The 72,089-nt window shown below is 46.5% G+C and overlaps 1 pseudogene and 1 gene segment (V, D, J or C); one reads left to right on the forward strand and one right to left on the reverse strand.

Annotated features, from left to right (window-relative positions):
* Positions 1-23,316: 23,316 nt before the first annotated feature.
* Positions 23,317-24,323, reverse strand: LOC123349744 (annotated as a pseudogene).
* A 31,402-nt stretch (positions 24,324-55,725) lies between these two features.
* LOC123349818 lies at positions 55,726-56,188 on the forward strand. The segment is given in 2 exon segments: positions 55,726-55,783; positions 55,878-56,188. Coding segments are annotated over 2 exon segments (369 nt in total).
* Positions 56,189-72,089: the final 15,901 nt, after the last annotated feature.

Consider the following 72,089-nt stretch of genomic DNA (forward strand, 5'->3'; position numbering starts at 1 on the left):
TCCATGTTGACTGTTCCTGATCACCTTCCTCTCCTCCAAGTGCTTCAAAATGGATTCCTTGAGGACCCACTCCATGATTTTTCCAGGTACGGAGGTGAGCCTGACCAGGCTGTAGTTCCCTGGATCTTCCTTCTTCCCTTCTTTAAAGATGGGCACTACATTAGCCTTTGTCCACTCAACCGGGACCTCCCCAGATTGCCACGAGTTTTCAAAGATAGACTCATAGACTTTAAGGTCAGAAGGGACCATTATGATCATCTAGTCTGACCTCCTGCACAATGCAGGCCACAGACTCTCACCCACCCACTCCTGGAACAAACCCCTAACCTATGTCTAAGTTACTGAAGTCCTCAAACCATGGTTTAAAGACCTTACGGTGCAGATAATCCTCCAGCAAGTGACCCGGGCCCCATGCTACAGAGGAAGGCAAAAAACCTCCAGGACCTCTGCCAATCTGCCCTGGAGGAAAATTCCTTCCTGACCCCAAATATGGCAACCAGCTAAACCCTGAGCATGTGGGCAAGACTCACCAGCCAGCACCCAGGAAAGAATTCTCTGTAGTAACTCAGATCCAACCCCATCTAACATCCCATCACAGACCATTGGGCATATTTACTGGCTAATAATCAAAGATCAATTAATTGCCAAAGTTAGGCTATCCCACCATACCATCCCCTCCATAAACTCATCAAGTTCAGTCTTGAAGCCAGATATGTCTTTTGCCCCCACTACTCCCCTTAGAAGGCTGTTGCAGAACTTCACTCCTCTAATGGTTAGAAACCTTCCTCTAATTTAAAGTCTAAACTTCCTAATGGCCAGTTTATATCCATTTGTTCTTGTGTCCATATTTGTACTGAGCTTAAATAATTCCTCTCCCTCCCTGATATTTATCCCTCTGATACATTTATAAAGAGCAATCATATCTCCCCCAGCCTTCTTTTGGTTAGGCTAAACAAGCCAAGCTCTTTGAGTCTCCTTTCATAAGACAGGTTTTCCATTCCTTGGATCATCCTAGTAGCCCTTCTCTGTACCTGTTCCAGTTTGAATTCATCCTTCTTAAACATGGGAGACCAGAACTGCACACAATATAATGACCAATGGCTCCGCAATAACATCAGCTAACTCCCTCAGTACCCTAGGATGCATTGCATCCAGCCCTATGGACTAGTGCTCCAAGGTCTGCTTGACCATTGTAGGAAGTTCACAAACATAGATGCAGGATGGTCGGGAAGGGTGCATGTGCTAGAACCTATTGGAACTCACGTCTGACTCTGGATAGCTGTCTGTCTTCTTCCCTCTCAGGGCTTGTCTACACAGGGACGTTATTAGAGTTAACAGAGGTGTGAAATTTGAAGTGGCTTTGTTAAACCGAATAAACCCCTGCTTGAACACCCTCATTAAGAATTAAAATGGCCTAATTTGGTTTAGTTTAATACACTTCCAAATAAGCAGTTCAATGTAAGAGAAGATCATGGGAAAAAAAGTGGCTTTAAAGGAAGAGAGAGGAAGGTGGGTTGGGAGACTTGACAAGACGTATGAGATTCTTCTATCCCAGGCTCAGAATGATTCTGCACTTCAGCAAATAAATTAACTGAAGTGAAGAATGAAACAGGAAAGAAGTATGGTGAACTGTGAAATATTGATAGGATTCCATTTCTATATTTAGTGGGAGCAGCAGGTCCTCATCTTTGGGTAATATTAGGGGGTTTATGATGTTCCCTGTCTCAGATGACACTTGAACTGATGCAGAAGCTTCACTGAAACCTGCTTCAGTTTTGGAGTGATCAGAAGGAAGACAATGGTTTGCCCATAAGGATAGATAGATAGAAAGAAGAATTTCCCAGGCCTCCGGAGCAACCAATCAGAGCTACTGCGGCTGAGCACTCTCCCCCTGCCCCATTACAACCTGAAGCCACTCCCAAATGAGGTGTGTGTGGGAGGAGGAAGTTAAAAAGCCTAGTAGCTCAGGGTGTCTCTGCTCCCTTTCCCCCTCCCTCTTGTGAGCAATGGGATAGTTCCTTCCCCTCTCCTCTCCCCTATGCACAACCCAGCCTAGGACAGAGCTGAGGGTAGTGAAGAATCCCTGTATGAGAAGAGGTGAGACTGTGTGGGAAGAACTGATGGCTGGGGGGTGGGGCTGGCCAGTTGTAGGGATGGGGTACACACAGATCTAATGGGAGAAGTGGGCAGGTGTAGTGCTGAGGTACCCACAGAACTGATGGGGAGGGAGCTGGTTAGGTGTAGGAGTGGGATGCACACAGAAAATTTGCCTCTTTTGACCTCTACTGCTGCTCCGCTGACTTCTCCCACAACCTGCTCCCTACAAGGCAGGCCATCCATCCTGTTTTAAACCAGACAGTCCTGCTGCTCTAAGATTTGTCCTCCTTCTGGTACTGAGTCCAAACCAGAGATGGTTTTATCTAATATCGGATGGGGATGCCATTTTGAAGAGTGCACTTCTTCACGCTTGCTGGTGTCATGCTGATGGGGGCGGGGCAGCATGCTTTTAAAAATGGCATCCACTGTGCGACATGATATTGCATAAACCATGTGAAGTCATGCTGGAAGAGTGGTACACTCTTAATAATGGCATCCCCCCTGTGGTGTGATCTTGTATGCACTGTGTGTGGTCATGCTGGTGGCAATGGGGCAGCAGGCTCTTCAAAATGACATCCCCAGTGTGGCGTGACCTTGCCTGAACCGTACGCTGGCTGGGACAGGTCCACATAGTTCCTGAAAGTACAGGAATGTGCAGTGGTCCAGGAGTACATGAGTGGCCACTCTGTCACCCACCCTCTCTGTGACGAGATTCCCAGCGTGCAGCCTGGAACTGTGGGACCGCTTTAACCCCTTAAATCTCTCCAGCCTGGGCTGTCTCTCACAATGCCTTGCTACTGACAAGAAGGAAGCCCCTCCAGGCACTGTCATCACTCAGCACAATACCATGTAAAGCCCTTCACCAAGCTAGATTGCATGAATGCTCACACAGAGAAAGGCACCAAAGCCAAATCTCCCCAGCTTCCAGCACTATATCTCAGGAATATACCGTTTTGCACTGCTCATTTTGATTTATTAATTGGTTCACCACTTCATCAATGGAAAATGGATATACACTAGTCTTTCCAAAACTGAGCAGATTACAGAACACTTCCGGCAAACTCACTGGTAAAGATAAACAGTTAAACAAATGTATTGACAACAAAAAAGATAGATTTTAAGTGATTATAAGTGATAGGCAAAAAGTCAGAGTTAGTTACCAAAAGAAAAGAAAATATAAGCACACAGCCTAAACTCTCAACCTAATTAGACTGGGCAACATCTAGATTAAGCAGTTTTTCTCACCCCACTGGATATTGCAGTTCATAGTACACAGATTTCACCCTTGAAACCTGACCCAGTTTCCTCTGTTGGAGTCTCAAGACTTCTCAGTGTCCTTGTTGCTTGCAGCATAGGTGGGGGAAGGAGAAAGGCTAAATGTGGCCACTGTGTTCTGTTTTATACTCTTAGTCCACGTGCTTGTAGAGCACAAGTGCAGGCATATCTGGGGGCATTGCTGAGTCTCCAGGCAAGGCTGAGCTATTCCCCTGGTGTGGCCTCACGGAGATGAGTCATTGCATTGTAGCTTCCTTGCTGGACAATGGTTGGTGATGTCTGTTCAACAGCACCCACCCAGGTGTTGGTTACCTTGCCTGTCATTGTCTCTGTATGGGGTGTATGGGGTGTTGGGGGAGGGGTAGCACCTCTGGTGTAGGGGCCTGTCGTGTCCTTTCAGGGCAGCTCGTCCACCTTTGGTCCCCACCTGTCACTCAGCTCTCACCTGTGGCTCCCTGTAGCTGTAGCATGCGCAGCGGCCACACCCCGGGCAACAGCTTCGACAGGCTGGCTAAACCAGGTTGAGGGTAGCCGTCGGGCTTAGACCTCCAGTGAGATGGGGCTTTGTCTATCCCGAGCATGTGAAGACAGACTCCGGCGGATTGAGCGGATGAGACCTTCTAGAATAGGACCAACGGTCATGAAGGCGGTTTCTGCAAGCGGTGTGGTACGCTAAGAGCACGGCAAGACGCGAAAGATGCCCTGGTCAACCACTGCGCCCAGCCCATCTCCAACCGTCTCTACTCTTGTCCTGCCATTGGAGCAAGATGGGATCTGGGAAGAGAGAGTGAGGCTGACTATGCGCACCTCTCCCTCACTTTAATCCAATCCACGCGCAAGTCTTGACATCTCCTAACGTCCGTAAATTTCAAAGTCCTGTGGCAATGGGCGAGCGACGAAGCAGCAGGAGTGGATACACTGGAAGCTGTAGCTGCGGACCTGAACACAGGCGGCTCAGGTCTAATGGTCGTCTTCTTGCTGATCGAAGCAACAGCTGGATTCGGCGTCTACCTGAGTGACTGAGCAGCCCTTTTTAGGACCGCACTGCTCACCTCCGTAGCAAGAGGAAGGGGCTAGAAAAGGTGCCCTAAACATTGTTTGCTTCACAGAACCCTGGCCAGCTTACCGCGGCTGGAGGGGATCTCATCTTACGCGGTCGAACAACAAAACTTCAAATAAAAAACCGTAAGGTGAAACCACTCATTATTGGTACATGGAACATACGCACGCTTCAAGATAACCCCTCAGCAGATCGACCAGAAAGAAGAACAGCCCTGGTCGCTAGAGAGCTCGCAAGATTTAACATCGATATTGCGGCCTTGTGTGAAACTCGTCTAGCCAACGAAGGTCAGCTCACAGAAATAGGGGGTGGTTACACATTCTTCTGGTGTGGACGTAGCAGTGACGAACGTCGTGAATCTGGAGTTGGCTTTGCGGTTAAGAATCAACTTGTCCGCAAATTTGCCAGTCTTCCCAAGGGTGTGAACGACCGACTCATGACACTGCATCTTCCACTACCGAGAGGAAAGCAAGCTATACTAATCAGCGCTTACGCACCCACAGTGACGAATCCGGATGAAGTAAAGGACAAGTTTTATGAAGATCTTGATGCCCTACTCTCATCCGTGAAGCGTACCGACAGGCTGATTCTACTTGGCGATTTTAACGCGAGAGTAGGATCTGATCACTCTGCCTGGGATGGCGTCATTGGAAAAAATGGAATCGGCAAATGTAACAGCAATGGCCTACTACTCCTGAAGACATGTGTGGCTCATGATCTGATCATTACCAATACCATCTTCCGCCTGCCCACTCGCAAAAAGACGTCCTGGATGCATCCACGCTCCAAGCACTGGCATCTCATTGATTATGTCATCGTGCGGAGGAAAGACAGACAGGATGTAAGGGTGACTAAGGCCATGCCGAGTGCTGACTGTTGGACTGATCATAGACTCATCATCTCTAAATTAAGCCTTTACATCAAGCCAAAGAGACGTCCGCAGGGAAACAGAGCTGTGGTGAAAAAGATTAACGTCAGTAAACTGAGGAACCCCAATACAGCAGCTTTACTGGCAAAAGATCTTGACAACCAACTCTTGGAGCTGCAATTAGAGGAAAATGCTGAGAAGGACTGGGAACGCTTCCGGAATATTGTGCATTCTTCTGCACTAAAGGTTCTTGGACCCTCACACAGGAAACAGCAGGACTGGTTTGATGAAAACAATGAAGAGATCAAGGCCTTACTTGCTGAAAAGCACCGCCTTTACCGTGCTCATCAGAACGACCCGTCGTCATCAGCTAAGAAAAATGCCTTTAACAACACTCGCAGGACCGTACAGAGCAAGCTTCGCAAGATGCAGGACTCCTGGTTGAGTGCCAAGGCAGGTGAATTCCAGATGTTTGCTGATAGAAACGATGCCAAACAGTTCTACGAAGCCCTCAGATCCTTGTACGGCCCTCGGCCCTCAAGGAGCTCTCCTTTACTGGATTTAGATGGTGTAACTCTCATTACTGAGAAGACTCTGATTCTACAGCGTTGGGCTGAGCATTTTCAATCCGTACTGAACCGCCCATCTTCCATTAATAACGAGGCGATTGATAGAATGCCCCAGGCGGATATCAACCACAGCCTGGACGTTCCACCATCAGAGACTGAAATCCTACAGGCCATCAGCCAGCTGTCCAGTGGCAAGGCCTCAGGATCTGATGCGATCCCAGCAGAAGTTTATAAGGATGGTGGTGCAGTGCTTGTTGACAAACTCACTCAACTGTTTCAGTCCTTCTGGAATCAAGGGTCTATTCCTCAGGAATTGAAAGACGCGTCCATCGTACACCTCTATAAGAGGAAAGGAAATCGAAAAGTCTGCGATAATCATAGAGGAATATCATTGCTTTCCAGCACAGGCAAGATCCTTGCACGAGTGTTGCTGAATCGCCTGATTGACCACCTGGAACAGGGTCTATTACCCGAGATACAGTGCGGCTTTCGTAAAGAGCCTGGCACTGTGGACATGATCTTCGCAGTCCGACAGCTCCAAGAGAAGTGTCAAGAGCAGAATCGTGAACTGTACACCATCTTTGTGGATCTCACTAAGGCTTTTGACACTGTCAGTCGTGAAGGTCTGTGGCGTATCATGTCGAAGTTTGGGTGCCCTGATAGATTCATCCTGATGGTACGTCAGTTCCACGACGGCATGATGGCTCGTGTTCTGGACGACGGAGAAGCTTCAGAGGCCTTTCCCGTCACAAATGGCGTCAAGCAAGGGTGTGTGTTGGCACCGACCCTGTTCAGCATGATGTTTTCAGCCATGCTGTCAGACGCCTTTCAGAACAGTTCCTTGGGAGTCAGCCTGAGATACAGGACTGATGGGAAACTGTTCAACCTGCGAAGACTCCAGGCTGTCACCAAGATAAAGGAGACTGTGCTACGAGATCTCCTTTTTGCTGACGATTGTGCCCCGAATGCTGGATCAGAGCAGGAAATGCAAGCCAGCATGGACAAATTCGCAGCAGCATGCGATAACTTCGGCCTTCTTATCAACATAAAGAAAACCGAAGTGATGCACCAGCCAGCTCCGAAAGCCCAACACAAAGAGCCCACCATCACAGTGAAGGGGCAAAAGCTGCAAGCAGTGGACCAATTTACATACCTTGGCAGCACTCTCTCCCGCGCAGTGACAATTGACATCGAGGTCAACTGCAGAATCTCCAAGGCAAGCTCTGCATTTGGCGGACTGCTGACCAACGTGTGGGACCGCCGTGGAATAAGCCTTGCTACAAAGCTTAAAGTCTACCGAGCAGTAGTGCTAACTACCTTGATGTATGCCAGTGAGACCTGGACTGTATACAGGAGGCACGCTAGGCAATTGAACCACTTCCACACGACTTGCCTCCGCAGACTTCTGAGGATTCGGTGGCAGGATAAGGTGCCTGACACAGAAGTCCTTTCCAGAGCAGGCCTGCCGTCAGTTTACACTCTGCTTATGAAAGCCCAGACACGCTGGGCAGGCCATGTTGCAAGGATGCCAGACCACCGCATCCCCAAACAGCTCTTCTATGGTGAGCTGTCTCAAGGAAAGTGATCGCACGGGGGACAAAAGAAGCGATACAAAGATACGCTGAAAGCCTCTCTTAAGTCCCTGGATATTGACATCACCTCCTGGGAAACCCTGGCACAAGACCGATCGACATGGCGTACGCTGATCCACCAAGGCTGCCAGACATCTGAAGCCAGAAGGATAACCATAGCACAAGAGAAGTGAGCACTCCGTAAAGCCAGAGTTGCAAATGTTGTAACAGTGGTGCCCACACATGTCTGCCCGACATGTAGCAGAACATTCCGTGCCTGTATTGGCCTTACCAGCCATTTGCGGACGCACCGTGGACAGCTCACAACCTGATAGATGTTAAGGTCTTCTTCGAAAACGATGGACGAACATCATCATAGCTAGTATCTGGGCACCTCCCAAACCCACAGCATATTTTAGTGAAAACCATACAACCCAATTCTTATAATTTCATATGTATTGGTCATACATGTATTTAGATAGAACAATGTCTTTCAGCAGATCATAACCTTTCCCCAATACATTACAAGTCATGCTTTATATGCAAGATCATGATTATATAAAATGAGGAATATGGGGGTTACAGGATACTCCCCCAAAGTATAGACTGTCACACTCTGTTTTTACCAAGGCTAGCTGTGCCTAGGCTAAAACTAAATATCTCTCTGCCACCCACTTCCTTTCTTAATATAACCCACACCTGTAAACCATATTGAGAAGAAACCACTTTATACCCCCTATTCCGTAGCATGCTCATCAGCTGGATTCAGTAAAGATATTGCCAGGAGAAAGAGAAAGACTCATCATTTAAAGACTTTAAGTGATGGAAAAGGCCTCTTGTCAACTTGTTGTAATGGTCAATTATCCTCACTGTTAAAATTTGCACCTTATTTTCAGTCTAAATTGATCTAACCTCACCTTCTGCATTGGCTCTAGTTATACTTTTGTCTGCTAGTAAGGAGGTCTCAGCCTATCAGAAATTTTCTTCCCAAGTTGGTACTTATGTGTTTCTCATGAGAGGCATAATTTAATATGCCCATTCCATACTGATCATTTCATATGTGGTCAGTTTTCTGCCTAGTTTCAATGCAATTCACAAACTAATCTACCATTCATGACTATGATAAAATCCATTTGCTATAATCCTGCCAATGGAATCGGTTACTAAAATCACTACATGGAAAAAAGACTGGAGATGTTTCCACTTATCACCAGCAAATCCTACCTGGAGTTTCAGTGGAAATTTCACCAACACAATGCACAGCAAAAAATTCAGCTAAACAAGAACTATTAGTAGTTAATCATCAAAGGTACAGCTATATGAATGGGGGAAGGAGTCTGTTACTTTTTTCCATTACATGCACATATATTTGCATTTTCCTCCTGGAGTGATCTATAGGTGCATGCAAACAAATGACTGATTTTACTTATATAGTCATAACCATTGCTAATTTCAGAGTGTGATCAGAATCTATTGCAGCGCTGAAACAATTTCCATGAAGAGAGGATTAGATGATACTATCCCATTTGGTAATCAAATTGGGCTTTAGAACCTGTAGGAGCTATCATAAATTACCAGAGCCCTGGGCAACAGGGACATATTTAACTTTAAAACACTAACAACAGCTATAAGATTCTGGATGATCAGACTGTCAACTACATGCAACTCCAATGAGTCCAATTCCAACCATTTTCACATGCCAAGTTATTTCTTTAAATGTGCTAGATTAAATTTAAAATTGTATTTTTGTATGGCATCTCCCATACTTCAAGGAGATGATGATATCACCATCGTCCTCAAGGAGGGACCCTCTATTCAGCAAAAAGCTCCTGTATTACAGCTTCTGATTTCTCCAGTCTCTAGTGAGCAGATGGCTCAAGTCCAGTGATTCCATTTCTCCCATCAAGGTCCCATCACCTAACATTAACAGCTGATCTCCACTACACAAGATTGATACTAGACTCAGTTGAATTTTTCTTTACGAAGGAGTTAACTAGTAATTTAGACCTTTTTCTAGATTGCTGATTTCAACTACTTACTGTTTATTTTGCATGATGTGTGATTTGTCATTTCAGTCACAAAGGATTGTTTCTGCTCCCAGAATGAATGACTGAAACATTGAAAAAAAGACATTAACAAATAATGCACTTTTCAGAACAAATGTTCAGACAAGTGCCATTTGTACTAAAATTCATGAAATTTGCAGAATTTGTGAACTTTATACAAATGCACCAGCCACTACAAATAACCATTTGAAGAATTGGAAAAAAATTACAATTTGTTAAAGGTCATGAGAGATTGTCAATGACTGACAATTTATAAAGCAAGATTGGATGTTTTTCTAAAAGATTTGCTCTAGGAATTATTTTGGGGCAGTTCTATGTCCTGTGTTATACAGGAGGTCAGACGAGGTGATCACAATGTTCCTTTCTGTCCTTGGGGGTCTATGAATATGACACCAAGACTAACAATGAATTCAATACATCTATTTGCAGATCAGTTTGGATGCAGGAGTTACTGGATGAAATTTCAGTGGCCAGAGTTCTGCAGGACATCAGAATAGATTATCATAATGGTCCTTTCTGGCCTTAAAATCAATGGACCTATGGAAAGACTATTTCTAGTTCACTTCTATTATTTGACTGGCTTTAGTTTTCATTATATTTAGCTCTGGTTTTCTAAGATGTCATTTAGGCTCCTCCTTCATCTCAAAAAGGATACTTTTGTGAACTTTAGTGTGAAGAAGCTACTGATCAGGGCTCATATAGATGATCCAGCTTGGCAGAGTTTTCAGTGTTTGAAAATTTTATGCCTAATGCAAGATGGGCTACAAAATTCTTTGGGCCAGATTCTCATCTCAGTTACACTGTTGTAACTGGGAGTAATTTACTGATTGCAGTGGAATTATTGTAGATTTACACTTGTGTACTTGTGAGCCATATGTAGGTGCTTGTGAGGGCTTTGAGTTCATTATCAGCTAACTGGAAAACTCTTTATTACTATGTAGAGCAAAACACAGTTCTACTCTAAAACAATGGCTCCAACGGACTCAGCAGCCCCGGCACTTTAAAAGAAGTATGGCCTCTCTACCTACCTCCTTCCAGATTACAAGAAAGCCTTAACAAGCTATCTAAGCTTTACTTTAGCTATACTTTAAAGAAGGAGCTATCAATCTCCCTCTACATTCAGCAGGTTATCTAGGCCCCTGTTCCACCATCTGAGGGACTTCCCAGAGCAGTGGGACCTGGTTTTGTTTTGTTCAGGTGGTGGTGTGGTGCCTACTCGTTTACTTTTGGGGGTGTAGGCATCACTGCATCAGTTTCACTCAATTCATATTTTCAATACTTTCTTTGCAACCCAAAAGGCAAGACACCATTTGTGTGTGTGTAAAATAAATAAATAAATAAATAAATAAATAGAGGAATGCTTAAATTTTGACCTCACATGACTGGGAACCATGGCTCTGCACCCGTGCCTTTGCTTTAATCCAGCCCTGTCCATGGTTTATCTGAACCTCCGTGAGGGGAAGCTGAGTTCTGAGAAGCCCAGCTGTGGATTACCAGCAACCTAAGGCCACAAGTCCAGGAAGCCACTGATAATTTGATGCCCTTGCCCCTATTCATGAATAGGGTGTAATGCATTGGGTGGTATATTGCCACATACCGATCATATGCCATCACTGCTAGATGCTGGGATGGTCAATGAGATGGGTTTTCTTGGGCTCAGGAAGTTAACTATCATCTGGGGTACAGTGCTAGATGTGTAGCAGATGTCGACACACGGGAGGTGGCTCAGGAAGAAATACACTGGGGTGTGGAGTCAGGAATCCATCCAAATGAGCATCAGTGTTATCACATTCCCTGCTAGAGTAATGGTGTAGATGATTGAGCACAACCAGAAAAGGAGAAACTGCATCTTTAGTCATTGGAAAGACCCAGCAGAAGGAAGTCCGTCACTGATGTGTGGTTCCCCATCTCTGCACTACATTCTCTGCTTTCTGTGCAAAGACAAACACAATGGTGAACTATACTTTCTCAGTGTACATGGGAAGTTATCGGCTGGGTGCATGCAGCACCGACTGCCCCAGGCAATGCTGGCAAACTGAATGTGGCAATTGCCACACACTGGATTTTTGTGTTTTCCTATTCAATTAGAGTGTTTGGTCCCTTTGACAGGTCAAAATAAATTTAAAACTCAGCGCTTTGCTTCAAAGTGCTTTATTAAAACAGTAATAAAACAATCTAGCTCTTATAGAGTGCTGTTCATCCATAGATCTCAAAACACTTTACAATGGAGGAAAGCATCATCAATCCTGTTTACAAATGGAGAAACTGAGGCATAGCGCGATGAAGTGACTTGCCCAAAATCACCAGCAGACTGGTGGCAGAGCCAGTAACAGAATCCAGTCTCCTGAGTCCCATAACATTGTAACGTTGTATTGATAAACAGGTGTAACTCAGTAAAAACTGAACTCCTTCTATGAAAAAAAATGGTAATTTATCAGCGAAAATCGGTAAAACCTGAAAACATAGAACACTACCTGTCATATACAGGAGGGCAGATGAGATAATGTGGTTTTCTTTTCTGGTCTTAAGCTCTGTGACTCTATTCCCACAAGCAAATGCTGCAGCATCTATTTCCCTATGTAGTGGGATGGTCACTCCTCTCCAGCCCTGAAGGGGTTAAAGCAGCCCTAGAGAGGGCTGTGACTGGGAAAAGGAGGGCTGATTGGGAAAGCAGTCACAGCTGTGGCCAGCTTAATCAGGGCCAAGCAGACGCTTATAAGAGGGCCGTGGGGCAGGGCTTTGGAGTGGAGCCTGGAGCTGGAGCTGCAGGTTTTTGCCTGGAGTTGGAGTGGAGCTGGAGCACAGCTCCAAAGCCCTGCTCTCTAGCCTTTTGAGAGAGAAGGACCTGGCTGCCTGGGAAGCTGTGAAGGGTATCTAGGGTGGAACAATGCTGGGGAAGGGCAGAGGGAGCTGGGGAGCTCCAGCCTACCAAAGCCCCAGGCTGCAGGCCAAGTTAAGGGCCCACAAAGGTACTTGGGCTTCAGAGGGGCAGTTCAGATATAGGCCGAGGCAGCTGGTCCAAACACCCTGGCTGATGATGAGTGGATTACAGACTGCAGTCTGCCACAGAGAGCGGGGGCTGGATGATGACTGGCAGTAGCCACTGAAGCAAGGTGGGGATGGGGGTTGGGGGTTCCCGTGGGTGGGGAGACCCAGATTGTGGGTTGCTGCTAGGGGGCAGAACCCTGATGTAAAGGGCACCGGGGTCTGGGAGGGATACGGGGGCCAGTGGTGAGACACTGGCCTGCAGAGGGCACTCCAGAGGCTGGAAAAGCTAATTCCCGAGATGACCAGTAGGAGTTGCTGCACGAGTGAGTTGTTGCCCCGTCACACCCTATGAAAAAATACTTTAGGCTCCTTTATCGTTTGTTCCTTTAGTTGCAGCTGAGATCTATGGTGCATCATAACCCCCTGCCTGATTAACAGGTCAATAAGCTCTCCTGACCCGATCGAAAACCTGGCCATGTGATTTGTTGTAAGAGCATCTTATACCTCAAAAACATTCACTTTACAATGAAGAAGGTTCTTCTTGTCTGGTGTTCACTTTGCCTTCTTCCTCTTTTGTAGTTTTGATATGAAATAACTGTCAACCTCAATGATTTAAAAAAATTACAAGAAAAGTAGAGCAATCTTCACTGTCACCAAAAACAAACTGAGAGAAACTTTCCCACCAATTCCATACTAAGAACCTAAGAAGATAAGAATGGCCATACTGGGTCAGGACCAATAGTCCATCTAGCCCAGTATCCTGTCTTCTGACAGTGGCCAATTCCAGGTGCTTCAGAAAAAATGAATATAACAGGCAATAATCAAGTAATCCACTGTTTAAAAGCTGAACTGATTAGACACAATTGAGAGTCTTTGTTTTGTTCAACAATTACGGGTGCTGAAATCACTGATAACCAGGTGCTCAGCCTGTGTCCTGGGGTGGGACAGTGTTGCCGTGAAAGAGGCTGCACAACCTGCACTACCATTGAGGTTCCCCACTACCCACTGAGATCACTAATAGCTGGGCTAAGTGGTGGAAGCTTGAAATATGACATCACAGTAGCGAAGCAGGTGTCAGCAGGGCAACAGAGTGGATGACAGTGCAGCAGATATTGGCAGAGGCAATGGCACCAGTGCCAGGCAGTGATCATGGCACCAGTTGTAGTGGCAACAGCTGAGGCATTGATCAAGACCTTATTCTCCCCCACACTCACCCCCAGGATGGGACGAGAACCCGGAGGAATGCCCTGCTGAACTCTGGGTATTCACTATTGTTGTGCACAGACTCACTGGTTGCGAGAGGGGATGTATTGCCTCTTAGAGGCAACCAGAGGTGGTATTTAAAGGTGGCTTACTGGTTGAGGGCTCAAACTGGTTCTATATTGCATTTTTAAGAGAAACCCCCAGACATTGAACCTGGCCCTTGTTGCTGCCAACAACACTCGGCAGAAGGTCACACAAGCAGTAACAATGCCACCTCTGTCAGGCAACAACAGAGAGTATCAATTCAGGACAAATTGCTTAGAGCAGGGCATTTACCGCCCAAAGCTGGTTGTCCTTTATTACTAAGGCACACCAAACAAGACAAACAGAGAGGACTTTGGTGGCAACTCCCTCAGACACTCCAGATTCCCAGTATCACCACCAGGGGCACTCGTTATGGGGATGAATGGTTATGAAAACCAACACCCCAACAAAAGAAAAAAGAGGTTTTCCCAATCCCAAAGGACCAAGCCCCAGACCCATGTCAATATACCAGTCAGATCTTATCCAAAATCATGTTGTTGCCAATCCTTTAGAATCTAAAATCTAAAGGTTTATTCATAAAAACAAAGAAATATAGATGAGAGCTAAAATTGGTTAAATGGAATCAATTACATAGATTAATGGCAAAGTTCTTGATTCAGGCTTGTAGCAGAGATGGAATAAACTGAAGGTTCAAATCAAGTCCCTGGAGTACATCCACAGCTTGGATTGGTCATTCAGTGCTTTGTTCAGAGCTTCAGTTTGTAGCAAAGTTTCTCAGGAGGTAAGAAGCAGGATTGAAGACAAAATGGAGGGTTTTCCATGTCCTTTTATATTCTTTCTCTTGTGAGCAAAAACCCCTTTGTTCTCCTGTGAAAAATCACAGCAATAAGATGGCGTTTGGAGTCACATGGGCAACTCACATGTCCATGCATGACTCAGTTCTTTACAGGTCGACACCATTGTTTACATGTTAGTTTGAAAGATCCCAGGAAAGCTCAGATTTGGATTGGTGTCTCCCAAAGTTCATTGTCAGTTAAGTGTTTCTTGCTTGGGCACTTACTGAGCATAGTGCTTTCTCAAGAAGCTGAGCAAATGATTCACTGAGGCTACGTAGAATCAAACACATTAAGATACAAGTATGTAGCCAATATTCATAACTTCAAATACAAAAATGATACACACATGCAGACAGCATAATCATAACCAGCAAACTACAACCTTTTCATAGACACCTCACATGACCTTCTTTGTATAAGATTTGGTGCAAATATATAACAGTGGTTGCAACAATGATTTATCCATCACAGTTCATGTCAATAACGTCACACAAGCACAGGGGAACTTTATTCCTGGTCCATTTACAGTCATTACAGAAAATAACCACAGGCTCTGCTCTTTCTCGAGGGTCTTCCACCTGTGGAGCTTAGAGACATAAAGTAATGAGGCCTCATCCCCGCTGTGAGGCAGGGGAGCATCCTGTTTGCTGCCATTACACTAGCAGCAGTGTGGCAGGACCAAGGCCATGCCATGTCAGCCTGAGATTCTGTCACTGATGCCCTTAAGGGTCTAGCTAGGCTAGGGAGCTCCAGCCTGATGGGCATTTAGATCAGGCCCAGGAGGCCACAGAAAAAACAGTTACCTTTTCCGTAACTGGTGTTCTTTGAGACGTGTTGCTCATGTCCATTCCACAATAGGTATGTGTGCTCTCCACATGCACCAGTGCCAGAAGTTTTTCCCCTAGCAGTTCCCGTAGGGGAGCGCCCCTCACGACCCCTGGAGTGGCGCCACTATGGCACAGTATAAAGGGCGCTGCGTGCTCCTCCATCCCTCAATTCCTTCTTCCCAGACAACTCCAGCAGTGGGGAAGGAGGGCAGGATGTGGAATAGACATGAGCAACACATCTCGAAGAACACCAGTTACGGAAAAGGTAACTGTCTTTTCTTCTATGAGTGATTGCTCATGTGCATTCCACAATAGGTGGTTCCAAGCTATATCTGTTGGAGGTGGGTAGGAGTTCACAGACACTCGGGACGGAGAATGGCCCTGCCGAACCCAGCGTCCTCCCTAGTTTGAGAGACGATCACATAATGCGAGGTGAACATGTGAACCAAAGACCATGGGGTAGCCCAACAAATGTCCTGGATGGGACATGGGCCAGAAAGGCAGCCAATGAGGCTTGCGCCCTAGTTGAGTGTGCCCTCACAATCGGCGGTGGGGGGACTCCCGCCAGGTTGTAACAGATACAAATACACAAGGTGATCCAGTTGGAGAGCTGCTGAGTGGAGATCGTCTGGCCTCTCATGCGTTCGGCTGAAGCAATGAACAGCTGCGAGGACTTCCTGAACAGTTTTGTACCTTCCAGGTAAAAAGCCAGAGCCCGTCTCACATCCAGCATGTGGAGGCAGATCTCCTCACTGGATGCATGGGGTTTGGAGCAGAGCACCAGCAGGAAAATGTCCTGACCCATATGGCAGACGGAGACCACCTTGGGGAGGAACGAAGGATGTGGTCGGAGCTGGACTTTATCGTTATGGGTCACTGAGTACAGGGGTTCAGAGGTCAGGGTCAGGAACTCAGAGACACTTCTTGCAGATGTGATCACCACCAGGAAGGCTACCATCCACGAGAGGTGCAACCAGGAGCACGTAGCTAGCGGTTCAAATCGGGGACCCGTCAACCTGGTCAGCATCATGTTCAGGTCCCACTGGGGGACTGGGGGCCTAACATACGGGAAGAGATGATCTAAACCCTTAAGGAATCAGCCAGTCATGGCATGGGAGAACACCGTGTGGCCCTGCACCAGCAGGTGGAAGGCCGATATGGCCGCCAAGTGCAACTTGACGGACGAGGGCGCTCGGGTTGGGCTCTAAGGTGAAGGAAGTAGCTAATATAAGCTCGATCAGAGCAGCCACAGGTGAGACACCCTGATCAGCTGCTCACCGGGAAAACCAAGACCATTTCACCAGGTAGGATCGACATGCGGAGGGCCATCTGCATTCCAGGAGGATGTGCTGAACCCCTTCCGAGCAAGTCCTCTCCTCCTGGCCTAACCAGTGAGCAGCCATGCCGTGAGGTGGAGGGCCGTTAGGTTGGGGTGAAGGATGTGTGCCTGATCCTGGGATGGCAGGTCCAGGCGGGATGGTAATCGCCACGGAGGGGTGACTGCCAGGCTCAGGAGAATCCCATACCAATGTTGCCTGGGCCATGCTGGGGCAATCAGGAGGACACAGGCCCTGTCCATTTTTATCTTTTCTAAGATCTTGCCGATCATCAGGATTGGGGGAAGGGCATAGAAAAGTTGGCCAGACCAGGACAGAAGGAAGGCGTCTGAGATGGCACCCACGCCCTAATCGCCCCTGGAGCAGAGGCGTGGACACCGGGGGTTCTGCCATGTCATAAACAGGTCCACTTGGGGACTGCCCCATGTTTGGAAAATCCTGTGCACCACCTCTGGGTATAGTGACCACTCATGCTGAGAGGAGAAGTCCCGGCTCAGGTGATCTGCCCGAGAATTCCAGGCGCCCAGTAAGTGGTGGGCTTCCAGGCAAATATCGTGAGCTACACAGAAGTCCCACAGCTTGAGGGCTTCCTGGCAGAGGGCTGAGGAACAGGCCCCGCCTTGCCTGTTGATGTAGAACATCGAGGCCATGTTGTCTGTGAGAACCTGACTACTCTGCCCTCCAGGTGTGAGCGGAAGGCCACACATGCCAAACAGACCGCCCTGAGCTCCTTGACATTTATATGCAGGGCAAGGTCCTGCGCGGACCACAGATCTCGGGTCTGAATGTTCCCCACACGAGGTCCCCACCCCAGGTCTGACCCATCGGACACCAGCTCCATGGATGGGGGATGGCCCCAGAATGGGACCCCTTGGAGCATGTTCCCCAGGGAGGACCACCATCGTAGAGAGGCGATCACCGGTTCAGGCACAGCGAGGACATTGTGCATCAGGGTAGAATCCTTTGGCAGAGCCAAAAGCTGCCAGTGAGCAGGCTGAGGAGCCAGTGATGCGCCTGCTAGGGAGAACCAGGAATCTGTGGCTTCCTGCAGCAGATCTGTGGGGCAGCCAAGACCAGGGTTCTGCTTCTGCTGCCTGCCCCCTTCCCACACCCTGCCCCATCACACCTGGGGAATACAGAAAACCCAAATCAAATTACTTTTACTGTACAAAACAGTGCTCCAAGTGGAGCAAATTGCAGCTGCAGCTTCAACGGGCTTTTGCCAAAGGGAAATAAACAGAGCTTAGAATAACCATGCCACTCACTATTGCTTAGGCTGCAGCTCTAGCAAGATCTCCTCTCCCACCACCTGCAGTCAGAGAAAAACAGAAGGGGGATGGACATACACGATGGGATTAGGGAAGCTTACACACAAGCAACGGACACTCCGTAGAAGTGGGGGGGCCACCAGCGCCCAGACCATGGCCCTGCTCCCCTGAGGCCCCACTCTCACTCCACCTCTTCCCTCCCCTGAGCCCCCGTGCCCACCTGCTCCTCTACTTCTCTTCCCTCAAAGCCCCCCCAAGCCGCTCCCCCCCCCACCGGCCACTCACTCCTCTCCACGGTGAAGATGAGGGAGCAGTGGGTGGAATGGGCCTAGTGGGAAGAGGCAGAGCAAGGGTAGGACCTCGGAAAGAAGCTGAGCGGGGCCGAGGTCTCGAGACAAAGCACAGGTTGGGCAGCAGTCTGGGCACTGGTGGCCCCCCTGCTTCTAGGGAGCTTTGCTTCTGGCGCTTCAAAGGCAGAGGGCTAGCACGCCTCCAAAGGGAAGTGACCCACACCACATCCGCAGCATTTGCCCTCCTGCATGGCCAGCCTTTTTTGGTGAGGTTTACCCTTCCCCCACCTCTTATATATGCTGCCCATGGAGATGGAGATGGAGGAATCTGAGGGTCACAGAGGGGATCAGTGCATCCCAAAGGGATAACATGGAAAGTGTATAGACATAATCCCCCAACTAGAGAGCAAACCCAAACCACCCTGCAGCTTTAAAAACCTGCCCAGCCCAGCCTTCCTCCAACCACTAAAGCAGGCCTGTGACTCATGGCCCACACACACATTATCAGGGTCCCACATCTCAAGAGACCTGAGGGGAAGAAAGCTTATTATCGAGCAAAGAGGCGACAGAAAAATAAGCAAAGGGATAGTCCATATGTAAGCAAAGTCCGAATGACCTGTCCCCTGACAGCTAGTGATGAGGTGCGTAGTGGGGGAAAGGCATCAGGACCAGACTGTATTTACATGAACACACCCACTCTGCCTAGGTATCCAGCAGACAGAGCTGTGTTGCCAAAGTGATCAACTTTGGCTGGTGTTGGCAGGGGTAGTGAAATGTTATCAGTGTTGTTGTCTTTATTGTCTGTGTGAGAGAGACACAACTAGGCCATGAGCAATATAAGAAACTTGCTAGCAATACAAACTAAAGCCCACCTTCTGTAGATGGAGTAACAGAGTGACTTGTGGAGCTGAAGGAGCAGGGCTCTACTCTGAGCCCTTCTGGGATGGGGGCATGTGGACTCACTGCTGCATGATGATATATCCCATCCTGCACCAGGGCGGTAGTGCCAGGGAGAGCGCCACACCCAGGGATGCTCACAGAGACCTTTTAATAGTAAAAGGGCAAATCAGCAACCTCGGCGTAACTGTATCTCATCCCCTGGTATTTACTTGGAAAGAAAACTCTTCAGTTTTGTGCCAGCTCCAGACATTTTATTAAGCAGAAGCAGCAAAGAGTCCTGTGGCACCTTATAGACTAACAGAAGTTTTGGAGCATCAGCTTTCGTGGGTGAATACCCACTTCTTCGGATGCATGCATCCGACAAAGTGGGTATTCACCCACGAAAGCTCATGCTCCAAAACTTCTGTTCGTCTATGAGGTGCCACAGGACTCTTTGCTGCTTTTACAGATCCAGACTAACACGGCCACCCCTCTGGTACTTATTAAGCAGAGAAACTTCAGAGGAAAACACCGCCATCAGAAGACAAATTGCAAGAAAATTTCAGCATGACATTTCTCAGCATCAGGAAACAGCATAACAGCATCTCCGAGGGAGACTCAGGCAGGGAACAATGCAATTGTGGGCATCTGTGTTAATACAATTCCCCAGTGACATTGGTTTGGAGATACCAAAGTTAAAGAAGTCTGGGCTGGATGAATGGACGGTAAGGTGGATAGAAAACTGGCTAGATGGTCGGGCTCAACGGGTAGTGATCAATGGTTCCATGTCTAGTTGGCAGCCGGTATCAAGCGGAGTGCCCCAAGGGTCGGTGCTGGGGCCGGTTTTGTTCAATATCTTCATTAACGATCTGGAGGATGGTGTGGACTGCACCCTTAGCAAGTTTGCAGATGACACTAAACTGGGAGGAGTGGTTGATACGCTGGAGAGTAGAGATAGGATACAGAGGGACCTAGACAAATTAGAGGATTGGGCTAAAAGAAATATGATGAGGTTCAACAAGGACAAGTGCGGAGTCCTGCATTTAGGACGGAAGAATCCCATGCACTGCTACAGACTAGGGACCGAATGGCTGGGCAGCAGTTCTGCAGAAAGGGACCTAAGGGTTACAGTGGATGAAAATCATAGAATCATAGAATCATAGAATCTCAGGGTTGGAAGGGACCTCAGGAGGTCATCTAGTCCAACCCCCTGCTCAAAGCAGGACCAAACCCAACTAAATCATCCCAGCCAGGGCTTTGTCAAGCCTGACCTTAAAAACCTCTAAGGAAGGAGATTCCACTACCTCCCTAGGTAACCCATTCCAGTTCTTCACCACCCTACTAGTGAAAAAGTTTTTCCTAATATCCAGCCTAAACCTCCCCCTCTGCAACTTGAGATCATTACTCCTTGTTCTATCATCTTCTACCACTGAGAACAGTCTAGATCCATCCTCTTTGGAACCCCCTTTCAGATAGCTGCTTTCAACTATCAATCCCCCCTCATTCTTCTCTTCTGCAGGCTAAACAATCCCAGTTCCCTCAGCCTCTCCTCATAAGTCATGTGCTCCAGCCCCCTAATCATTTTTGTTGCCCTCCGCTGGACTCTCTCCAATTTATCCACATCCTTCTTGTAGTGTGGGGCCCAAAACTGGACACAGTACTCCAAATGAGGCCTCACCAGTGCTGAGTAGAGGGGAATGATCACATCCCTCGATCTGCTGGAAATGCCCCTACTTATACAACCCAAAATGCCATTAGCCTTCTTGGCAACAAGGGCACACTGTTGACTCATATTCAGCTTTTCGTCCACCGTAACCCCTAGGTCCTTTTCTGCTGAATATGAGTCAACAGTGTGCCCTTGTTGCCAAGAAGGCCAACAGCATATTGGGCTGTATTAGTAGGAGCATTGCCAGCAGATCGAGGGAAGTGATCATTCCCCTCTATTCGGCACTGGTGAGGCCACACCTGGAGTATTGTGTCCAGTTTTGCTCCCCCCACTACAGAAGGGATGTGGACAAATTGGAGACAGTCCAGCAGAGGGCAACAAAAATGATTAGGGGGCTGGAGCACATGACTTACGAGGTGAGGCTGAGGGAACTGAGATTGTTTAGCCTGCAGAAGAGAAGAATGAGGGGGGATTTGATAGCTGCTTTCAACTAACTGAAAGGGGGTTCCAAAGAGGATGGATCTAGACTGTTCTCAGTGGTACCTGATGACAGAACAAGGAGTAATGGTCTCAAGTTGCAGAGGGGGAGAGGTTTAGGTTGGACATTAGGAAAAACTTTTTCACTAGTAGGGTGGTGAAGCACTGGAATGGGTTACCTAGGGAGGTGATGGAATCTCCTTCCTTAGAGGTTTTTAAGGTCAGGCTTGACAAAGCCCTGGCTGGATGATTTAGTTGGGTTTGGTCCTGCTTTGAGCAGGGGGTTGGACTAGATGACCTCCTGAGGTCCCTTCCAACCCTGAGATTCTATGATTCTATGAGTGTGCCCTTGTTGCCAAGAAGGCTAACAGCATTTTGGGCTGTATAAGTAGGGGCATTTCCAGCAGATCGAGGGATGTGATCATTCCCCTCTACTCAGCACTGGTGAGGCCTCATTTGGAGTACTGTGTCCAGTTTTGGGCCCCACACTACAAGAAGGATGTGGATAAATTGGAAAGAGTCCAGTGGAGGGCAACAAAAATGATTAGTGGGCTGGAGCACATGACTTATGAGGAGAGGCTGAGGGAACTGGGATTGTTTAGTCTGCAGAAGAGAAGAATGAGGGGGGATTTGATAGCTGCTTTCAACTACCTGAAGGGGGGGTTCCAAAGAGGATGGATCTAGACTGTTCTCAATGACAGAACAAGGAGTAATGGTCTCAAGTGCAGTGGGGGAGGTTTAGGTTGGATATTAGGAAAAACTTTTTCACTCAGAGAGTGGTGAAGCACTGGAATGGGTTCCCTAGGGAGGTGGTGGAACCTCCATCCTTAGAGGTTTTTAAGGTCAGGCTTGACAAAACCCTGGCTGGGATGATTTAGTTGGGTTTGGTCCTGCTTTGAGCAGGGGGTTGGACTAGATGACCTCCTGAGGTCCCTTCCAATCCTAATATTCTATTCTATTCTATACAGAGATTTGGGCTAGGCAGGCATGTGGTTAGGGTACTAGCCAGGGTTTTAGGGTCAATTCCCTGCTCGGCCACAGACACCCTTGAGCAAGTCACTTAGCCTCGCTGTGCCTCATTTCCCCATCTGTAAATCTGGGCTGCAAGCACTGCCCTAGCTCATAGTGGTATGGTGAGGATAAATGCATTCACGCTTGTGAGATGCTCAAATACTATTGTCATGGGGACAGACAAGTACCTCAGATAGAGCAAAGTGAAGTCCCAGATTCCCTGTGGAGGGTATTGAGAAGCTGGTGCCATAGCTCTCTATAGGGGGGCATGGAGCCCGGAGCCAGCTCATGTTCCAAAATGTCAAGAAAATATTTAATAAAACCTCTGACATGAGCACAGGACTGGGAGTCAGGAGAGCGTGAATTATAATCTCAGCTCCACCACTGGCTCACTGTGGAGCCTGGGGCAAGTCACGTCACTTGCTGGAAGAGGGGTTAAAACACACTGCCCATATGAAAGGGGTTCTATGATAATTAATTAGATCTTATCTACAGAGTGCTTTGAATATATAAAGCATTCTATATAAAATATAAAAATACTGTTTAAAAGTTGCAGTTTCCCCAATATTGGTCCCAACCCTGAGATCCTTACACAGAATTCTCATTGGTGTCAAGGGTAGAGTAAAACCTGAGTAAGAAGCTGAAGTTTTCACCAACAGAGGACAAGCAGGTAATGTAGTGATAGTCTAGTTACATCTTGGACTCTGAAACACTCTCCTGAGGGATCCCAGACATCCTCCACTGGACAATGCAGTGTGGTGATTATAAGTTTCTTTTGCTAATGCTGCCTGTGTTGCAGGGCAGGGTGGAGACAGTAAGCTATTGAGGAGATCTGTGTCAAACCAGTTCACACATGGCTGAGAGAATACATGACAAATTAATTCCCTTGGCCCTCTCTTGGAAGCAGACATGAATTAGGCTGTGTGAAAGGAGCAGGAAACACAGTGGGCTCAGCAGGGGGAAGGATGCTTCCTCACTGGAACCTAGAGCTTGTATGTGGTGTGGATGCTACGCCGTGATGTGCTCTGGTACCCCTCATACTCAGTCTTTATCTTTCCACCCTGGGTAATGATCAGCTCCACCGGCACTGAAAGGTGACCTCCTTCCTCACAACACTGATTGTCAGCTCTGTGTGGGGTGGGGTCTTGGCTGGCAGAGATACCTCAACTTTGTCCTTAATGGTGGTTGACACACTCACTCTTCCCTTTCTCAAAGATGGTGGTGCTGGATATTTCTGTCTCCGCAGAGATGGAGGAGTGTGAGATCCCCACTTCCACCTCTACATTCTGAGAGTAGAGGAGCTACTGAAGTTGAAGCTCTGGGTGGTGGAGGCCTCCTACTCCCTGCTGGTTGTGATGGTGAAGGTTTGTTCATGATCTGTTGCATTGGTTCTTACAATCTCATCAATCACAATTTCCTTCTCCGCCTTCTACTGTTCCCATAGGACCTTGGAGGTAACAACGGGGCAACCGGGTAGCAAGGGACACTGGTCACAGAATCAGGGACACATGGGAACACTGGTCATGGAATCCAATCATCCCATAGTCGTGAAGCCTCTCTCCTGACTGGGCCATGTAATACCAGCCTCTTCGATTGGGGTGCTCGTAGAGGAGCCAGGCTCCTCTCTGGACAATGTGAGAAGATGCCTTGTCACCAAAATATCCTGTAGACAAGTCAGTCTCCTTTGTTAGCACCTCATGGAAGGTAATAGAAGGTGATCAGAGGATCCTTCAGTTGCAGAGAGGAGATGTGGTTATTCATGTCTACATGCCCGTATTCACTTTCCTTAAAAGCGTGGACTGGTCCTCCATAATCAGGATCTCTGAAGGCCAGCCTCGGCTGCCCAATGACCTTCAGTGAGGAAATGGTGTCACCGAAATCCATCTGTCACAGATCAGGCATACTGCAGGTGAACTCTTTGGCCAGTCCCCCGAAGATCACATCCTGAGTAGGTGATGATCTTATTCATTCCGCACTTTGCTGGGAACATCCTTCTTCTTAGTGGTTCTGACTGAATCACACAACTGGAAGGAAGGAGTGTATCTCAAAGAGCAGAGTCAGGTGCAGCTCTTGCTCTAACAACATGCACTCTGATGGAAGAAAAGTTAAAGAGCATGAGTTGCAACAACATTGCTGTATGGGGAGCCCATGACTCTAGTGGGGGCTGCATGTCTGGATGGAGGTGCATTGGCAGCCTGTGCAGGGACCTGGGGGGCTGAAATTGCAGGGGGTAACAATACTGGCTTTGGTGGGACCCAACTGAGTGTGTCAATTCAGGACAAATTGCTTAGAGCAGGGCAGTTACAGCCCAAGGCTGGGGTTCCTTTGCACACCAAGGCAAACCAAACCAGCCAAACAGAGAAGACTTCAGTTTTACCCCACTGGCCAACCACAAGTCACACAAGCAATTCCCTTAAACACTCCAGTTTCCCAGTGTCACCCCCAGTGCCACTCGTTATGGGGATGAATGGTTATGAAAACCAATACCCCAGTAAAAGAAAAAAGGTTCTTCCGACCCCAAAGGACCAAGCCCCAGACCCAGGTTAATATACAAGTTAGATATTACCCACAAATCATGCTTTTGCCAGTTCTTTAGAATCTAAAATCTAAAGGTTTATTCATAAAAGGAAAAAGATATAGATGAGAGCTAGAATTGGTTAAATGGAATCAGTTACTTAGAGTAATGGCAAAGTTCTTGGTTCAGGCTTGTAGCAGAGATGGAATAAACTGCAGGTTCAAATCAAGTCTCTGGAGTACATCCACAGCTTGGATGGGTCATTCATCCTTTGTTCAGAGCTTCAGTTTGTAGCAAGGTTCCACCACAGGTCAGAAGCAGGATTGAAGACAAGATGGAGGAACTGCAGCAGCCTTTTATAGTCTTTTGTCATGTGGCCATTCTTTCTTTGTCCCAACGACAAGCATTCCAGCACATGGCATGAAAAAACCTTAGAGTTCTGTCCATAGGCAGGTCCCTGCATGCCTTGCTGAGTCACAAGGTGTATCTGCCTTCTCTCAATGGGTCGGTTGTACAGCTGATGGTTCTTAATGGGCCATCAAGCAGGCTAGGCAGTGCTGATGCCAAATTGTCTGGAGTGTCACCCAGAAGCATAGCAAAAGTTTTAAATACAGACAGTACAGAGCCAATACTTATAACTTTAAATACAAAAATTATACATGCACACAGATAGCATAATCATAACCAGCAAACCATAACCTTATTTGGCCCCCTTTATAGAAGATTTGGTGCCACTACAGGACCTTGGTTGCACCAATGACCTATATGGTCCCAGTTCATGTCAATAACATCACACAGGGCCATGAAATAGATCAAAGGGAAATTTAAAACTGGATTTCAGGAGACATTGCCTAATAGTGAGAGACTGATTACTCTTTGTCATCATCTCCCCAAGGAACACAACAGAATCACCATCACTGGAGATATTGGAAACCCTACAGGACAAAGCCCCAAGGAAAGGCTTGCGGGGAACATTTCTGCATTGGGTGGATTAGATGACACCTATTGATCGGTGGACATTAGATCTTGTACATGTATTGTGAATATCTCCAGTCTGATTTAGGGGAGGACAAAGGAGTAGGAGGAGGGGAATAGAGACAAAGAAAAAAGTGTTCCCCACTAGAGATAGGGCCTGTTGATAACAATGAGACAACAATGTGTTTGGGCACAAAGGCAGGTTGAGTATAACCAGACTAGACTGGGGTTTGATTCTGCTCTCATTTGCGTCAGTTTTAGCTTTGTGTCATTGACTTCAGTGGAGTTACTCCTGAGCAGAACCTGTCCCCTGGCCTCGTATTATATCTCCCTTTACCTGGCTGTGAAAAATAACATTACATAATAATAAATAATAATTAATTAATAATAATTACCAATGTCCTTCCCTGTGCCTGAGCTTCCTCCCTACTTCTCCCAAGGGTTTGTAAACAGAAATAGAATCCAATATGGATTTGATGGCTTAAAATAGACATATAACTCAAGACAACTTAATCATAACAAGGCCAGTGTGGAAGTATGGGGGAGATACAATCAAACCTATAGGATCTAATGTTTCTCCATTCTATTCTTCCTACAATGTGGGGCTGCTTTGTCATGCTAATTTTCTTGAATCTATAGCGTCTGAGTAACTGATTGGATGGGGATATTTCTGGTTTCCAGGTTATTAAATATGGTTTTAAAAACACTTTCACATTTCTTTTCATTCTCTCTCTCTCTCTCTCTCTCTCTCCCCCTCCTTCTAAAATATATAAATAAATGAATGAAATTAGACTTGCCTTTCAAAAGAAAATTGAATCGTATCTTCTTGCAGCTTCACAGAACACCATCTGTCATGTACAGCAATACAAATCCAGGAATTCATATGGACATGCTGGCATGTAATAAAACAATACATCAGGCGACTAGAGAATAAACTTGGACACAAATGTGGGGTGGGGGAGGGAGGAGGGAATACATCATCTTACCACAAAAATTAGGATTACAAAGTATTTCAATGTAAAGTTTATGATCTTAACTACTGTGGGCATTTAATGATTTCTTAATTATTATTATTACTCAGAACCAGTTTGCAAAAAAAATCTTCAAAACAAAAGACTGTATGATTCAGAGCGCGTTAAACATTCTAAATAAAATAATCATGATACTTAATAATAAAGAGTGAAGTGTCTGGTAAGATTTCAGCAGGTTTGAAATGCTTTACATATTGAGGAAAGGCTGAATGGGAATTCATAGTCTAAAATACAGATCTCTCTGTAGCTAGTTGTTTTATTACAACACATCCACATGGATTAAAAGTCTGTCAATATGCCAGCGAACGTGTCAAGAAAACAAACAGTGGAGCTGCAGGAAGCTGTGTAGAGAGCAAAGGAAACAAACATGAAATGATTACAAAACAGAAAACAGGGAAAGAAAAACAGCAACATTTCTTCATTTAGAAGAGAATCGGGGATCACTAGAACTTTCCGAATTGCTTATTGCTATTTTAAAATGCTGATTATTTTACTAATGAGGTTCTGAAAGAAAGAATACAAAACAAAATAACAAGCCACTACGCAAGTTAAATATCAGAGATCTTCTGAAAAATATTAATAGCACCTTTCAGCTGAGAGGTTGATTTGAAAGAATGGATAGATAAATAGCTTTAGAAATTTACAGCGTGGCAACATATAAAACAGGAAATTATAGCATTAGTTATAGGAGAAAGTTACTGTAAGGTTTGTCCATACAGCATGTTGAATTCCCTTTCTTTACGATTTTGGTTGCTTTCAAACAATATCCAGCATCTATGTTGGCAATCTGAACAAAGAGAGATTTCAAATAAAATGATTCCAATTTCACCTGCAAAAGAATATTAGTTAAAGAGAGCTTACCTTGCCTGAGTCTTTGTAACAGTCTTTCTTAAAGCCCCCTGTCCCCTACCCTGGTGCTTTTACAGTTCGAAATTCCAGGAGAGAGACATTAAAAAAATAAGTGAAAAGCAGCAAGTTGTTCTATTTGAATTGGAAAAGGCAGATCTCAACAATGTAGGTAATTTAAGATGTATTAGAAATACATTTCCCCATCAGTGTCTTTTTTCTCCCAGACATCTATAATATATCAGTAGCTGGTGTGTTTGGGAAGGGTGGGGGGAGATCTCTTGAAAAGTGCTGTTTTTCCCTTCTCTTCCTCCTCCCAGGTCTCAATAAATAACAAAAGGGATGCAGAGATAAACACAATCAAGATATTTCCCCCCCCATGCCTTCCTAATAGCAGAACAATCGATAAAGATGATGGTCGGGATAAGATTTAATTTATGTTGCACTCCTTGGCTTACCCCTGTAAAGAGAAAATTATATGCAGGTCTTTGATATGATCTGGCTCAGAAGTGAGATTGTTTGGCAGAGATAAGTTTTGTTCAGCTGATGTCTCTTCTATTCCCAGGCACACAGTACTGTAAATCAAGAATAATGATACATCCCCTTCTTCTTTTTATGTATGTATTTATTTACTGGGGTGAAGGGAACATAAGAACATAAGAACATAAGAACGGCCGTACCAGGTCAGACCAAAGGTCCATCTAGTCCAGTATCTGTCTACCGACAGTGGCCAATGCCAGGTGCCCCAGAGGGAGTGAACCTAACAGGCAATGATCAAGTGATCTCTCTCCTGCCATCCATCTCCATCCTCTGATGTACAGAGGCTAGGGACACCATTCTTTACCCATCCTGGCTAATAGCCATTTATGGACTTAACCACCATGAATTTATCCAGTTCTCTTTTAAACACTGTTATAGTCCTAGCCTTCACAACCTCCTCAGGTAAGGAGTTCCACAAGTTGACTGTGCTCTGTGTGAAGAAGAACTTCCTTTTATTTGTTTTAAACCTACTGCCTATTAATTTCACTTGGTGACCCCTAGTTCTTGTATTATGGGAATAAGTAAATAACTTTTCCTTATTCACTTTCTCCACATCACTCATGATTTTATATGCCTCTATCATATCCCCTTAGTCTCCTCTTTTCCAAGCTGAAGAGACCTAGCCTCTTTAATCTTTCCTCATATGGGACCCTCTCCAAACCCTTAATCATTTTAGTTGCCCTTTTCTGAACGTATTCTAGTGCTAGAATATCTTTTTTGAGGTGAGGAGACCACATGTGTACACATTATTCAAGATGTGGGCATACCATGGATTTATAGAAGGTCAATAATATATTCTCAGTCTTATTCTCTATCCCCTTTTTAATGATTCCTAACATCCTGTTTGCTTTTTTGACCGTCTCTGCACACTGCATGGACATCTTCAGAGAACTATCCACGATGACTCCAAGATCTTTTTCCTGACTCGTTGTAGCTAAATTAGCCCCCATCATATTGTATGTATAGTTGGGGTTATTTTTTCCAATGTGCATTACTTTACATTTATCCACATTAAATTTCATTTGCAATTTTGTTGCCCAATCACTTAGTTTTGTGAGATCTTTTTGAAGTTCTTCACAATCTACTTTGGTCTTAATTATCTTGAGTAGTTTAGTGTCATCTGCAAACTTTGCCACCTCACTGTTTACCCCTTTCTCCAGATCATTTATGAATAAATTGAATAGGATTGGTCCTAGGACTGACCCTTGGGGAACACCACTAGTTACTCCTCTCCATTCTGAGAATTTACCATTAATTCCTACCCTTTGTTCCCTGTCTTTTAACCAGTTCTCAGTCCATGAAAGGACCTTCCCTTTTATCCCATGACAGCTTAATTTACGTAAGAGCCTTTGGTGAGGGACCTTGTCAAAGGCTTTCTGGAAATCTAAGTACACTATGTCCACTGGATCCTCCTTGTCCACATGTTTGTTGACCCCTTCAAAGAACTCTTTGCAACAGTCTTTCTTAAAGCCCCCTGTCCCTCACTCTGGTGCTTTTACAGTTCAAAACTCCAGGAGAGGGACATTAAAAAAATAAATGAAAAGAAATAAGAAACAAAAACAAATATTTAGTTTTCTTCCAGTCCTTGAAGATCAGATTTAAAATATACCCTGTATGATGAAAAAGTGCAAGTCCCCCTTGTAGTGACAGCAAAGCAAAGAAAAGCTGGGGAAAGTGGCAGAGGGAGAGAAACAGAGCGATGCTGTGGATTCTCTCCTGGTACCAAAGGGTTGAGCCTGGAAATGGTGGAAGAGATAAAGGCATAGGGAAAGAAGGATGGCATTTCCCCTCCTATTAAATTGATATTTAATGGTGTCGGAGAAAAACTCAGTTCTCGCTTTTTCTTTGGGTGCAGCAAAATCAAATACTTTATTATTTCTCCAGTAATTACAATAGAGGGAGGGAGTGCCCTAGGACACAGGGTCGCCCCAGTCCCGGACAGGTCTCTCAACAGGTAAACAATTACAGCAAGCATTTATACCTTTTGTTACAGACAATAACAAGCAATAATACAGACAATAATGAGCAACAACTGCATTTTGTTTATACATAAGCCATCCTGCTATCTTATTTTTCTCATTTCTAGGAGACGCCAGTCTACATATTTGGTTATCAGTTGCAAGGTCGTAATAACTTCTTACACAGTTCTTTCCCTCTCACCTCACACCATCCTCGCTTCTACAAGTCTCACGTCATTAGGGTTACAGTGCGGCCTAACTCTTGCTAACTACTAGCCTGACTCTTGCTAACTGACTGACATGCATTAAGATCCCCTTCAAATCCTTGTTAATTCTTTCCCTACTTCCACAATGGGAAATCCTACTGGACAGAAACCTGGACACGAATCACTTAATTGGACTTGACATCTATCCAAGTGTAGGAGTTTTCACAGCCCAAATATTTTCAGCAGAGCAGATTCTCACTGAATCTGTGCCACAAATTATAACAGTAGAAAGCAGCCTGTGATAGAAACCTTAACCTCTGGATATGCAGGCTCAGGACATGTTTGCTCCCTCACTCCCAAAATATTGGCTACCCACTCATCTAGAAAAACACCACTGGCATTTTGCATGGAAGTTAACTCTACCTCTGTCCTCTCATTTTCCTCATGTTGTTTCCCATTTCCTTCCAGATGTGAGCTCAGCCTATGTGGAGCAGCCCCCTTTCCTCCCAGGGTACTCAGGAAACTACCCAACCCTGCAATGTACACTGAAACAATCCAGCTGTGACAAGATATACTGGTATAGGCAACAGGAAGGCAGGGAGCTGGAGGGGCTCTTCTATTCTTATGAAGACTGTTTGGTGAACTTCACAGCTGAGCCCATGACAGCCCTGAAGAGGAACAAAAAATGGGACCTAAAATGGAAAAGCCTTTTACGGTCTGACTCAGCTGTGTATTACTGCACCTGCAGCACTGCACAGTGGCACAGAGCCCCGAGACATCCTACAAAACCCCAGAGGTAGAGCATGAGACTGAGACACTTTGATGACTGCAGAGGGCTCAGTGACTATCCAGGTGAAGTTTTTTTGTCCTATCACTGCAAGGGTGTTAACTGACCACAACACCGTGAAGAGTTCCTTAGAATACTTCTTAACCAGTTATGCTACACTCGGAGTACCTTTGTCAGATCTTAAGATGAGCTCTGTGGCGCTCAACAGCTTCTCTCTCTCACCAATAGAAGTTGGTTCAATAAAAGATATTATCGCAACTACCTTGTCTCTCAGGGTAAAGATTGTCAGATGAAGGTGTGACGGGTTCCCCGCCCAAGGTGCCACCTGGAACTGGAGTACCATTGAGCCCCCCCCAGCCCACCAGCCTGAGCCTCCTTTACACTGTACTGCTCTGACCAGCCTGCACTTTCACCAGCATGCATACAGGTAGGGACACACCCAGCTGCAGTTACATGCAGAAGCAGTGATCAGCTCTAAATGAGAAGGCTCCAGCTATGGAACTTCCCAGCTACTCAGGCACGCACCCCTCTCTGGAGTGTAAACCCACAATTATACCATCTTGCGCTGTACAATGTAAGCTCATGGAATTGGCCCCCTCCCTCAGTGTGGAGAGGAATATACAACAGCTTTCTGCCCTGAGTTATGAATCCCACACACTGATTTTAGACAAAGCAAAAACAAATCTATTCACTTCAAAAGATAGATTTTAAGTGATTATAAGGGATAGCAAACAGATCAAAGCAGATAACCTAGCAAATAAACAAAACATGCAAACTAAGCTTAATATACTAAAAAGATTGGATATGAATAACAGAACCTTACTTAGGTGTTGATACAAGCAGCCTGCAGATCTTAAGGGGCCAGCTGCACTAGCTTACAGCTTGGAATACCCAGGTGTTCCATTCACAGGCTAAAAATCCCTTTAGCCTGAGTCCAGTCCTTCCCTCAGTTCAGTCTTTGCTCTTCATGTGTTTCCAAGAGTCTCTTTGGGTGGAGAGTCAGTGAAGACCCATGATGATGTCACTCCCCTGCCTTAAATAGCTTTTGCATATGGTGGGAACCCTTTGTTTCAAAGCTTGATTCCCATGCCAGCCAGTGGAAAAACGCTGATATCCCAAGATGGAGTCCAGCACCAGGTGACCTGGTCACATGTCCCTGTAGCATCACAGCAGACAGGAGTCAGAGGCTGTCTGCAGTGTCCTCAGGAAGCCCCCATCCCTGGGTGGAGATAAGCTGCTTCTAAGGTCTATTGTTTTATCCTAATGGCTCATTAACCTGAATGGGCCCTTCCCAGCCAACCATCTAGACTGAAACATTTTACCTAATAGGCGTTCCCCAGGGGTAAACACATTTGTAATACAGCAGATACATAGTCAATATTCCTAACTTGAGATACAAAAATGATACATGCATGCAAATAGGATAATCATATTCAATAAATCATAACCTTTCCAATGAAACTACACATAATTTGTCTTACATAAAATACATTACGATTATGTCATACTCATATCATAATAATATGTCTGTGAAGACTATGGGCTGCAGTGTCACAGAAGGATGTAGGAGACACAGGTGGCTTCAAATGAATCCCAGTTCAGTGACTGCAGTGCAGATTCACTGACTATTTTCTACATACAGTTGCAGTAGGGAGGACTTGCTACAGGACTTTCATTTTTTATTTTCTTCCTTTTTCTTATTCTCTTTTCAGTTTATTTTTTCCCATTCGTTGTCTTTCTTTCAGCCAGCGATCTCCTTCTCCCGCCTTTCCTCCACTTCTTCCACTTTTTTCTTTCCTTCTTGAAATTAAAAAAACAATTGCAGCCTCTGGCTCCCTCACTTCCCAGAAATACCCTACATGCCCCATAGAGGGCCAGTCCACCCATCCTAGTGAATCACTCATCTGTCTAGTGTTATAGTAGCCATTCCTAACAGTGCTGGAAGAACTATGTAGTACCTCTTATAATATCATTCACTGGAATATCCCAAAGCACTTTATTAAAACCTCTTTGTGGTTCATAGTATTGTCACTGTTTTGCAGATGGGGAAACTGAGGCACAGATACTTTAAGTGGCTTACTGGAGGTCACACTGAGAGTGAGACGCAGAGATAGGGCTAGAACCCAGGAGTTCTGAATCTCCAGACCCTGTAGTAATTGCCAGACAACATTCCCTCTACTCCAGGGGAGAAAATTCTACCTCCACTCTCCTCCTTTCTTCTTTGGTCTCCTACTCTTTCTTTTTGTTTATCTGCTGTCTCTCCCTCCCTTTCTTCAGTCCTGCCTCCTTTTGTTACTCCTTTCCTTATCCCTTTTTCCTCTGTCCCTATCTCTCCCTTATTTCTCTGTTCCCACAGTCCCTCCCCAGGGAGCAAGACAATTACCCAGGGGGAGGAAGGATCCTCGTAAAAATGGGTTAATGTGCTGGAGATTGGCCCCAACCACTAGTTCAGATCTGAATCAGCACATGAGGGGCAAATCACCTTTCCCTTCCTGACTCAGGCCTGTCTGTATAAAAGGCCCAACTTCATCACTGAATACAAACACGCTGGAACCTTGAGGAAGTTCCAATCCAAATGTAGATCCAAACTTTCCAGCTTGGTCCCATTTCTAGGTTAAATCAAGATACAAGGGCTAATTCTCATTTGATGTTGCAAATGCACAACAAAATATGCTCATCACAGCAGTTAGCTCTGGGAATTATGAACCAGGCCATGCAGCATTTCACATCTCAGGCCCTGCCTACATTAAGGAAGTACATACTGGAGTAGCCACATTGAACATACCAGAGTAAGATTCAGCATTATAAGCCCTGATTTGCAGCAGCGCAGCACTTTTGTATTAGGGGTGTGTGTCACTATATCAGTGTAGCAACACCACTGCAAATTACTCTCATGCTGAGAGAGCTCAGGCCACAGGTGTGGCTCAGCAGCTGTGGTTATGGCAGGGAGTGCGTTGTGGTTGGAAAGTTCATAGAAAGTAAACTTCACTTAACAATGCAGAGCTTGGAATGTTGCTGTGATCAGAGAGCTCCCTCACAGGCACACACAGGATACTTGTCAGATGTGCTCTCTCCTATCTCCCTCACTCTCTCATCAGCTCTGCCAGCCAGTCAATAGAGAGAGCCATGATCACATGCACTAACTGGTGTGTTACACTGACATGCCCCAGACGTCTAGTATCCTTATCACTTGATGGATAATTACTCAAAGCAATAACCTTGAACCAGCTAGGTTTTTATTCAGGGATACTCAAAAATTGACCCGGAATAACTATTCTGCAATTTCTTGGCATGTAGACACTCAGAGGCCTGGTCTATACTAGTCTGTTATTTCGGAATTAGCCGAGTTGATTGGGAAAAAAATGATTCCATCTACACGACCAAACCATTTTTTTCTATTTAAAGGGCTCTTTAATCCGATTTCTGTACTCGACCTCAGCAAGTGGAGTAGTGCTTAAATCGAGATTGCAATCCTGGGTTAAAGGTATTGTGGATGCAATTCGACGTTATTGGCCTCTGGGAGCTATCCCAGAATGCTATGTTGTGATTGCTCTGGACAACACTCTCAACTCCGATGCACTAGCCAGGTGGGCAGGAAAAGCCCCAGGAACTTTTGAATTTCATTTCCTGTTTGGTCACCATCAGCACAGGTGACCATCAGCACAGTCCACCATCACAAGCGACCATGCAGAGTCCACCATCACAAGGGATCACGCAGTCCCGGATTCACAGATGAGCTCCAGCATGGTCCGAATGGGAGGTACTGGATCTCATTGCATGTTGAGGAGACGAGTCTGTTATGGCAGAACTACATTCCAAAAAAAGGAACGCAAATATGTATGCTAAAGTCTCCAGGACCATGATGGAAAGAGGCTACTCCAGGGACACAGAGCAGTGTCGTACAAAAATCAAGGAGCTCAGGCAAGCGTACCAAAAAGCCAGGGAGGCGAACGGGCGCTCTGGGTCACATTCCGCATCTACTGTGAGCTGCATGCAATTATGGAGGGGTGACACCACCACTACCCCACCACTGTCCATGGACACCTGCAAAGGGGGAGTTGCATGGAGCGAGGCAGAAGAGTCATTGGAGGACAAAGAGGAGGAGGAGGAGGACAGTGCACAGGCAGCAAGTGGGGAATCCATCTCCCTCCCCAGTCAGGAACTATTCTTAACGCTGGAGCCAATAGTCTCCCCCGCTCTCCCAAGGCAGGCTCCTGGATCATGACCCTGGAGAAGGTACTTCTGGTGAGTAAGAGCCTGATCAGAGCCACTCGATGGGGGTCAGGGGAAAACCCAGCCATACTAGGCTGCTTGTGTTTAGTTTAAAGGGCCCATCCCTGTTCAGACCCTCATCGGAGCCATGCGGTGGGTGCGGGGGGAAGGGGAGTGTTGTGTGAAGTGATCATCCCAGAGAGCCCACAGGCCCTCCTTTATGGCAAACCCACCAGGCATTGCTTGCTATGGGAAAGGGGCCCCAGCAGTTTGAAAGCATTGAAATGAATGTAGAAGGAGCAGAACTCCGCATGCCCCTAGGGTGCCTGCAAGCTGAATTCTGTTGCCTGGCCATGTGTGATGGCTTACACACACCAAAGTGTCCCCTTTGTTCTCTGAAATGTATCTTTAAAATACTACCCTCCTTTTTTCTCCTCCTGCCGGTGCAAATGTTTCAACGTGGCCTCTATCTACTCTGTCGCAGAGGCTGGTCCAGATTAGAAGGCGGAAAAAACAAACTTGGGACGACATGTTCACTGAGCTCATGCAGTCCTCCTGCACTAATAGGTCCCAGCTGAATGTGTGGAGGCAAACAACTGTGGAGTCCCGTAAAGCTGCAGCCTATGTATAACTGCCCTCCCTCCTCCCCAAGTTCCATAGCCTCCTCACCCAGACACCCAAGAACATGAGGGGGGAGGCTACGGGGACCCACACACTCAACCCCAGAGGATCGCTCAAGCAGCAGAAAGCTGGCATCTGCAAACTTTTGATTTGGTTTCTGGACTTGTCCTTCCCTCCTCATCCACCCTCCTAACCCAATACCCTCCCTCCCCCAGTCTACCTTCTGATTTCTCTCAATATGTTGTGCAACAAATAATAAAGAAGAGTTTTTAAACAATTTTGACTTTATTTCCTTTCAACTTCAAGAGAAACAAACACAACTGTCACACTGTACCATGGCCAGTCATGAAACTGGCTTTCAAAGCTTCTCTGATGCACAGCGTGCCCTGCTGCGCTCTTCTAATCACCCTGTTGTCTGGCTGTGCAAAATTGGCCACCAGGCGAGTTGCCTCAACCTCCCACCCCACCATAAATGTCTCCCGCTTACTCTCACAGATATTGCGGAGCACACAACAAGCAGCAATTACATTTGGAATACTGGTTGTGCTGAGATATAACCAAGTCAGTAAACTGCACCAGCCTGCTTTCAAACATCCAAAGGCACATTCTACCACCATTCTGCACTTGCTTAGCCTATAGTTGAACTGCTCCTTACTACTGTCCAGGGTGCCCATGTATGGCTTCATGAGCCATGGCATTAAGGGGTAGGCTGGGTCCCCAAGGATAACTATAGGCATTTCAACATCCACAACAGTAATTTTCTGGTCTGGGAAGTAAGTCCCTTCCTGCAGCTGTTCAAACTGACCAGAGTTCCTGAAGATGTGAGCATCTTGCATCTTTCCCGGCCATCCCACGTTGATGTTGATGAAATGTCCCTTGTGATCCACCAGTGCTTGCAGCACGATGGAAAAGTACCCCTTATATTTTATGTACTGGCCGCCCCGGTGTGCTGGGGCCAAGATAGGGACCCTCCTTCCAGATGATGTTGTGGTATCCTCTCACACTCCTGGGGAGGGAACTCCAGTTATTAAGAAGAGACAGGTATTAGTAATGAGTGATTCGATCATTAGAAACATAGATAACTGGGTTTGCGATGATCAGGAGAACCACATGGTAACTTGCCTGCCTGGTGTGAAGGTTGCGGATCTCTCAAGACATCTAGATAGACTTATATGTAGTGCTGGGGAGGAGCCAGTGGCCGTGGTACATGTAGGTACCAATAACATAGGGAAGGATAGATGAGAGGTCCTGGAGGCCAACTTTAGGCTGTTAGGTAAGAGATTAAAGCCCAGGACCACCATGGTAGCATTCTCTGAGATGCTCCCAGTTCCACAAGAAGGGCCAGTTAGACAGGCAGAACTGCTGGGTCTCAATGTGTGGCTGAGACGATGGTTTAGAAAGGAGGGGTTTAGATTTATTAGGAACTGGAGAAACTTTTGGGAAAGGGGGACCCTATTCGGGAAGGATGGGCTTCACCTAAACCAAAATGGAACAAGATTGCTGGCACTTAACATTCAAAAGATCATAGAGCAGTTTTTAAACTAATAACTGGGGAAAAGCTGACAGGTGCGGAGGAGCACATGGTTCAGACATCCCTTAGGGGAGGATCTATTAATAGAGAATCACTATGTCCTAGTGAGGACGAGAGGATGGAAAATGATAAAATACAGGGAGGATCTGATCAGAAACAGTCAAATAAAAAAGAATCCCATTCAATTACATCGTGTAATGGCAGACAGATAAAAGGAGAAAAAAATTTAAAGTGCTTATATACCAATGCTAGAAATCTAAATAATAAAATGGGTGAACTCGAGTGCCTCATATTAAATGAGCATATTGATATAATAGTCATAACAGAAACTTTAAAGAATGAGGATAATCAATGGGATACAGAAATACCAGGGTACAAATTATATAGGAAGGGCAGAACAGGTCATGCCAGTGAGGGAGTGGCATTATATGTGAAAGAAAGCGTAGAATCAAATGAAGTAAAAATTGTAATTGAATCAAACTGTACCATAGAATCTCTATGGATAGAAATTCCATACTCTAATAATAAGAATATAGCAGTAGGGATATATTACAGACCACCTGACCAGGATGGTGATAGTGACTGTGAAATTCTCAGGGAGATTAGAGAGGCTATTAAAATAAAAAACTCAATTAAAATAATGGGGGACTTCAATTATCCCCATATTGACTGGGTACATGTCACCTTGACACCTTAAATGACTGCTTCTTGGAGCAGCTGGTCCTGGAACCTACCAGAGGAGAGGCAATTCTTGATTTAGTCCTAAGTGGAGCACAGGATCTGGTCCAAGAGGTGAATATATCTGGACCACTTTGTAATAGTGACCATAATATAATTAAATTTAATATCCCTATAGCAGGAAAAACACCACAGCAGCCCAACACTGTATCATTTAGTTTCAGAAAGGGGAACTAGGCAAAAATGTGGTTATTTAAACAGAAATTAAAAGGTACAGTGCCAAAAGTGAAATCTATGCAAGCTGCGTGGAAACTTTTTAAAGATACCAAAATAGAGGCTCAACCTAAGTGTGTACCCCAAATTAAAAGAGAACCAAAAAAGAGCCACCGTGGCTAAACAACAAAGTAAAAGAAGCAGTGAGAGGCAAAAAGGCATCCTTCAAAAACTGGAAGTTAAATTTTTGTGAGGAAAATAAAAAGAGCATAAACACTGGCAAATGAAGTGCAAAAATACAAATAGGAAGACCAAAAAAATAAATTGAAGAACAGTTAGCCAAATACTCAAAAAGTAATAGCAATTTTTTTTAACTACATCAGAAGCAGAAAATGTGCTACACAACCAGTGGGGGTGACTGGACGATCAATGTGCTAAAGGAATACTCAAGACCGATAAGGCCATTGCGGAGACACTAAATGAATTCTTTGGATTGGTCTTCATGGTTGAGGATGTGAGGGAGATTCCCAAACCTGAGCCATTCTTTTTAGGTGACAGATCTCAGGAACTGTCCCAGATTGAGGTATCATTAGAGGAGGTTTTGGAACAAATTGATAAATTAAGCAGCAATAAGTCAGCAGCACCAGCTGGTATTCACCCAAGAGTTCTGAAAGAACTCAAATTTGAAATTGCAGAACTACTAACTGTAGTCTGTAAGCTATCATTTAAATCAGCTTCTGTACCAGATGACTGGAGGATAACTAATATGATGCCAATTTTTAAAAAGGGCTCCGGAGGTGATCCTGGCAATCACAGGCCTGTAAGCCTGACTTCAATACTGGGCAAACTGGTTGAAACTATAATAAAGAACAATATTGTCAGACATATACATGAACATAATTTGTTGAGGAAGAGTTAACATGGCTTCAGTAAAGGGAAATCATGCCTCACCAATCTACTAGAATTATTTGAGGGAGTCAACAAGCATGTGGACCAAGGGGATCCAGTGGATATAGTGTACTTAGATTTTTAGAAAGCCTTTGACAAGGTACCTCATCAAAGGCTCTTAAGCAAAATAAGCTGCCACAGGATAAGAGGGAAGCTCCTCTCATGGACTGGTAACTGGTTAAAAGATAGGAAACAAAGGGTAGGTCAGTTTTCAGAATGCAGAGAGGTAAATAGTGTGTCCCCCAGAGGTCTGTTCTGGGACCAGTCCTATTCAACATATTCATAAATGATCTGGAAAAAGGGATAAACAGCAACGTGGCAAAATTTGTAGATGATACAAAACTATTCAAGAGAGTGAAGCCTCAAGCAGACTGCTACAAAAGGATATCTCAAAACTGGGTGACTGGGCAACCAAATGGCAGATGAAATTTAATGTTGATAAATGCAAAGTAATGCACATTGGAAAGCATAATCCCAACTATACATATAAAATCATGGCCTCTAAATTAGCTATTACCTCTCAAGAAAGAGATCTTGGAGTCATTGTGGATAGTTCTCTGAAAACATCCACACAATGTGCAGCAGCAGTCAAAAAAGTGAACAGAATGCTGGGAATAATTGAGAAAAGGATAGATAATAGGACAGAAATTATCATGTTGCCTCCATGGTATGCCCACATATTGAATACTGTGTGCAGATGTGGTTGACCAATCTCAGAAAAGATATATTGGAATTGGAAAAGGTTCAGAAAAGAGCAACAAAAATGATTAGGGGTATGGAACGGCTTTTGTATTAAGAGAGATTAATAAAACTGGAGCCTTTCGGCTTGGAGAAGAGATGGCTAATGGGAGATATGATTGAGGTCTATAAAATCATGACAGGTGTAGAGAAAGTAGATCAGGAAGTGTTGTTTACTCCTTCTCATAACACAAGAACTAGAGGTCACCCAATGAAATTAATAGGCAGCAGGTTTAAAACAAATACAAGGAAGTATTTCTTCACACAACGCACAGTCAACCTGTGGAACTCCTTGCCAGAGGATGTTGTGAAGGCCAAGACCATGAAAGGGTTCAAAAAAGAGCTAAATAAATTCATGGAGGGTAGGTCCATCAATGGCTGTTAGCCAGGATGGGCAGCAATGGTGTCCCTAGTCTCCGTTTGCCAGAAGCTGGGCATGAGTGACAGGGGATGGATCATTTGATGATTACCTGTCCTGTTCATTCCCTCTGGGGCACCTGGCATTGGCCACTGTTGGAAGACAGGATACTAGGCTACATGGAGCTTTGGTACGAACCCATAAGGCCATTCTTATCATAGAATCATAGAATCTCAGGGTTGGAAGGGACCTCAGGAGGTCATCTAGTCCAACCCCCTGCTCAAAGAAGGACCAAACCCAACTAAATCATCCCAGCCAGGGCTTTGTCAAGCCTGACCTTAAAAACCTCTAAGGAAGGAGATTCCACCACCTCCCTAGGTAACCCATTCCAGTTCTTCACCACCCTCCTAGTGAAAAAGTTTTTCCTAATGTCCAACCTAAACCTCCCACTCTGCAACTTGAGACCATTACTCCTTGTTCTGTCATCTTCTACCACTGAGAACAGTCTAGATCCATCCTCTTTGGAACCCCCTTTCAGGTAGTTGAAAGCAGTTATGTTCTTATGTCCCCCCCCTCAGTATCTCACCCTTATTTCTTTGTTCGGGGAGCAGGACAGTTATCCAGGGGGAGGAAGACTCCTGCTGCAAATGGCATAATGTGCTGGAGAGGGGCCCCAACCGCTAGCCCAGACTCAAATCAGCACACGAGTAGTAAATCCCCCCACCTTCCTGTGTCAGGTCTGCCTCTATGAAAGACCCAAACCACATCACTGAATCAGAACACAATGGAAGATTAGGGAAGTTCCAATCCAAATGTAGAACCAAACTCTGCAGGGTTGGTCCCATTTCTAGGTTAAACCAAGATGGAAGAACTATTTCTCATTTCATGTTGCACATCCACAACAAATTATGTTCATCACAGCAGTTAGCTCTGGGAGTTAAGAACTGGGCCATGCAACATTTCACATCTCAGGCTCTGCTTACATTAAGGAAGTACATACTGGAGTAATCAAGTTAAATATATTACAGTAAGATGTATCACTGTAAGCCCTGTTTTGTATCAGCACAGCACTCTGTATTAGAGGTTTGCATCAGTGTCATTATATCAGTGTAGCAATACCTCTGCAAATTGCTCTCATGCAGAGAGAGCCTAGGACACAGGTGTGTGGAGCAGCAGCTACAGTTGTGGTATGGTGTGGAATGAGGTTAGACAGTTCAGAGTCAACTTCATTTAGCAATGCAAGGCTTGGAATATTGCTGTGATCAGCTCCCTCACAGGCTCCCCACACAGGACACTAGCCAGGTGTGCTCTCTCCTATCTCCCTCACCCTCTCATCAGCTCCGCCAGCCAGTCGCTAGAGGGAGCCATGATCACATGCACTAACCGGTGTGTTACACTGACATGCCCCAGACTTCTTAGTATTCTCATCACTTGATGTATAATTTGCTCAGAGCAGGGGTGGCCAACCTGAGCCTGAGAAGGAGTCAGAATTTACTAATGTACATTGCCAAAGAGCCACAGTAATTCATCAGCAGCCCCCATCAGCTCGCACTCCACCAGCTCACAGCGCCTCCCACCCACCAGCAGCCCTGCTGATCAGCACCTCCCCCTCACATCCCGATCAGCTGTTTCGTGGTGTGCAGGAGGCTCTGGGGGAGAGCGAGTAGTGAGGACACTGTTGACTCAGGGTAGAGGGTGGAAAGGGGTGGAGTGGGGGCAGGAGCTGTGGCAGAGCCAGGGGTTGAGCAGTGAGCACCCACCGGCACATTGGAAATTTGGCGCCTGTAGCTCCAGCCCCGGAGTCGGTGCCTATACAAGGAGTCGCATATTAACTTCTGAAGAGCTGCATGTGGCTCCGGAGCCACAGTTTGGCCACCCCTGGCTCAGAGCAATAACCTTGAACCAGCTTGGTTTTCATTTAGGGATTCTGGGAAACTGACTGGAATAGCTATTCCAGAATAGCTCCCCGTATGGATACTCTTATTCCAAATAGCTATTGCCCTTCAAATTCACACTCTACTTTATTCTGGAATCACTTCTGACAAAACCTTAGAAATGATCATCTTCTTCATGCTTTATCCTGATTTCCAGAAAACACACTGATGGGCTCTAGTACTAACACACATTCACAGAGAGATAATATAAACCTATCCTTCTGATTATAACAATACTGTATTAAATAATAAAGATAATCCATGTTCTGCCGTTCTGTGAATAATCCAGCCTCAGTAACTGAAACCCATAAAGCCTCAAGGGGTCACTTTTGTTGCCTGCCGGGAGCTCCTGTTGATATCTTCTAGGATATGTGGTTTGCTACATGGCATAAGTCCTCTCCTGTGATAGCATCTTCTCCCTCATCATTCTGAGGAGAAATTCTCTTCTCTGTGTTAGTGGCAAGAAGGCATGATCCAGGCAAAGGGGACAAGACAAGAGTCTCCAAGGGATTCATGAAACTGGCTGTCCAGGAAGCAGAGAGAGAAGAGGAAATAGGCAGCCAGAACTCTCTCCATAAAGGGACACCACCTTGTTTCTCCTCCCACTGAGGAGCATATTTGCTCTTCAGCTCACTTTCAACTTGAAGTACAGAGAGGAGGAAACCCACAGTGTGGTGGAGACAAAGCAGGGGAAAGTTACCATCATGTGGCAAAATCTTGTGCTTTCAGCAGTGCTCCTCTGGGTCCCAGGTACAGTCTGAGTGACCACAGGAATGGGGTGGGGCAGGCCGGCCCAGAATCCCAAGCTGAGGGACACTTTCTTGTCACTGAGACTGCGGTATAAGGGGATATTTGAAGACCACTTCTCCTCTTCTTTGAGACGCTGGGAGGAATGGAGAGAATCAACAAGGACCAGATATTTATGGGTTAAAATACACCCACCTGAGACTGTCAGAACCAAGAGTCAGTCCCATTTGGGAGATTCCTAATGCCAGTTCTGTCCCTTCAGTCCACAGGGAAGGCAAATCTCAATCAAGAATATTGCACAAGGATCCCTGTTTGTTTGTCTTTTCCATTTTCTGTCTTTTACTCCTTCTTATTTTTCTCTCTGTGTTTCTTTCTTTCAAACTTTTTTTCTCTCCCACCCTGACCTCATTTTCTGCATTCACTCATCCCTCATATTTCTGTCAAGTTTTTTTTAATGCTTCTTTTCCAGGTATGGGGTCAGTCTATGTGGAGCAACCCCCCTTTGTCACAGGGGCTCTGGAGAATCCTAAAACCCTGCACTGTACATTGAAACAAAGCAACTGCAAGTGGATGTACTGGTATAGGCAATGGGAAGGAAGGGAGCTGGAGGGACTTTTCAACTCTCTAGAAGATGGACTTGGCACCAACTTCACAGCTGAGCCCATGACAGCCCTGAGGAGCAACACAAAATGGGACCTAACATGGAGAAGCCTTTCACTGTCAGACTCGGCTGTGTATTACTGTGCATGCAGCACTGCACAGTGACACAGAGCCCTGAGACAGCCAGCAAAAACCCAGAGAGATGGGAGGAAACAGAGGGAGTGCACGTGCCTATGAGTCAGAAGGTTATTGCTGGGCCATGGGTCCTAGACGAATTGTCTAGGTAACATTTGGTGTCTCCAGATGGGCTGTAAAGATCCCCAGGAACTGTCATGCCATACATGTCATGATATGGCTCTTTCTCTCTCCTGCCATCCTTTTTCTTTCCAAATGGCTTTCTCTTAGTCCCTGTCCTCTCTACTATTCTTTCTTTCTTTCTTTCTTTCTTTCTTTCTTTCTTTCTTTCTATTCCCCAATCCAGTCATTAAGCCAGTTCCTACTCCCCTGCAATGCTATCATTTTCTGGCCCTCCCTGACCTCCTGTCCTGGCTGCAGTGGTTCAGACAAGTGTTCTAGTGTGTTGTATAGTAAGATAAGGCTCTGAAACATAAACCCTTATCAGAGGCCCAGTATGATGCCTAAGGCCTGAACTAAAGTAATGGTCAAGACTTTGCTAACATAAATCAAAGTTAAGCTGTGAGCCAGAGGGAGGTCCTGCTCACAGAAGCTTGCAAGGAAATGGCTAATGTTGCAAAAAGATACATACCTAAAAGGTACTGGACACTGGAGATACCAGAACACTCTGATACTTGCACATTTCACACAGATAACAAGGAACAGGCTGACCCATCCTAAAGACAGGGCAAAAGGATAATATGATGGATGGGGTTCTTTTGTTCTTATCAACAGGTACAAGGTCAGAGGTGGCACCTTATTGTTTAGAGGGGTTGTACCTTGCTACGTAGAGGAGTTGCACCTCAATACGTCAGGAATGTTGTGTAACTTGTTTGCACCTGTGTATAAGAATACATTCCTGGGGTGGTCTCTCTGTCCAGCCTAGGGGGCAGTGGAGAGTCCTGCCACTGACTGAGCTGTGTCCATTGTTAGGGAGCACTTATTCGCAGTATGTCCTGTAGAGTCTGCTGGAAACTATTACTGTGCTTCGTTTGACAATATACCTGGCTGGGTGCCTTCGTACCTTACTAGAGTCTGTGGTGTTTGGGGGTTCTCTCGGGGTCTGCTGTGTCAGCCATCTGCACAGAGCCGGGGCAGCACACAGAGGGAACACATGCACACAAATGACTGTTATCAACATTGAATAGAGCAGCGCACCACACTAGTGGCGTCTGACAACAGGGGGATGGCTACGGTCTGTGGAGCTGCCTTCGCATCTCCATGGGTTTCTGCGTGTCCCCTCTCTTCTGATGGACAGTATGCATGACTTCATATACTAGAAGAGTCAGGCAGTGGAAGGGAAGCTGGAAGTCCTTTTCATTCCCTAAGAGGTGCAGTCAACACATCACATATGACCCCAGATAACTACACAATCAAGAGGAACACCACAAAGCCCTTCATTCTGGTGATTCCCAGCTGCACTCATATCACATAGCCCTGTGTTGCTGGGCCTACAGCCGACAAGGGCAGTGAATGAGAGCTCCAGAGCGGTGCAGCAAAAGGAAATGGAGAGAAAGAGAGGGAGAGGTATATATAGAGAGAGAGCAGCTCCCCATCCCAGTTTCTGGCAGGTGCCTTTTCCTCATGCTGGGCATCACTGTGGGGGCAGAGGAACAGATTTGGTGGTCCCCTTCCTCTATGCCCTAACGAGACCACTGACCATCTAACAAATCTGCAATGTGACCAGAAGCAAATGAGGGTGGTGTCAGTGGAGAGGAAGTTCCATATAAGGGAGAGTGAGTGTGGATAACAAGCCTGCAAAAGCACCTTCATCAAGGGCATCAGGAGACCTTGACACATCAGACTGTCAGTGTCACAGCCACCAGCTCGTGTGCGTAAAATCCATTATGCATAGCGCTTAAAAGGGGCAGCTGATGGCATCAGGAAAAGCAGATAGACAGACACACTGAGTGTGGAAGATGGCTGGCGAAAAGCAATGTTTTCCTGAACTCCAGTGGAGATAAAATCCCTTAACACTTGAGATGAATCAGAAGTTTAAGAAAATAAATGCTCAGCTGGCTTGGGGATGAGTGCGCACAACCACCACTGTTGTGTACCACATATGAGAGAGCTGCCAAAAGTGTTATTTCTGCTATAACAATCTGTCCTTGTGAGCTCAGGAATGGTGTCTTCCCATTGGTGCACATGGTGCTGGAAATGCATTGAATAGTTGCAGACAATATTATACCTCAAGAACCTAGGCTGCAGGTGTGTGGAGTAGCAGCTATAGTTGTGAAAGAGCGTAGGGTGTTATTGGAAAGTTCAAAGTCTCACCGTCACATAGAAATGTCGAGATAACTTGGAACTGGAAGGCTGCTGTGATCAGAAAGTTGCCTACTGCAGCTGAGAGCAGGCGCTGTGCTGTTAGATGAACGAAAAAGTTATAAATGAAGGCATTTATTTGTTTAACACTAGTTCTTATTGAGTTCATGTGGAGAATAACACAACAGGTTCCAGTCCAGGAACGAAGCCATTCCTAGCTGCTGACTGTTCAGATCTTGTGTGATATGAATGGGCAGATCTCAGGGGTATGAAAAATGTGATGAGCCCATTCAAAAAACTCGAAAGTATGTTGTGTGATCTCTCTGTAGCTTGCATGTTTAGTGGGAATCTTGAGAGGAGAGTGAGGAGGAGAGAAAAAACTGTTTTGCTCTCATGGTGGCTCTTTCCTCCAGCTCCTAGTTCTGTTACTGAACTGAAGACAAATAAACATCCCAAATGCCTCTACTCCTCCACACAAATACCCTCACAGTAGCAATTAGGATCATACACACAGCTGTGTAAGGGTCATATCTCCTGCTAACGTGTATTACAGTGATTCAACTGCTGTCTCATTTAATATTCTCACTCTGCCTCCCCACCCCCACCCTGAACAAAACTCTCTCGCTGTCTCACCACTTCCTGTCTCACATTCTCTGCCAGAGGCTGGAAGCTCTGACTCAGGCTCAGGCTGTGTGTGTCTATGCAGCTGTCTCAGATCCGCAGCCAGGCGAGCAGGTACCCAATGGTTCTCTGTTTACTCTTCATTGTTGTCCTGTCCCCTTTGGGTAAGTGAACACCATTGAAACCCATTAAATTAACCAACCGCACCTAAAGGAGTGGGCAGATCTGTTCGCTCTTATCAAAGACAGTAGAGATGGAACAACTTTTAGAGGGCATTTTTCCCATTGTGCACAGTCCCCAGTCCCTGTGGGGTGGATTCCAATGTTATATTCTCTAAGGATGTCTACAGTGAGGTTATAAAATGAAGGCGTTAAGAAGCTTCCACCCCGCAGTAGACCCCTCACCTTTGGAAATGTTATCTGATCTCTAGCCAGAATGCCATCCCCCACCCATTTCCCCAATGTCATCACACTAAATTCTCATCTAATTTCATTTCCATTTCCTCACAGGATGGGCCATCCATCAGCCGCCAGACATGGTGGTCATTCTGGGAAAGCCACTGACACTGAACTGCTCTCTGTCAAAAACAACCCTACTCATGACCATGTACTGGTACAAGCAGGCCGTGGGGAAGGACACAAGGCTGCAGCTGGTCGTGTTTTCTACGGAAGGCTCTGGTGCAAATGTTGAGAAGCCATTTGAAGGTCACTTCCAGAGCAATGGGACAAACAACTATGTCCTGTCTCTGTCTGCAGAGAGTGCCCAGATGCAAGACTCAGGCACATATTACTGTGCTAAGCAAGATCACACAGTGACTCAACTACCGAAAGCACTTAGCATAAACCTACCAACAAAGAGAAAGAACTTCCCTTCCCCCACACCCATGCACAGCCCTGCCTCCTGCTCTAATACCTCTCTCCCCATCCCTATGTATCCTCCTCTCCCTTCCCTAACTTCTCTTCTGCCTCTCTTTTCCACTTTTTCTGAGCCTTTCCTTTTTCCTTCTTCTCTCTTACTAAGGCTAGGTCTACACTCTAGCTTATGTCAGCGTAAATTATGTGTCTTGGAGGATCATAGAATCATAGAATCATAGAATTCAAGATCAGAAGGGACCATTATGATCATCTAGTCTGACCTCCTGCAACATGCAGGCCACATAAGCCGATCCACCCACTCCTTAAGCAAGCGACCCCTGCCTCATGCTTCGGAGGAAGGCGAAAAACCTCCAGGGCCACTGCCAATCTACCCTGGAGGAAAATTCCTTCCCGACCCCAAATATGGCGGTCAGCTGAACCCCGAGCATGCGGGCAAGACTCTCCAGCTATACCCTCTAGAAAGAGGCTAACAATATCCTATCATTGACCCATTGTACTAATTACCAGTGTGGCACTTAATTGACCTATTGACTAAGCCCGTTATCCTATCATACCATCTCCTCCATAAACTTATCCAGCTTAATCTTAAAGTCATGGAGGTCCTTTGCCCCCACTGTATCCCTCGGTAGGCTGTTCCAGAATTGCACTCCTCTGATGGTTAGAAACCTTCGTCTAATTTCAAGCCTAAATTTCCTGAGTGACAATTTGTATCCGTTTGTCCTCGTGTCCACATTAGCACTGAGCTGAAATAATTCCTCTCCTTCCCTGGTATTTATCCCTCTGATATATTTAAAGAATGCAATCATATCTCCTCTTATCCTTCTTTTGGTTAAGGAAAACAAACCGAGCTCCTCAAGTCTCCTTTCATATGACAGGCTTTCCATTCCTCGGATCATTCTAGTGGCCCTTCTTTGTACCCGTTCCAGTTTGAGTTCATCCTTCTTAAACATGGGAGACCAAAACTGCACACAATACTCCAAATGAGGTCTCACCAACGCCTTATATAACGGGACTAACACCTCCTTATCTCTACTAGAAATACCTCGCCTAATGCATCCCAAGACCGCATTAGCTTTTTTAACGGCCACATCACATTGCCTACTCATAGTCATCCTACGATCAACCAGGACTCCTAGGTCCTTCTCCTCCTCCGTTACTTCCAACTGGTGCGTCCCCAGCTTATAACTAAAGTTCTTGTTAGTCATCCCTAAATGCATAACCTTACACTTCTCACTATTGAATTTCATCCTGTTACTAATACTCCAGTTTACAAGGTCATCCAAATCTCCCTGAAGGATATCCCGATCCTTTTCCGAATTGGCAATACCTCCCAACTTCGTGTCATCTGCAAACTTTATCAGCCCACTCCTACTTTTGGTTCCGAGGTCAGCGATAAATAGATTAAATAAAATCGGACCCAAAACCGAACCTTGAGGAACTCCACTGGTAACCCCCCTCCAACCCGACAGTTCACTCTTCAATACGACCCTCTGCAGTATCCCCTTTAACCAGCTCCTTATCCACCTCTGGATTTTCATTTCGATCCCCATCTTTTCCAATTTAACCAGTAATTCCTCATGCGTTACCGTATCAAACGCCTTACTGAAATCAAGATATATTAGATCCACCGCATTTCCCTTGTCTAAAAAATCTGTTACTTTCTCAAAGAAGGAGATCAGGTTGATTTGGCATGATCTACCTTTTGTAAAACCATGCTGTAATTTGTCCCAGTTGCCATCGGCCTCAAGGTCCGTAACCACTCTCTCCTTTAAAATTTTTTCCATGACTTTGCATACTACAGATGTTAAACTAACAGGCCTGTAATTACCCGGGTCTCTTTTTTTCACCTTCTTGAATATAGGAAGTATATTAGCTATTCTCCAGTCAAACGGTACAACCCCCGAGTTTAGAGATTTATTAAAAATCATCGCTAACGGGCTTGCAATTTCACTCGCCAATTCCCTTAATATTCTAGGATGAAGATTATCCGGGCCCCCCGATTTACTTCCGTTTAGCTGTTCAAGTTTGGCTTCCACCTCAGATACCGTAATGTCTACCCCCATATCTTCATTCCCATCAGTCCCTCTACCACTATTCCTTAGCCCTTCATTAGCCTCATTAAAGACCGAGGCAAAATATTCGTTCAGATATTGTGCCATTCCAAGATTATCCCTAATCTCCACTCCGTTTAAAGTTTTAAGCGGTCCCACTTCTTCCTTCTTGGTTTTCTTCCTATTTATATGGCTAAAAAACCTTTTGCTATTGGTTTTAATCCCCTTCGCTAGGTCCATCTCCACCTGGCTCTTTGCCTTTCTCACTGCTTCCCTACACCCTCTGACCTCAATAAGGTAGGTTTCTTTGCTGATCCCTCCCATTTTCCACTCCTTGTACGCTTTCTGTTTTTTCTTAATCACCCCTCTAAGACACTTGCTCATCCAGCTCGGTCTAAAACTGCTACCTACGAGCCGTTTTCCCTTTCTCGGGATACATGCCTCTGACAACTCCTGCAACTTCAACCTGAAGTAACCCCAGGCGTCATCTGCCTTTAAATCTCTAAATATGTTAGTCCAATCCACTTCCCTAACTAGTCGCCTTAATTTACTAAAGTTAGCCCTTTTGAAATCGTATACCTTAGTCTCAGATGCAATTCTGATTATCCTCCCATTTATTGTGAAACTAATTAGCTCATGATCACTTGAGCCAAGGTTGTCCCCTACAACTATTTCCTCCACAAGGTCCTCGTTACTCACCAAAATCAGATCTAAAATGGCATCCCCCCTCGTCGGTTCAGCAACTACTTGATGAAGGAATTCATCAGCTATCACGTCTAGGAAAAGCTGAGCCCTATTATTATTACTAGCATTTGCTTCCCAATCTATATCCGGGAAGTTAAAGTCCCCCATGATCAAACAGTTCCTATTAGTATTTACCTCCTTAAAAACATTAAAGAGCTCTCTATCCATATCCAGGCTAGATCCCGGCGGTCTATAGCACACCCCAATCACTATCCCAGGGGAGGCTCTAGTAGTTTTCTTCCCCAATGTGACCATTGCCCAAACAGACTCCATATTATCCATTGCATTGCTAGTTATTTCGTTACATTTCACCTCATTATTGATATACAATGCTACTCCCCCACCTTTACCTTTGCATCGGTCTTTCCTAAACAGCACGTACCCTTCCATACCTGTACTCCAGTCATGGCTGAGTAAATCACCTCCCTGAGCAACATAAGTTACACTGCTGTGAGTGCCAGCATGGACAACCGCTCTCTGGGACTAGAGTAGTTAAGCTGACGGGAGAACTCTCTCTAGGTTGGCTTAGAGTGGCTAAATTAGAGACCTTACAGTGGCACAGGTGTATTGGTGCAGCTGCGCTGCTGTAAACTCTCTAGCGTAGCCATGTGTGACAAAGTTGGGGATTTTGGTGGTGTTTTACATGGATCGTGTGCGTGTGCCTCAGTTTCCCTGTGTGCTACATGTTTAACAAGGTGGTGGGAAAGGGTTTGTTCTTGCAGAGGATCAGGTGCAGGGCCGCCCAGGGGTAAGTGGGACAATTTGCCCCAGACCCTGGGCCCCACAGGGGCCCCCATGAAAGTTTTTCGGGGCCCCTGGAGCGGGGTCCTTCACTCGCTCTGGGGTCCCCAGAAATCTCTCATGGGGTCCGGGCCCCCAGAGCTTCTTCCTCTCCAGTCAAAGTGCCAGGTCTTCAGCGGTAATTTGGCGGTGGGGCGCCCCCACCATGGGTCTTCGGGGCACTTTGGGGGTGGGTCCCGGAGCGGAAGGACCCCCCACCACCAAAGACCCCAGAGCCCCTGAATCCTCTGGGCAGCCCTGACCAGGTGTGACCTTGCCTAGCAGCTGGGACCCCCAGACAACAGCCTGGAGAGGGGAACCCTAACAACTGGTGACCTCGTGACTAAGAGGCTCACCTCAGCTTGGCCGTCAGCTGGTTCTGGCCAGTGGGAGGACAATGGGCTGAGGAGAGAGGACTACGGTGACCTGACCAACCAGTTCAAGCCAGAGGGGAACAAAGGATGGAAGAGAGAGGGCCCCAGCAACCTGTTTACCTGGGATGGAAGACAAAGGACAGGGGAGGAGCTGTTGGGGATGGTGATATCGAATGCCCAGCGAGAAAGTGCAGGGTCCCTGGACTGGACAGAGAGAGCAGGCAGAGCCCACCTGGATGCAGGGGAGACTTAGATGTACAATGCTGAGGGATGCCAGGCCTGAGGGCCCTGAGAATTTCCTGTGCTGTGTTCAGATGCTCAATAAACCCTCCTGTTTTAAGCTGGCTGTGAATTGCACTGGTCTAGAGCACAGAGTTACATTATTCCCACTGGGAGTGGAGACCCCAGAGGTCCAGAGCGAGTGGACTCCCTGAGGGGACCATAGTGACAGACAGGTGTGCTAAGGCTCAGAGAGGTGTGGTGCCAGGAGGCGAAGGGGCTTACCCCCCAAGAGAGAGTGGACCCGAGAGAAGGGCTGTCACACTGAAAGGGATCCTCCCAGGGACCATACGGAGCCAAGAATGGCCACGACCTGTGAGTCTGTGACACCATGCCCTAAATCTTCTTCTGTTCTTCCGGTCCTCTCTCCTTCTTCTCTCTCTTCACCCTCCCGGTGTTCTTTTCTCCTTCTTGTCTCTATCCCATACACTCACTTTTCATTTCTCTCTTTCCCCCTTTTCTCTCCTCGTCTCTCACACCTTCCCTTCCCCATTCTCCCTCTCGCCTCATTCACTCCTCCCTCTCTTTCTCCTCCCTTCAATGGAATGAAATTGGGCAATGGGAGCTTTTTCTCACTCGACGTAGGAGACCTTTCCGTCTTTCTGAGCTCTTCTGCTTTCTCCCCTCCGTTCCCTCCCCTCAATTACCCTCCTTTATCCCATTCCTCCCTTCCCCTCCTTATTTCTACACCTCTCCTCTCTCATTCCCTTTACAAATTAAGGGCCTGGTCTCAAGGCTGTTTCCCAGTGACATCTGTGAACCCCAAAGTCAATTTTTCCCTGGAGCACAACAATTCCAGCCCCAGGGACAGCACCACTGACTTCTGCCTTGCAGGGAGCCATAGTGCAGGAGACAACATGGCCACAGTATGACCCCCGGCCTGTCAGCCTGCTTGGTCAGAGACCCCTCCTTTCACTCCTGTCTCTATTCATTATGGCCAACACTGAGATGGGGACACGTATTTCAGATTAGAAAGCAGGATAATTTTCTAACAATGAGCTTGTTAGGCTGTTGGATTGTGCCACTCCACCAGTAGCAGCCAGCAGAGGAAGCTAGTACAGGCCTTAGCAGCTCTGACATATTCCTCCCAGCAGGGGGCAGTGGTGTATAGACACACAAGCCAGGCCATGACCAGATGGGTTCTGCAGGGTTAAGTAATAAAAATACCCCCCCTGTACCCTCTGGTGACACTGGCGGGTTTATGGGGACCAAGAATAGGACAGGCAGCTTTTCATCCCAGGTCAAAGGTTTGATTTCACCCAGGCTGGGAGTTACTGACTCTGGGGGCTATTCAGGGCTTTGGTCATATTCCATGTGTAGGTTTCTGAGTGCAGTGCAATGAATTGCTCTCTAAAAAATTGTGTTATTTCTGATCCAGGCTTGGTGATGGACACAAAGAGCCCTAGAAACAGAGACACACAATGCACTCTGCTTTCACTTGACTGGCTGTACTTGTGTAGAATTGATTTGACTTCAGAGGGGTTACTCCTCACTTACATCAGGAACAGTGAGAACAGAATAAGATCTAAAGAGAGAGAAAACCAGAAACATGCAGAGAGAGAGACACACACAAATGGAAACCCAAGTGGGTGGGGCTGGAAGGTTTGTAGCCCTGTTGGCAGCTGGAGATCACTTGTAGTGTGTATTAGCCCATCCCCTTCACTCCCCCTAAGGCAGAGACAGATGAGGAAACAGAACTGGGAGACACTACTGCAGGGATGTGGAGACATCTGCTCCCTGTACTGCTCATCTGGGTCCCAGGTACGGGCTGAGAAACACAAGGAATGGGGTTAGGGTAAAGAGGTGCAGAGTCCCACGTCCAGGGGACACACTCTCTTCTCTGAGACTGAGGGTGGAGGGGATATCTGCTCCCCACATTTTATCTGCTCTGAGACCCTGGAAGGAATAGAGAGCATTACTAAGGAGTGGGGGAACTAAAGCAAAAATACTCCTTCCAGTTACATAGTAGCATAGCCCCTACAGACTCAGTGCATGAGAGCCTGAACTCACGGACAGGAGCAGCTCAGTGTAGATCCATTTGTTTGCTCACAGAAGTCACTGGTTTTGTTTCATTTTCATTTTCTCTGCTTGTGACTCCCTCTGGGTTTCCCTTCATTCTTTTCTCTCTCTCTCTCTCTCGTTCTGTCCTCTCACTCTCTGCCCTCGGGGTTCTGTCATGTAGTTTCCCATTTCCTTCCAGGTGTGGGCTCAGCGTATGTGGAGCAGCTGCCCTTTCTTACTGGGCACCAAGGACACTCCCTGGCTCTGCAGTGTACACTCAAACAGTCCAACTGTGACAGGATGTTCTGGTACCGGCAGCGGGGAAGCAGGGATCTGGAGGGGCTCTTCTACTCTTATGGAGACCAACTGGTGAACTTCACAGTCGAGCTCTTGACAGCCCAGAGGAGCAACAAAAACTGGGACCTAAACTGGAGCAAACTTTCACAGTCAGACTCAGCTGTGTATTACTGTGCCTGCAGCACTGCACAGTGACACAGAGCTCTGAGACAGCCAGCAAAATCCCAGAGAGACCGCGAGAGGGGAGGAAATAGAGGCAGCTGTGTGTGCCTACATGTTGGAAGGACAATGCAGGGGTGTACTTCCAAGATGAAGTGTCTGGAACATACCTTGTCTCCAGAAGGAGTGTAAGGATCATCAGGAACCCCCACATCAGATCAGTGACCATGTTGCACTCTTGAGATGTAATTGGCTCTATTAATAGCAATGGAGTTTTGCCCTAATGGGACCAGGATTTCACTGTTGGTCTCTTGAAATTGGACACTGATCACTATTACGAACACTTTTCTCTCTTCCTTGACATTTTCTTCCATTTCTTCCCTATTCTCTCTCACGATTCCCTTTGTTCCAGCACTCTCACTTTCCATTTCTTTCTCTTCATTTTTTCTATTTCTTTAAATTAACCCGCCACATCCAGTTGCTGACCCCAGCCCTCGTCCTGTGGTTTGGTCTCACTGTGTCTCTGGGGACTGTTCTGACCTGACTGTGATGCCTTATTCACATGAGTGCTGAGCCATGGATGTCTAAGCAGGGGAATATAGAGTAAGAGCAGGGAGGTGGTATTACCGATGATGTGTAAAAAGGTGAGACCATTACTGGAATTACCTGCGAAGTCTAGTGCCCACAATTGAACAAGGATGATGATAAATTGGTGAGGGTTCAGAGAAGAGGCATGAGAATGATTAAAGAATTACAAAACCTGCTTTATAATGATAGGCTCAAGGAGCTCAATCTTAATAAAAGGTTAAGCGGTGACTTGATTACTGTCTATTAGTACCTATAACGGGGAAAATATTTGATAATGGGCTTTTCAATGTAGCAGAGATAGGCATAACCTCATCCAGTGGCTGGAAGTTGAAGTTACATAAATTCTTACTGGAATTAAGGCATATTTTTTTTAACAGTGAGTAATTAACCATTGGAACAATTTACCTTTGTCATGGTGGATTCTTCAGTGCAGTACTGCAAGACAGGATAGACTGGACAAAGTGCATCTGTGATCTGTGTTCACATGAAATTCTCACTGTATTCTAGGAGATGGCATGTGCCTGAGTTCCTCAATCTTTAGCAATTCCCTCTACTGTCCAGGGGGCCAGAGTGGTTGATCTCAGTATGGGAGTGTCACACACAAACAGCAGGCACGCTGAGCCAGCACATTTATCAATAGTGTTACCTTTGGCCACACCTATTTACTACTGCACTCCTCCCCTCTCCTCCCCCAGGCTCTGCAATCCCCCTTCCTCCCAGACACCTCCCAGTGCAGATGCTGATGGGACATGGAGCTGCTGCAGCTCCTGTCTCTGCTAATAGGGCTGTTGGCCACTGCCCTCTCAGGTGAGACCTGGGGTCCTTGCAGTAGCCATCCGGTAGGATCAGGTTCCCTGGGGAGGTTTCTCACCTATTGGTTGTGACACCCTTTGTCTTCCAGGTGCAAAGGGCAGATTAGTGGAGCAGTCACCCCCCTATTTCATGGTGAGGCCAGAAGTGTCACAGTCAGTGACCTGCACCTTGAAGAACACAGCCTACCCCTGGATGAGCTGGTACTGGCAGGATACCCAAGACCATCTGCACTTCCTGGTGCAATCAAGAAACGAGGGTGACCGGGAGAAAATAATCCAGGAGGGAACATCTTATCAGTCTGAGCGGGTCAGTAGCACAGAGCTCAGTTTGGAGATGCAGAATGTGACTCAGTCCCAGACCATCTACTGCACCTGCAGTAAGGGCACAGTGAGAGATTAGAGTGGAGAGGGTGACAAAAACCTCCCCTAGTTCAGAAACAAAGAGGCTGCAGGGAAACTGATCAGGTATCCAGCAGGAAGGAGATGGAATAATACCAATCGTGCAGACTCTCAAGGGAGTCCCCTTCTCAATGTCAGGGGCAGGACTGGCTCTAGGCACCAGCAAACCAAGCACGTGCTTGGGATGGCACAATTCCTGGGGCAGAACTTGCGCTCTCTGAGGTTTTTTGGGTTTTTTTGGCTTGGGGAGCAAAAAACCTAGAGCCGGCCCTGGTCAGGGTCACTGTAATCCTTTAAATCAACAGCAGCCTGCTTTAAACATGCTGCTAATTCTCTCCTTTAGGTCCCCTCAGGGGTGCTGGAACAGTTTGCACAGTGGGGGTGCTGAGAGCTGCTGAACCCAACTTTAAACCCTGTATATGATGGAAACCACTTGGATCCAGGAGGTGCAGCAGCACCTCCAGTTCCAGCACCTATGGTTCCCCACACACAGGACACACCTGCACTCTGGTTATGTGTACTCTCTTCTGTTTCCCACACACTTTCATGCATTAACCAGTGTGTTACATTGACACTCCCCAGATTGCTCAGTGCTCTCCACACATGAGGGGTAACATGCTCAGAGCTGTAACCTTAAACCAGCTACAGTTTTAATTTAGAAACTGTGTTTTTTCTGGTTTCTTTTTCTTGTTCAGGAAAGAGCCAGACATACACCTTCACTCACTCAGATACATACAGGGAGAGAGATAACATCACAACAGTGAACTGCAGTAGGGAAATGTAATTTAAATAACAGATATAGTATCCACCCTGTTCAAACCTAAGATCTGTAGTGTGCTATGTAAATACAAGCGTCCTCTCCTCTGATGCTGTCTTCCCCATCATCATTCCTCAGGAGGCATTCTCATTCCTGTGTTAATGTCAGGAAGGGGTCATCCAGCAGAAAGGGGCACAGACACCAGTGTGAAAGACATCCATGAAACTGGCCAGTAAGAAAGTACAGTGTGGGTTGATGTGGGAAACGGGTAAGTCTCTCCTGTGAAATAACACCATAGAGTTTCCCCTCCTGCTGAGAAGTGTATTCGCTCTTCCCTCTCACTCCCCTTGAGGCAGAGAGAGAAGAAAACAGAGCATAGAGTCAAGTATCAGAGGGATAGCCATGTTAGTCTGGATCTGTAAAAGCAGCAAAGAATCCTGTGGCACCTTATAGACTAACAGACGTTTTGCAGCATGAGCTTTCGTAGGTGAATACCCACTTCTTCAGATGCAAGTGGTGGAAATTTCCAGGGGCAGGTTTATATATGTAAGCAAGAAGCAAGCTAGAGATAACGAGGTTAGTTCAATCAGGGAGGATGAGGCCCTGTTCTAGCAGTTGAGTGAAAACCAAGAGAGGAGAAACTGGTTCTGTAGTTGGCAAGCCATTCACAGTCTTTGTTTAATCCTGAGCTGATGGTGTCAAATTTGCAGATGAACTGGAGCTCAGCAGTTTCAGTGTCTTCCCACTAGTGCTCAGGATGCTGGAAATGAAGTGAACAATAACAATCAATCAAGAACCTTTAGTACCACATTTAATGAACAGAAACTATTTTCATAGCAGAGAGCCGACCATTCAGAGGCAAACCTGTAATGAAGGCAATCTCCAAGGTTCAGACAGGTTATTCTATCATCCTAGGGTGAGTGTGACAAATATAAGGAATCCACATGTTATATTACTGTTATGGTCATAGCCCAAACACAGAGAAATTAAATAAATACAATAAATATTCTTGCTGGTTGATTGGACATAACAGTGGTTTATTTCTTAGAATTCAGAACAACACCACAGAAGAACTTGAAAACAGAGAGAGATAAAATGGGCTGCTCCCTAAAGATAGAGAGGTACAACTTCATCCACTTTACTCTAGGCTTGCTGGCTGCAGCTTGACTGTTGCTAGGCCCAAATCACATGCTTCCCTACAGAGCACCATAGCCTGCAAGCAGGACCAGGAACCCCCCTGAAATTTTAAATGATAGCTTATAATTTTAAACACAGTTTAAATATACCACAATTTCAGGAATCACTGATAGTCCTGTGACAGTCCCCATCACCACCTATATCTGCTGTGGTCCCATGTACCGAGCAACTATGAACCAAGGAAAGCTGCCTGTTCCCTTTTGTTTACAGGTTCTATAGGATATCATTTTCAATTCAGCCAAACCCATACCACATTCTGGTGGGCCATTACCATACTTATACAAGATGTTAAAAAATAACAATTTTTGTGCACAGCATTATGTCCTAGCTCTGCTATGGCAGAATAATAATATGGTCTCTTTTCTTTGTGTAATTCATGTCCTTTCCCAAATGCTCATATCTACACACCTTGCATGATTTTGCCAAGTATAGCACATGCACAGCACAGAATGGGACAGTCTACAAAAAGGCACTCTCAGTGCAGCAATGCCTGGCAGGACAGACTGTGGGAACACAGGAGTGTGTGTGCGTGTGCGTGTGTGGTATGTGCACAAGAAATTGGCACTGTCCTCTAGGAGTTGGAATGTGCCTGAGTTCCTCAAGGTTTAGCAATTCCCTCTACTGTCCAGGTGGGCAGAGATCCTCCTCTCAGTACGGGAGTGTTACACACAAACATCAGGCACACTGAGCTTAATACATTTATCAACACTGTTACCTCTGGCAAAAACCTATTTCCTACATACAAGGAATGTGTGAGTCTCATTTCCTCCCTTGGACTCTGCAACCCGCCAACAGACACCTTCCTGTGAAGATATGGAGAGGGACATGGGGATGCTGCAGCTCCTCTCTCTGCTAATGAGGCTGCTGGCCACTGTCTTCAGCAGCCACCCGGGTGGACTCAGGATCCTTGAAGAAGTTCATCACCTCATGGGGCATTTCCCTTTTGTTTTTCAGGTACATGGGGCAGATTTGTGAAGTAGTCACCTCCATATCTCATGGTAAGGCTGGGAGTGTCTGCAGGATGTTCAAGGCCCTCTGCACTTCCTGGTGCAATCAGGAACCAAGGGTGACTAGGAGGAAATACCTTGTGTGGGAACATCCTACAGGTCTGAGTGGGTTAGTAGCACAGAGCTCAGGTTGGAGATGAAGAATGTGACTCACTCCCAAACCATCTACTGTACCTGTAACACAGGGCACAGTGAGAGAGCAGAGTGAATATAGCAACTGTTGTCAGATGCCAACGGTGTGGTGCTCTGCTCTATCCAATGTTGATAAGAGTTGGCTGCATGCATGTGTTCCCTCTGTGTGCTGCCCAGATAGCTGACACAGCAGACCCCGAGAGAACCCCCACTGACCACAGACCCCGATAAGGTATGAAGGCACCTGGCCAGGTTTATTGCCAAACGAAACACAGTCTCTAGCTCCCCGGATCAGATGTCTACAGTTCTGCTAGTACATATGTGCTCCCTAACAATGGACACACCTCAGTCAGTGGCGGGACACTCCACTGCCCCGTAGGCCAACAGAGACACTGCCCCAGGGATGTAGTCTTATACACAGGTACAAACAAGTTACACATCATTCTTGATGTATTGAGGTGCAACCCCTCTACGTAGCAAGGTGCCGCCTCTCACTTTGTACATGTTGGTTTGAACAAAACAACTCTTTCCATCCTATTACCCTTTTGCCCCTGTCCTCGTTAAACCAGTAACACCCAGGGACACTGAGTCCCACCCCCTGTGCATGCAAACCACTGGAAAACACAGAAAACCCCAAGAAAACACCCTACTTTGTCACACCCCCATTTTAAATCTTTTTATGGATAAGATGTTTACCCATCTGTGGTGTTTAGATGTGCTTGTAATTATTAGATCTGGGAGCACTGGATGTTGGGAGTCTGAAAGGACAGGAAATAGGAAAGATGGGGGAGGAGTTGAGGATGCTGAGTGAGAGTTACAGAGTGTGCAGCAGCAGCTTGGTAAAGAGGTTTCCACTGTAAAAATAAAGTCCTGTTGAAAATTGTTAGTACCTTGCCTGCTTGCTACAACATTCTGGCGATGAGGATGGATCTTGTACCTCTGAACCCACCTGCACCCTTACTGCAAAGCCCTGGTGAACCTCCAATTGCTTTTACTGTCTGGATCCATATGTTTGAGACTTATCTGCTTTCAATCAGTGCTACAGAGATTTCCGAAGTAAGAAAGCGTGCTCTGCTAATGCACTGCCTTGTAGCAGAAGGGCAGATGATAAATATGAGTCTCCACTCACTGCATTAAAGAACTTTTTTGTGCCCAAAGTGAATGTAGTAGCTAATTGCTACAGATTTTGCCAGCGTGAGCAGAAACCAGGGGAGACCATAATGCAGTATATTGTTTCTCTGAGGAGTCTGATTGTAACTTGTGACTTTGGGAATATGGCAGATGAGATGATTAGAGACCAGCTCATCGAGAAAACAACCATGCTTCGTGTAAGAGAATGCTTACTTCTAGGACCACAACTTGCACTAGAAAAAGCAATAACCATTGCTACTCAGATTGAGTCAGCTACAGTTGAAGCCAAAATAATGAGCAAAGATACAGAAGGCACAGTCCACGCTGTGAATCCTTTGCAGAAAAGTTCACTATCGCTGCAGAGAAACAATTGCAAGAGGAAAACTAATAAAACACCACTGAATCAGCAAATGCAAAATACAGTAAAAGCATGCTTTCACTGTGGATGCCCACAACATCTTGCAAGCTACACAGGATGTCCCGCAAAAGTAGCTCAGTGCAATCATTGCAAAAAGATTGGGCATTTTGCTAAAGTATGTTGCAGTAGCCAGTTCAATCAACAGGTACATGCAGTTACAACACCAGACGTTACTGTGCTGAGTGTGGACAAAATCACTACTGCACATATTCCAGAACAGATAAAAGCAGCAAAAAGTCCTGTGGCACCTTATAGACTAACAGACGTATTGGAGCATGAGCTTTCGTGGGTGAATACCCACATCGTCGGATGCATGAAGAATCAACATGGAGTTCAGTGCTATTTGGATGATATTATTGTGTTTGGAAATACTACTGAGGAGTATGACAATAACCTGCAGTCTGTATTAAACTGCATCGGCAAAGCAGGCCTCAAGCTCCATAGGTCCAAATGCAAATTTAGACAAACTGAACTCTACTTTCTGGGGCATACAATTTCACAGGCTGGACTAAAACCTGATCCAGATCATATCCTGGCAATTTTCAAATGATCCTTGTAAACGGGCCGACTCACCCATGCCGCGCCTCCTGCTGGTTCCACTCGGAATTTCCCTCAGTCCAGCCCTGGAGCGCCCTCGGCAGGCTGGTGATCCCCCTATTCACAGGCCCCCTTGTCCCTCCCTGAACCCCGTGCCCCTTTCTATAATTGGGTCTCCCCCCTCCCAGGGGAACCCCCACTCTACTATCCCCACTTTGCCTCAGTAGTGGCCACTGACAGTCATGGTCTAGCCCCACACCCTGGGGCAGACTGCAGTATCAGCCCACTCATCACAGGCAATAGGGGTTTGGACCTGCTGCTTGTCCTACCCCTGGGCTGCCCTCTGCAACTCCCAGTACCTTTGGCCCCTTGCTAGGCCGCAGCCTGGGGCTTTCCAGGCTGGAGCTTCCCTAGCTCCTCAGCCTGTTCCCAGCCCTGCTTCACTCAGGTATCTAGCATCAAGCCCTAAGCAACCAGGCCCATCTCCCTCTAGCAACAGAGAGAGACTGACTGGGCTCTGGCTTCCCTGCTTCTTATAAGCCCCAGGGCTTCAGTTTGGGGCGTGGCCTCCAGCTGCAGCCACTTTCCCAATCAGCCCAGCTCTGTCAGGCCACAGTTTAAACCCCTTAAAACCCCGGAGCAGGGTCCACCCTGCTACATACCTCCCCCCTTAAAACCCCCACGCCTGGGGATAGGGAGGCTTCTTGGTCCGGCTCAGTTGCCCATGTGCCTCCAGTGCCACTCGCTTCTTCTCCGATTCCTGCAACAGCTTTCTCAAGCGGACCTCCTCGTCTACAACCGCGGCATAGTCTTTAGCAAGTTCCACTCCACTTGCTTCAGACTCGCGGAGGGCCCGCTCTGCAGCCTCAAGCCGTGCCCGTAGGTTTGAGTCCCCCAGGCCCTCTTCCCTCAGGGTCTGGGTTTCCTTGGTGGCCTGTCCCATGACCACCTGGGTCCATTTGGTTTCTAGGACCAGTCTCTCCTGGGCCCCAGCCTCCTGCTGGGCCCACTCTGTTTGGGTCTCCTCGTTAATGACCTCCCCGGTGATGGTCTGGGTCCGACCCTCTCGCAGGGTCCCCACCGTCCCAGCTGCGGTCTTCACCACCTCCCCTGGGTGGTCCACTGGCCAGTCCGCCACTCTCTCGGCTGCCTCCAGCTGTGTTACCCTCCCCACTAGGGGGCAGTCCTTCTTCAGGTGGCCCTGCTCCCGGCAATGCCAACAGGCTCCCCGCCTCGGGGTTGCCCGGGCCCCCTGCTTCTTCCCACTGTCCCTCCCTGGGCCAACCCCTCCTGGGTTGCCCTGGGTCGTGTTCCTCTGGGCCAGGCAGTCCCTCCAAAAGTGGCCCCGCCTCTCACAGGCCCAACATACCCGCAGCCGCCTGGGTTCCCTCACCCAGCGTGCCGTCTGAGGGACTGGGTTTTGTCCCAATCTGGGGTGAGGCACCCTGCCCCCAGCCCCATAGGGACAGGCTCTTTTTATGTGCCCACTCCTGGCACAGACAAAACAAGTCCTTCTTTCTGCCCTAGGCCTCCTGGCCCTAGGGCCAGGCTCCTCCCTTGGTCCTTGGCGGTTCCTCCTGAACACCTGCCACAGGAGTTTCTGCATGGCCCGCTGTTCCTCCACCAGCTGGGTCATCTGTCCTTGGAGGGCCCATCGCGCCTCCTGTAGTCCCCATGGGTCGTCAGTCCCCTTCCTCTGGGGTGCTGACTCCAAACCCCACCCAGGGACTACACCTGGAGTCTCCACAAAGAAGACCCCGGGATAACAGGGATCCATCACTCCCTTAGGTTCCCTGCCCTGGCCCCGTGTATCAGGGGCGGTTCTTGTCCCTGGTCAGGTTCCACTGTAAACGGGCCGACTCACCGCCGCCGCGCCTCCTGCTGGTTCCACTCGGAATTTCCCTCAGTCCAGCCCTGGAGCGCCCTCGGCAGGCTGGTGATCCCCCTATTCGCAGGCCCGTGTGTCCCTCCCTGAACCCGGTGCCCCTTTCTATAATTGGGTCTCCCCCCTCCCAGGGGAACCCCCACTCTACTATCCCCACTTTGCCTCAGTAGTGGCCACTGACAGTCATGGTCTAGCCCCACACCCTGGGGCAGACTGCAGTATCAGCCCACTCATCACAGGCAATAGGGGTTTGGACCTGCTGCTTGTCCTACCCCTGGGCTGCCCTCTGCAACTCCCAGTACCTTTGGCCCCTTGCTAGACCGCAGCCTGGGGCTTTCCAGGCTGGAGCTTCCCTAGCTCCTCAGCCTGTTCCCAGCCCTGCTTCACTCAGGTATCTAGCCTCAAGCCCTAAGCAGCCAGGCCCATTTCCCTCTAGCAACAGAGAGAGTCTAACTGGGCTCTGGCTTCCCTGCTTCTTATAAGCCCCAGGGCTTCAGTTTGGGGCGTGGCCTCCAGCTGCAGCCACTTTCCCAATCAGCCCAGCTCTGTCAGGCCACAGTTTAAACCCCTTAAAACCCCGGAGCAGGGTCCACCCTGCTACAATCCTCCTCCAACAGATTTGCTAACCTTACGTTCTTTCTTGGGTCTTACCTCCTCATACGCAAAATTAATTCCCAATTATGCTTCTGTCTTTGAACCATTACGAGAATTACTACAGAGAACTTCAACCTTAATGTGGACAACGGATGCACAAGCTAGTTTCGAAACGGTGAAAGACTTGATTGTACATAGTCCAGTACTTGCACTATTCAGTCCTGCATTGTCCACAATTGTAACCACTGATCCTTCTGATTATGGACCTGGGGCTGTCCTCACACAACTTCATGAGGACAACACAGAGAGGACTGTTGCATTTGTTTAAAGGACACTATGTAATGCTGAGAGAAAATATTCTACAGTTGAAAAAAAAGCACTTGCTTGTGCCTGGGCTACTGAAAAATGGAGAACCTACCTGTGGAGCCGCACGTTCAAGTTGCGCACAGACCACAGCCCTTTGACAACATTGCTCACCACGAAAGGACTGGGAAGAGCAGGATATTGTATTGCTAGATGGTCTGTGTCATAGGTTTCAGCCCCACTCTGGACTTTAGAGTACAGATATGAGGACCTGCATGTTCACTTTTAAGCTTAACTACCAGCTTAGATCTGGTTTTGCTGCCACCACTCCAAATACTGACTCCTTTCTCTGGATAGTCTTGAGAGACTTCTTCACCAAGTCCCTGGTGAACACTAATCCAAAAACCTTGGATCTTAAAACAAGGAAGAATTACTCCTTCCCCCACCCTTTTTTCCCCCCACCAATCCCTGGTGAGTCCAGATCCAATTCCCTTGGATCTAAAAAACAGGGACAAAATCAATCAGGTTCTTAAAAAGAAGGCTTTTAATTAAAGAAAAGAAAGGTACAAGAAAAAAACCTCTGGGAGACAGCATACAAGCTGATCTCACAGACAACAGATTTAAAACACAGGATGTTCCCCTGGGCAAGAACCTTAGTATACACAAGAATACCCAAATTTGATTATTCCCCTAACTGCACAAAGACAAGTTACAAAATAAAATAAACATAAACCTATTTATTTTTTTCTAAAACTTACTACTCTGATAAGAGGCTGGTTCATTGATCTTTTTCACTCCGGCTGAAACTGACTCTAAACAAAGGAAATTTCCCTCCTTCCTTTTGAATCATCTTGTTCCCCCATTGGTTACTCTGGTCAGGTGTCAGCTAGGCTAGGTGAACTTCTTAACCCTTTACAGGTAAAAGAGGCATTAACCCTTAACTATCTGTTTATGACAGTCTGCAAGACTACTCTCTTTCAATTATGACCTGGAATATAAGCCTGGAAACAAAAATGTGGTAGCTGATTGTCTTTCTCACCTGCCTTTGCCTTCACCAGATGGTCCACCAGAAGATGAGGATGTAGTAGTTGCGCTTATTAAAAGCACTCTTACTGCAGTTACAAGAGAACAATTTCAAGCAGCTTGTTCTGCATGTCCAATTCAACCAAACTACGGGAATTTCTGACAAAGAGATGGCCCAGTAACCCTAAAAACCTTGACCCAGTTTTGCTGCCTTATTTTAGAGTTCAGGATGAACTTTCTTTGCTCGATGGCTGTGTGCTATGAGGTACACTCTGGCTACTTGTTCCAGAAGAATTACAGTCAAAACTCATAAACCTGGTACACGATACTCATCAAGGAATTGTCAGAACCAAACAACGACTTAGGGATGTGTATTGGTGGCCAGGGATGGACTCTCAAACTGAAGCACTCATAAAATCCTGTGTCTCTTGTCAAATGCATTGTAAGCAGAGTCAGGATGAGCTCTACCCTGACATCTAGTGGTGAATTATTTGGAGTGTGGAAAGGAATTTCAGGTGTTTGCATTTGCACACCCACCCTGCCTAGTATAGACCATGGCAGCCTGGGATGGTTATTTTGACAGCTCTGGGATCCCCAATTTCTTTGTTATTGAGGCAGGAGGAATAAAGTGTTGTCACACTGATTATGTGAATGAGGAACTATGAGACTGCTTTATGACAGAGAGTCTCACCATCAATTAAGTAGCACTTGCTAGACAAGGGATGTGGGTGCCAAAATCCAGTGAATTGAGAGAGGCTGGGGACAGGTGTTTGTACCTGGTGGTGTGGGTGCCTTGTGTGATCCAGATGCATCAATTGCTCCTCCTCCTCCTTCTCTCTCCACTGTTGAATATCAGAGCTGATTTTTGATTCCCTTAACCTAAGTTACAGGTTACTGAGCTGAACTCACTTTGGGCTAATGGTGCACAAGCACTGGGGCTTCCCCTACTATGAGCTGAAATCACTAAAGAGCTTGCCTGTGGAGGGTCTGCTGGTCCCGCGGCTTCGGACCTCCCGCAGGCACACCTGCGGGAGGTCCGTCAAAGCTGCGGGACCAGTGGACCCTCTGCAGGCAAGCCGCAGAAGACAACCTGCCTGCTGTGCTTGGGGCGGCAAAATCCCTAGAGCCGCCCCTGCATGTCAGTCATGAAAGTAAAAAAAATTGCTTGAGCCCCACCACCCAACTGCTTGCTCTCTGGCACCTCTTTCATTGCAAATTAAGCACTGGGCAATGTCAGCTCAGGCAAAATAATCAGCTTCCCAAAAAACAGCTACTTGGGAAAGGAAAAAGGCCTGATGTAAAATCTGGGGAAAGAATTGATATTTCTACTATAATAAACATGATGTGCTCATAAATGTCAGCAGCAGACACCTCCCGTGCTACTTACCCCAATTCCCCTGTCCTCTGGACATGCTGCTCTCTTCTTCCTTTTCCAGCCTGTCCCAGGCAACATCCGCACTATAGATGCAGAGAATCATAGAATATCAGGGTTGGAAGGGACCTCAGGAGGTCATCTAGTCCAACCCCCTGCTCAAAGCAGGACCAAACCCAACTAAATCATCCCAGCCAGGGCTTTGTCAAGCCGGGCCTTAAAAATCTCTAAGGAAGGAGATTCCTCCACCTCCCTAGGTAACCCATTCCAGTGCTTCACCACCCTCCTAGTGAAATAGTGTTTCCTAATATCCAACCTAGACCTCCCACACTGCAAATTGAGACCATTGCTGCTTGTTCTGTCATCAGGTACCAATGAGAACACTCTAGATCCATCCTCTAGATCTCAGGTAGTTGAAAGCAGCTATCAAATCCCCCCTCATTCTTCATGTCCTGCATCACCCATAGCCTGCCTCCTTCCCTCTCTCCCATTTCTTCTAATTTGCTCTCCTGCATTCCACAGTTGCCAATCTTTTCATTCTGGAGGCCACATGGGGCTTTGGTTATATGTATCCCTGTGTGGTCTTCTGAGTACACTATAATGAATCACTCTCTTAAATGTTTTTTTCTGATGCACACCAGGGGATGGACACATACAGATCTAGAAACAGAGACACATTGCACATGGCTCTGTTTTCACTTGCACAGGCTGTACACCTGTGGAACTGACCTCAGTAGGCAACTCCTGATTTACAGCAGAGACACAGAGTCCCATAAAGAGAGAAAACCAGAAACATGCAGACAGAAACTCACAACTGGAAATGCAAGTGGGTTGGATTCCAGGGTTTGCAGCCCCTCTCCTTGTGGAATACATAAGCCCATCTCCTGCACTCCCCCTAAAGCACAGACAGCATGGAGAAAACAGAACTGGTGCAAACTACTTCTGGGATGGGGAGACATCTCCTCCTCCCTGTGCTGATCATCTGGGTCCCAGGTTCCAGCTGAGTGATGCATGGACTGGGGATGGGAAAAGTAGGTGCAGAGTCCCTTGTCCAGAAGACACACTCATCTCTGAGACTGAGAAGAAGGGGAGGTCTGGAACTCATGTCTCATCTTCTTTGAAATCTTGGGAGACAATCATCAGAGAACAGGATAATTTGGGAACAAATTCATCTCTCCCTAGACTGTGAGACCTGTGGAGAGTGATTCCCAGACAGGACATGCTTAGCGCAGCTCCCACTAGTTTAGTGCATGGCAGACTCAACTCAACTCACAGACAGGACTCACTCAGGAGAGATCAAATGGTTTGCTGAGAGAAGGCAACTCTTTTCCTTTCCTTTCACATTTTATTTGCTTCTGACTTTGTGTTTCCTTCTTTTCTCACTTCCTAGAACTCTACCTCTGGCCTCTCATTTTCCTCATGTTGTTTCCCATTTCCTTCCAGGTGTGAGCTCAGCCTTTGTGGAGCAGCCCCCTTTCCTCCCAGGGTACTCAGGAAACTACCCAACCCTGCAATGTACACTGAAACAATCCAACTGTGACAAGATATACTGGTATAGGCAATAGGGAGGCAGGGAGATGGAGGGGCTCTTCTATTCTTATGAAGACTGTTTGGTGAACTTCACAGCCGAGCCCATGACAGCCCTGAGGAGGAACAAAAAATGGAACCTAAAATGGACAAACTTTTCACGATCTGACTCAGCTGTGTATTATTGCTCCTGCAGCACTGCACAGTGACACCGAGCCCCGAGACAGCCTGCAAAACCCCAGAGATAGAGCATGAGATTGAGACACTTTGATGACTTGCAGCATTTCACATCTCAGGCCCTGCCTACATTAAGGAAGTACACACTGGAGTAGCCACATTGAAGATACCAGAATAAGAATCACCACTATAAGCCCTGATTTGCATCAGTGCAGCACTTTTATATTGGGGCTGTGTAGCAACACCGCAGCAAATTACTCTCATGCTGAGAAAGCCTAGGCCACAGGTTAGGCTCAGCAGCTGTGGTTATGGCAGAGTTTGGATTGTGGTTGGAAAGTTCATACAGAGTAACCTTCACTTAGCAAAGCAGAGCTTGGAATGCTGCTGTGATCAGAGAGCTCCCTCAGCCAGGTGTGCTCTCCCCTATCTCCCTCACCCTCTCATCAGCTCTGCCGGCCAGTCGCTAGAGGGAGCCATGATCACATGCACTAACTAGAGTGTTACACTGACATGCCCCAGACTTCTTAGTATTCTCATCACTTGATGTATAATTTGCTCAGAGCAGGGGTGGCCAACTTAAGCCTGAGAAGGAGTCAGAATTTACTAATGTACATTGCTCAGTAGACTGTAACCCTGGCCCGAGAGAGAAGGGGTACGTGGAGGGCCACAGTGAGCCACTGAGGCTAGCAAAAACCGCCTGGAAGTGCAGGATCCATGGGGGCAAGGTCAGAGCTCTGCCACAGCTTATATACCAGTGCTAGAAGTCTAAATAATAATATGGGTGAACTAGAGTGCATCGTATAAAATGAGCATATTTATATAATAGTCATCACAGAAACTTGATGGAATGAGGATAATCAATGGGATACAGTAATACCAGGGTACAAAGTATATCTGAAGGACAGAACAGGTCATGCTGGTGGGGGAGTGGCATTATATGTGAAAGAAAGCATAGAATCAAATGAAGTAAAAATTGTAAATGAATCAAACTGTACCATAGAATCTCTATGGATAGAAATTCCATGCTCTAATAATAAGAATATAACAGTAGGGATATATTACAGACCACCTGACCAGGATGGTGATAGTGCAGGGATCGGCAACCTTTGAGAAGCGGGGTGCCGAGTCTTCATTTATTCACTCTGATTTAAGGTTTTGCGTACTGGTAATATATTTTAACGTTTTTAGAAGGTCTCTTTCTATAAGTCTATAATATATAACTAAAATATTGTATGTAAAGTAAACAAAGTTTTCAAAATGTTTAAGAAGCGTCATTTAAAATTAAATTAAAATGCTGATCTTACGCCGCCAGCCTGCTCAGCTCGCTGCCAGCCTGGGGTTCTGTTCACCTAGACCAGCAGCTGGCTGAGCAGGGCCTGCGGCCGGGACCCCAGACCTGGGTGGGGGGGGCTTCAGGGGTCAGGGCAGAAGGCTGGGGGAGGGGGTTCAGGGCAGAAGACGGGTGGGGGTGGTTCAGGGATGAGGGCTGGAGGGTGTGGGGGCTGCAGGGCAGAAGGCTGGGGGCGTGGGGGCTGCAGGACAGAAAGCTGAGTGTGTGTGGGGGGGGCTCAGGGCAGAGGGCTGGGGTGCTCGGCCCATAGGGGTGCTCCCAGCCCCCTGCCTGAGCGGCTCATGGCAGGGGGCTTGAAGGGATATGCCTGTTCCACCCCCTTCCCCAAGGCTCCATCCCTACCTCTCTCTGTCCCCTCTAGGGAACTGCCTGCTCGCTGCTGCTCTTCCCCCTTCCCCTCGTTAGGGCCAGCAGCTGATTGGCTCAGGGAAGGAGAGGGGGCGGGGCAGGAAAGCACCACGCTGGGGGAAGAAGCAGGGGAGAGGGAAGCTTGGTTGCCACAGAACCAAGCTTCTGCCTCCTGCCCCCGCAGGGGAGAGCGGTGGGCAGGGGGGCTGAGGGCCAGGACTGCGGCAGGCGGCTGCGTGCCGCTCAAAATCATCTCGCGTGCCATGTTTGGCACGCATGCCGCAGGTTGCCAACCCCTGTGATAGTGACTGTGAAATTCTTAGGGAGATTAGAGAGGCTATTAAAATAAAAAAAAAACCCTCAATAATAATAATGGGGGATTTCAATTATCCCCATATTGACTGGGTACATGACACCTCAGGATGGGATGCACAGATAAACTTTCTTGACACCTTAAATGACTGCTTCTTGGAGCAGCTAGTCCTGGAACCCACCAGAGGAGAGGCAGTTCTTGATTTAGTCCTAAGTGGAGCACAGGATCTGGTCCAAGAGGTGAATATAGCTGGACCGCTTTGTAATAGTGACCATATTATAACTAAATTTAATATCCCTGTGGCAGGAAAAACTCCACAGTGGTCCAACACTGTAGTATTCAGTTTCAGAAAGGGGAACTATGCAAAAATGTGGTTAGTTAAACAGAAATTAAAAGGTACAGTGCCAAAAGTGAAATCTCTGCAAGCTGCTTGGAAACTTTTTAAAGACACCAAAATAGAGGCTCAACTTAAATGTGCACCCCAAATTTAAAAAAAAAGTAAGAGAACAAAAAATGAGCCACTGTGGCTAAACAATAAAGTAAAAGAAGCAGTGAGAGGCAAAAAGGCATCCTTTAAAAAGTGGAAGTTAAATTCTAGTGAGGAAAATAGAAAGGAGCATAAACACTGGCAAATGAAGTGTAAAAATACAAGAAAGGAAGGCCAAAAAAGAACTTGAGGAACAGATAGCCAAAGACTCAAAAAGTAATAGCATTTTTTTTAAAGTACATCAGAAGCAGGAAGCCTGCTAGACAACCAGTGGGGCAGTGGATGATTGAGGTGCTAACAGAACACTCAAGGACGATAAAGCCATTGCAGAGAAACTAAAAAAATTCTTTGCATCGGTCTTCACAGCTGAGGATGTGAGGGACATTCCCAAACCTGAGCCATTCTTTTTAGGTGACAGATCTGAGGAACTGTCCCAGATTGAGGTATCATTAGAGGAGGTTTTGGAACAAATTGATAAACTAAGCAGCAATAAGTCAGCAGGACCAGCTGATATTCACCCAAGAGTTCTGAAGGAACTCAAATGTGAAATTGCAGAACTGCTAACTGTAGTCTGTAAGCTATTATTTAAATCAGCTTCTGTGGATGACTGGAGGATAGCTAATGTGACACCAATTTTTAAAAAGGGCTCCGGAGGTGATCCTGGCAATTACAGGCCTGTACGCCTAACTTCAATACTGGGCAAACTGATTGAAACTATAATAAAGAGCAATATTGTCAGATATGTAGATGAACATAATTTGTTGAGGAAGAGTCAACATGGTTTCAGTAAAGGGAAATCATGCCTCACCAATATACTAGAATTATTTGAGGAGGGTCAACAAGCATGTGGACCAAGGGGATCCAGTGGATATAGTGTACTTAGATTTTTAGAAAGCCTTTGACACGGTACCTCATCAAAGGCTCTTACGCAAAGTAAGCTTCCACGGGATAAGAGGGAAGAGACTGTCATGGATTGCTAACTGGTTAAAAGATAGGAAACAAATGGTAGGTCAGTTTTCAGAATGGAGAGAGGTAAATAGTGTGTCCCCCAGGGGTCTGTTCTGGGACCAGTCCTATTCAACATTTTCATAAATGATCTGGAAAAAAAGGATAAACAGTGAGGTGACAAAATTTGCAGATGATACAAAATTACTAAAGATAGATAAGACCCAGGCAGACTGCAAAGAGCTACAAAAGGATTTCTCAAAACTGGGTGACTGGGCAACCAAATGGCAGATGAAATTTAACGTTGATAAATGCAAAGTAATGCACATTGGAAAACATAATCCCAACTATACATATAAAATGATGGAGTCTAAAATAGCTGTTACCACTCAAGAAAG

This window comes from Mauremys mutica, chromosome 1 (genome assembly GCF_020497125.1).
Source record: "Mauremys mutica isolate MM-2020 ecotype Southern chromosome 1, ASM2049712v1, whole genome shotgun sequence".
Taxonomy (NCBI): domain Eukaryota; kingdom Metazoa; phylum Chordata; order Testudines; family Geoemydidae; genus Mauremys; species Mauremys mutica.